This window comes from Phragmites australis, chromosome 19, assembly GCF_958298935.1.
Source record: "Phragmites australis chromosome 19, lpPhrAust1.1, whole genome shotgun sequence".
Classification (NCBI taxonomy): domain Eukaryota; kingdom Viridiplantae; phylum Streptophyta; class Magnoliopsida; order Poales; family Poaceae; genus Phragmites; species Phragmites australis.
The window spans coordinates 1,175,436-1,245,347 of record NC_084939.1 but is presented as its reverse complement, the minus strand read 5'-3'; the positions used below and the strand labels follow the sequence as shown (position 1 = coordinate 1,245,347).

The 69,912-nt window shown below is 44.9% G+C and overlaps 6 protein-coding genes across 9 annotated transcripts; 3 read left to right on the top strand and 3 right to left on the bottom strand.

The window, feature by feature from the left end:
• Window positions 1-8,067: 8,067 nt before the first annotated feature.
• LOC133900337 (acyl-CoA-binding domain-containing protein 5-like) lies at window positions 8,068-15,122 on the top strand. The gene is made up of 16 exons (XM_062341429.1): window positions 8,068-8,225; window positions 8,646-8,772; window positions 9,418-9,496; window positions 9,569-9,727; window positions 9,833-9,910; window positions 9,977-10,081; window positions 10,409-10,475; window positions 10,588-10,649; window positions 10,731-10,870; window positions 11,081-11,207; window positions 11,278-11,392; window positions 11,540-11,628; window positions 13,565-13,648; window positions 13,773-14,537; window positions 14,631-14,690; window positions 14,823-15,122. The coding sequence occupies exons 2-16, from the start codon at window positions 8,726-8,728 to the stop codon at window positions 14,901-14,903; spliced, it is 2,058 nt and encodes a 685-aa protein (XP_062197413.1). The 5' UTR covers window positions 8,068-8,225; window positions 8,646-8,725; the 3' UTR covers window positions 14,904-15,122.
• Window positions 15,123-15,390: 268 nt separating this feature from the next.
• LOC133900338 (peptide chain release factor APG3, chloroplastic-like) lies at window positions 15,391-19,492 on the top strand. Of its 4 annotated transcripts, none has more exons than XM_062341432.1 (15): window positions 15,391-15,586; window positions 15,966-16,022; window positions 16,257-16,337; window positions 16,459-16,516; window positions 16,597-16,700; window positions 16,858-16,909; window positions 17,045-17,094; window positions 17,391-17,456; window positions 17,531-17,695; window positions 17,781-17,853; window positions 17,954-18,086; window positions 18,403-18,460; window positions 18,789-18,836; window positions 18,951-19,034; window positions 19,144-19,492. In XM_062341432.1, exons 1-15 carry the CDS (start codon window positions 15,452-15,454, stop codon window positions 19,213-19,215), a joined length of 1,236 nt encoding a protein of 411 aa, XP_062197416.1. In that variant the 5' UTR covers window positions 15,391-15,451; the 3' UTR covers window positions 19,216-19,492. The 4 variants fall into 4 exon arrangements, 3 of the variants coding, with proteins under 3 accessions (XP_062197416.1, XP_062197415.1, XP_062197414.1); XM_062341431.1 differs by having other exon boundaries at window positions 15,445-15,737; window positions 15,813-16,022; XR_009906524.1 differs by having other exon boundaries at window positions 15,445-16,022; window positions 18,789-18,837; window positions 18,963-19,034; window positions 19,144-19,210.
• A 1,852-nt stretch (window positions 19,493-21,344) lies between these two features.
• LOC133901003 (leucine-rich repeat extensin-like protein 3) lies at window positions 21,345-24,462 on the bottom strand. Its single transcript, XM_062342296.1, has 2 exons — window positions 23,107-24,462; window positions 21,345-22,842 (listed from the first exon to the last, which is right to left on the bottom strand). The coding sequence occupies exons 1-2, from the start codon at window positions 24,460-24,462 to the stop codon at window positions 21,457-21,459; spliced, it is 2,742 nt and encodes a 913-aa protein (XP_062198280.1). The 3' UTR covers window positions 21,345-21,456.
• A 13,440-nt stretch (window positions 24,463-37,902) lies between these two features.
• On the bottom strand, window positions 37,903-41,901 carry LOC133900560 (uncharacterized). Its single transcript, XM_062341737.1, has 4 exons — window positions 41,784-41,901; window positions 38,893-39,150; window positions 38,387-38,812; window positions 37,903-38,257 (listed from the first exon to the last, which is right to left on the bottom strand). Exons 1-4 carry the CDS (start codon window positions 41,811-41,813, stop codon window positions 38,189-38,191), a joined length of 783 nt encoding a protein of 260 aa, XP_062197721.1. The 5' UTR covers window positions 41,814-41,901; the 3' UTR covers window positions 37,903-38,188.
• Window positions 41,902-49,041: 7,140 nt separating this feature from the next.
• LOC133900909 (agamous-like MADS-box protein AGL65) lies at window positions 49,042-51,833 on the top strand. Its single transcript, XM_062342190.1, has 11 exons — window positions 49,042-49,226; window positions 49,677-49,736; window positions 49,820-49,838; window positions 49,935-49,999; window positions 50,095-50,110; window positions 50,209-50,270; window positions 50,428-50,524; window positions 50,666-50,716; window positions 50,838-50,968; window positions 51,066-51,477; window positions 51,774-51,833. Exons 1-11 carry the CDS (start codon window positions 49,042-49,044, stop codon window positions 51,831-51,833), a joined length of 1,158 nt encoding a protein of 385 aa, XP_062198174.1.
• A 10,640-nt stretch (window positions 51,834-62,473) lies between these two features.
• On the bottom strand, window positions 62,474-66,488 carry LOC133900843 (probable polygalacturonase). Its single transcript, XM_062342098.1, has 6 exons — window positions 65,934-66,488; window positions 65,161-65,469; window positions 64,400-64,520; window positions 64,126-64,300; window positions 63,959-64,029; window positions 62,474-63,523 (listed from the first exon to the last, which is right to left on the bottom strand). The coding sequence occupies exons 1-6, from the start codon at window positions 66,408-66,410 to the stop codon at window positions 62,859-62,861; spliced, it is 1,818 nt and encodes a 605-aa protein (XP_062198082.1). The 5' UTR covers window positions 66,411-66,488; the 3' UTR covers window positions 62,474-62,858.
• Window positions 66,489-69,912: the final 3,424 nt, after the last annotated feature.

The window sequence follows — 69,912 nt, the reverse complement described above, 5'->3', positions numbered from 1 at the left end:
CTGGGAAATGGAGCTTCAGGTTCAAGTATCTCTTCATCATCATCTTTAGGTTTGAATAGATCTTTATCCATATCAAGAGATCGAACGATCATAGGTTTTTTTATGGATATGATTTATTCAGATTAAATTTCTACAATATTTTCTCGATGTATGTAGACTGGTGGATCAGTATTCTTGAGCGAAAATGCTCAAGTTGTAAATCTATTTAAAATTTAGTTTTACCTAAATTTTTGATCTCAAACTCTATCTTAAGATGATTGCACACCTCAAATTTATATCTTGTGTAGTTTTGATAATGTTGAGATCATCAACATATACTGAGATAGTTTATTTGTGAACACGCAGTCAGCTGACCCAAAGACATACAGTTCACTATGAGTATACATGTATATGCCATTGTCAGCAATTCCATGCAGTTAGCAGCCAGCGCTAGAGTGTGCAAATTAAATAATTCTGATCGACGAGTCCTAGTTTGGATCCCCATGGAAGATGGGTGGTGTCGAGACAAGTGAAGTGGTTGGTCGCTGTGCCTAGTGCACGAGACACATGCATTTTGGACTGGCAGGTGATCCAGACCATGGGGAGCCAAAAGCCAAAGCCGCCAAGTCTGGGGTCCTCGGCCGAAGGCCAGGGTGCCACCATTTTTTCCGTGAGAAATGGATGCTCCAGACCGACCAAACTTTGATGAGCATGTGAGATTTTAGTCTTGGTAGGATCACGTACATATTGGTTATACTCCCTAATTAATCTTATGTGCCTGCTTACTCAGCATGCTGTAAGCATCATGTGCTACGTACTCATAGTATCATACCTATGGTGAAAATAGATTCTTAGTGTATTAGGTAGCTAGTTAGGTTAACGTGGGTTACTTTTAATTCACGTTGGGACATGTGATGGCTATCATATGGTATTATAGGAGGAGACATATATAACGTCCCTATATATAATTTTGTTTTCAAATCACATTAGAGTATTTTAGCTACTGAAACTTTTTTTTAAGCGGTTCGGATTCATCGTCAGCAGCGGGCATGCATGCAAGTTGGAACTCCAGGTGCAGGCACCTCCGTACATGCATTTAGCTAGGTCCGACGTGTGGAATGATTTTGATTGATACCAGGAATTGAATGTGCCTCTGATTTTGCCCAAGGTTTCCAATGCGATATGATGGATTAACGAATCTGCCAGGCGGTGGTCATCAGTCGTGACGTCTTGATCGGCCCAACTAATCCAATGGCGCATGTTTAAGTAGTGGGGATCCCCAGAAATTCCTTCGTACGTACACATGCATGCATATAGCTTGCCTTGATAGCATACCATGCCTGACTCCATCGGGAGAGACAGGCAGGCGCTACAGCTTCTTTGATTACTTACCTAGCTTTTGCTAAATGCAGAATCAATATATAATGCGTCCTTTGATCCATAATGCATTCTTCTTGTTCCTTGCGTCTTTTGCGTACCTTTTCTCTGACGCTTTTGAATACGCGCCGCATGTTTCTAAGAAGATAAGGTGCATGCTAATTAGTAATGAAAGCCACCATTCGTTGGATTTCTCCGACTCTCGATCACTTCCGTTTGTCCAAGCTAAGCAAACGCGCCTGATCAAGCAAAACAGGAAAGCAAAATGCATTATTTTCCTGAGGCGATCAGGCGAGTGCTGAACTTAGGACCACGTACGGAATCATCAAGACACTATAAAAAACAATTTTTTATGACACTCACGGTACTTTTTATAAGCAGCTCATATGGCAAATCACATGAGCAGTTAGTGAACTCCTGCAGTTTTGAGCCAATGTGAAAACAAATTTTTATAGACGACTACTTACGATAGTCGCATGTGATAATGATACGAGACGACATAAAAAACCATCTATGTAAAAGGTCATTTTCAGAGACAGTTCTTTATATAAACCGTCTCTAGTAATATGATGATTACCATAGACAAGTCATATGTGATAATGGATGATATTTTATCTTTATTTTTTTTTTAACTTTTTCATATAAAATCAGATGAGGACAAATTTTATATAAAAATTGTAGCCCTCGACGAGATCTACAATTTTGTAGTTGAATATTTTTTCATTTAAATTCATTTAGATATACAAATAATCATTTGAAGTTTTAGACAGAAGAGATCAAAAGTGTTGCATATGCTATTAGTATCGCTAGTACTTCTATGGTAGGATATTTAGTACGTATCGCGCGACCTGAGAGGTCTCGGATTCTAGTGCCATGAATCGCACATGTAAAAAAATCGTGTAACTTGTGACTTGGGATGACGTACTAGCGGGGGGTGCCTGATCGGGCCAAAAAAGGTCGATTCGGAGACCACCTATCATATGTGGTTCCTTAAGTAAACCATTTCTAGTAATTAGTTTCCACATGTGATCTCTTTTGTATTTGTTAAAATCATCTATTTCCACAAACTTTCAACTAGAGGCGGGGTGGCTAAACGCCTTTATAAATGGGTTACCATCTGCCTCTAAAAACGGTTTTTGTAATAGTGAGACCTCAATCTGGTCCAACCCTGTGATACATGGGGAGCCAAGCTGTCAAGTCAAAGGCGTACCATACACTAGTTGAACGATTGCAAACTCCACATTAGTCGGCCCACCCACCCACCTATAGTGATCGGGCCACAACTTTCTTCAATGTCTAGCATAGTCTTCTTCGCTGCCCTAGCCCCACCCCACGCGTGCAGCCCATCCGCTATGCAGTCGCCTCCCCTTCCATCGCTCGTGGTCAATATCGCCCATCGTCCTCCCCCATTGTTGCTGCCACTGCCACCTCCTCCCCGCCCTTCACTAACCACTCCGATCGAGACTCCCCCGTTGTGACCCTTCCCACCGGCGGTCCTCTGTCACTCACAGCCGGCAACGTCTTGACACCCCACCTACTGTCCACCATCACTGATGGGTTGGCCGTCCTCCTCGGCTCTCCCTCTAAAGCCACATGAGCTGAGACCCTCGCAACCCCGAACCATAAGTCAGGAGGAGGAGCTAGGGCGAAGGCATCCATGACGCTAGGGTTCAAGCAAGCTATCTATGCCAAAGGACGGGTCGAGGAGGAAGAAAAAAATTGTGTTCGCCCGCTCCCTCCGTGCACAAATCTTAAAGGTGACCGAACAGAGTCAATAGCAAGGGTGTTTGTCAGTAGCAAGGGTGTAAGTCGTCCGTGCCCCGTAGGCCGCGGTGCGGTCGCCGGGCCACTCGACCGACCCCAAGTGCTGATCCCGCAGAGACGACAAGCGGACTTCCTTCCCGGCAGCCGCATGCATGCACGGCTCACGAACTTCTGCCCCCGATTTCCACGCATGCTCTCGTCGCCGTCGTCGTACAGATGCCTGGCCGGCGAGCCCCTTGGCTTGGCTTGGATCTGGTCAACAAAAATGACTCGTGGACCACGGACAACAAACTGGTCTGCGGCCGTACTTGTTTGGCCCAACAGGGACGTAATGTATCTACGCTAGTTAGGTGAGATGAAGACCTCAACCGGATCCAACTCCAGCTCGATACGCGAACAAGCCGTTGGCTCGGTGGTAACGCTGGGTGCCCAGCCTAACCGTATGCATATTTAGTGGTATTGCATGTTCTCGTTCGCTGGAGATCTCATGCTTTCTAATCCTCTTTTATAGCATGTGTATGAATGTGTATGGTATGAGTAAATTTTTAAAGCTACGAATACGTACCTTACTCAAAAAGAATTTAAGGCTGAGGTCTGACAAACGAGTAGTAGTATCGATCGCGCATTACGACTAGTATGTTCGTGCCTCCTCCGGCATCGGCAGCTAGTGCAGACCCGTGCTGCATGCTTGCGATTTTTCATGCATCTCTTCTCGTCGTCGTCGCACAAGCTCACGGCTGCCTTGGGTCTATTCAACATCAACATCAACGCCAGGAGTCCAGGACGTCTTCGCCTCTTGGGCAAGGGATCGGCCAAAAAATGGTGCTTGGAAGTTAAAAAAAAAGGAAAAAAACTATAGCCCAGATATGGTCGCGGTGCACCTGGCGATTCCTATATGTAAAGAGTTCTGGAAGGAAATTTTATAAGATTCTAATGTAAAAGATACTATAAACTTTGATCTGCGTCGTCTCTTCTCTGATTCAATGGCTAGCGCATGTGCCATAGGGAGCAGGGGACACGTGTCGTGTAAGGAGAGTGGGTCTTTAAAAAATCGGATCTTATAAAATTTACTTCTAAAAATTTCAGGTACCGCACCGTTTAAGATTTGCTTTTGAATTTGAAACTTCAAAGTCACTTTTCTCTTAAACCGTAACTCGATTTTTTATTCTGTTTTGTTTAGAATTAATGCAACAAAATGAGATCCAATATGATTTTTTTAATCCAACATTTTGAATATACTACTTTAACATTTTGATTGTACCAATACAACATTTTGGATGTACTAGTTCAACATTTTTGTGTGAAAATGTTGAACCTATTTTTCTAAAATGCTGTACTAAAGTTTTTTAAATGTTGAAAAATCACCGAATTGTAAACCTATTACATTGCGATAAACAGTGTTGAACCTGTTTTCCAAAATGTTGAACTAGGTCTAAAAATATATTGAACCAAAATTTTAAAAATGTTAAAAGATACCATATTGTAAACCTAATATATGGTGATAAATTGTATGGATTTGAAGAAAAAAGTAAGAAAAAAATAAACCTAGGCTACGAACTGGGCTGACCTCTGTTGCTTTTTGGACTTATTGGGCCTATTTTACGAAGCCTCATGCACCTTAGACATACAGCACAGCGGTGGTTGTACGTAGGTTTTTCAATAATAGAATAAAATCATCAGAGTCTTTGTATCCTAAGATGCATATAACCGTTAATTATTAAAACATTATGTCCATCGATCATCACGCAACGTTATGTTCATTATTACAAACGTTATGGTCCAAATTATTCGTGTGTTCAAAAGAAACTCATACGGGTAGCATGAATATAATGTTGCGTGCGGGCATCTTAGTCTCGGATTGGCATCCTCTGACGTCATGTGTCTTCGTTGACGTGTGAAGTCGGATTCACATTAATGATGATGTTACGATGACTCCGACGTCAAAGGATTTTAATCCCTCAGTCTCATCTTATCGACCAGTGGATCAATGATTGAACAGGTATTACATGGGGGCCATCCTCTTTGCGAAGCACACATGCTTGTTGATGATCAGCCGATATGTACACAGGGTGTGGGCACTACAAATACTAGCACCGACCTATGATAAGATTAAATCTAACCATATTCTCTTTATTATATTCTATTTATAATTCTCCTTCTTATTCTAATATTCTTTATTTTTTATTTTTAATAAATTTTTTTCAAAATAATTTATAAAAAAAATAAGAGAGGATGTTAGATGGAGTGAGCAACAGAGAGAATTATTTTATGAAAGAAATTGTAAAAAAAATTGATGAAACGCTGAAATGATCTAGAATCTTTTTTAAATAAACTCGTAAAAGATCCGTTGAAGAGGGTCTACCACCAATGACATACAGTAGTATGGGCAACCACGATGCCTCTGTTTGCTACGGGCGCAGAAGATCCTGCGTGCGAGTACGATTATGGTACAGCCCCCTGACACAGTGAACGGTCCGACGGGATTTAATGCGGCTGTCGGCTACTTGCTCGCCGCTGCCATCGCTCCGCTCCAAGATCTATCCTATGTGAACCAAGTGTAGCAACGTACTCTTTTACAGGTAGGGATGATAATGGCCATATTTTATCCATATACTTGCGTGTAAAAATCTTAAGGGACGCAGGTTTAAGATATAATTTTAATCTTTGGATACATGTGTGGGTTTAAAATTAAAATCAATGGATATAGAAAAATGGTATAAAATAGGCTTATTTGTATCCACTTCATCGTATACTGGCTCCACACATTTGACACGTAGACTTACTGTATTTTTAATAGGGAGACTAATATGAAGCAATATATTATATGTATAAACCATATGATAGTATACTAATATCCCTGTAAACTATGTGGATACGGGTTTGTGTGCTTGTATTATAAAAAATACAAAGGATTGGCAAAGAAAGTTCTTCATCATTTCAGAAAATGGAATCTGAAAAAAAGATACAGAAAAATAGTGGGCCCTTTGACTATACTGACAGTAGCAACAGCAATGATGCGATAGTCCAGTTCACATGTTTTTTCTTCAGTGATTTTTTGTGCAAATTGGGCCTGCAAGGTCAGAGTCAGAGCAAGGAGTGGTCAGTAGCTGTGTAAGCAACGACTGAGGTACTTACCAGTAGTAATGATGAAATGAGGCTCCACATGGGCGTGTCTCAAGGAAAACAGACCATAATGGCGCCTTGCAAGGCGGGTAGATACACTATTTGCTCTGCCTTTTTCTAATCTCTTTGAGGTACAAGATCAACTTCAATTATATTCTCTTTATTTCGTTTCTTTCTTAATTTCTTTCTCCATTTTTATTCTTTTTATTTTCTCTTATTTTCAACAAATTTTTTTCGAGAGAAATCGCGAAAGGAAAGAAGAGAGAATCCCGTCCTGAAGTTATCTTAGAATTCCTTTGTGATGGGAACTGTGAAAGAAAACCATTGGAGCGTTAAAGTGAACAAAACTTACTTCGCGACGAGATTTTCGTCCCCGAAGGGAAACCGTTAGCCGTAGTCTAATGTAAAGAAAACGTTAGACTATCTTTAATCATATTGCCTTCATTTCGTTCTCTTCCGATTCCATTCCTCATTCTCATTCTTTTTATTTTCTCTAATCTTCGACAGCTTCTCTTCGAAGAGAATCGTGAAGAGAAAGGAGATAGAATACCGTCCTGAAGAGAATGACTTTTGGAATCTCTTCGTGACGGAAACTATTAAAGAAAACCGTTGAAATGTTGAAAGGAACAAAAATTCCTTCACGACATAATTTTCGTCCAAAAAAAAACCGTCGGCTATAGTGTTACTGCTTTTCTCGCAAAAAGGTTACTACAAGTTTAGTTTAGCATAAGTACAGTTCGTGACGCACGGCCTTTCAAGAATTTCACAGGAACAGTTGAATTCGTATTAAACAGAGTTTTATACTTGCTCCTGTTAAAAATATAGTTTTAGATATTGATATAGTTAAAAAAATATAATTTTAACTATTATTTTTTAATATATTGATAAAATATAGCAATGATATATTATTATGAAAATAACTTTGAAGGCAAATCTACGGTATCATTTTAAATATCTAAATTTAATATATAAAAAATAATTTATAGTTAAAATTAGAAATAGTTAATTGTATGAAACTAAAATAATATTTATTTGTGACTGCAGAGAGTAATAATAGGGTTTAGTAAAACCGTTCGTGGCTAATCAAGCATCTGCATTGCTCCTCATGCTAACACGTCCCATCTGGATGTCAGTTTGACAGTTTCACCATCCGCGCCAGAAAAGAATGGCCTACTTGCTAAACTCAAGACGGACAATTTAGGCCCGTTTGGAAACGTAGAGAATTCGAAAAGCTAAAAAAATCGATACGAATCCAACATGAATCCTACAAAATTCACGCGCAAAGGCCTCAACTATCTTCGGTCATATAATTCTCCGCTTAGTTTTTCCCTCCATTGGCACACTTTTGTAAGTGGTAACCTACAACAGTGTAATAAATCCATATCCGATGCACTCATGATAACAGTAAAGTGAATCAGCTTTCCATGGCTGTTGCTGCTGTCTCACACAAAACACCCTGCAAAATCTTTTCACACAGCTGCAGGTTGCAGACCCAGCATCAGTTTCACACCAGAGGCTTCGAAACCGAAAGAAGTTTAAGATTTGTTTGGTAGAATTCTTTATAATTTAAATTTTTTTAAGTGATTGTTTGAAGAAAGTGATTCTGTGGTTGAAAACGATTTTTTGATGAATTTTTAAAATAAAATATACGGAAAAAATGATTTTTTTTAAATGAATTAAGAGAAGCTGTTTTTTTCAACTCCTAACTTTTAATTAATTTCAGAGAATTACTCTACAAATTCTACTCGAGAAATAAAAACTGAAAATTACTATTTAATAAAGTTCTCCTTATTCTAACAAAAAATTACTCTCAAAACTCTAACAAACAGACTTCGCTGCTGCCGCCTCCAGCTCCTGCGCCGCAGCTGCTACAGGGCCTCTACCATTCACACTCATCGAGCTTCCACACTTATTACTAGTGCGATTTACGCTGGGTTTGGGGACAGTGCTGCCGCTATCCTCATCTTGCTCCGATCCAAGGAGTAGGGCTCTGTGCTTAATCTTTTTTTTTCCCTTACTTTGATGTGTTTGTCTTCTTGGCAATGCCAATGGAACCTCTCGAGAAGCTAAAAAAGATGTTTGTTAAGAAAAAAGAAGCTAAAATAAATGTATTGGTGTTACTCTTGTTCTGGCTCCAAGCGAAGAGTTGGTGTATCTTGATTTCTTTTTTGGTGTTGCTTTGTCTATTGGTTTCCTGGATCCGAAATTTCTGTCCTTTTTCCCATCCGTATCTGCAACTGTTTGATGTCTTCCTGTTCTCGCTCAAGTTCCAAAGGCAGCACCTTTTTTGAAAGGAAATTTTTGTCCTTTCCCTTCTATTTTTGACATGGTTTCGTGCGCCCCGTCCCAACTGCTCCACTAACCTCATTTCCTTTTTTTTCTTCGCAACTCCCTGTTTGCAGGTGACAAGAGATTGCGGTGGTAGGGTTCAGTTTAATCTCTCCGTTTCCGGGAAGAATTTGGAGCTCGAGAAGAGGTCGCTATGCCGAAGATGTTTGGCTTCTCTCGTCGCCGGATGAAGCTGGGGAGGTGAGATTTTAGTCACTGCCCCATAAATTTAGCTCATCTTTTTTTTTGGTTCGTATCCATTTCTCCGTTTTTCTTTTTATCCTAAAACTTGGTAGATATTGGTTTCTTTAGGGTTTTTGTTGGTGGGTATTACCGTATTACAAAGATTTTATTTTATTTTTTATGGAAGGCAAAACATTTATTATAGGAGATGTTCAAGTTAGTGTTCCTGATTTGGTTGTGGTCACTTTCCCGTTCATATGATTTAGGGGTTCATATGCGAGAAAAATGTTGGTCCTTTTCATCTCATGAAAGAGAGAATTTTTCATTGCTGTTTTCTAGTTTACAGGAGGTTTTGGTTTCTGTGAGCCCCAACGTCTGGATTGAGGAAATAGGTGCTTTTAGAAATGGTGAACTTTCTGGGAGATTTTTATAAACATATGCTTGTTTTTCTTTTTCTGTAACCCTACAAATCCTATTCTTGTGTATAAGTGACTGTTTCTGTAGGTGTAGTGACAAGGCTGAAATTTTCTTACCGTGCTAACTTGAACCATTTACCGTAGATCCATTTCTTTCAAATTATAATCAGAAGCTGCCTAATTATGTTTCTCTTTGTACATTCATTATGTTTGCTCTCACCTTTTAATTGCCATGTGATTTCTGCAGGTTGAAGGGTCATATAAACGATCCTTTCCATGGCTCTCGAAGCCCTTCTCGGCCCACCAAGCGACTCAGTCACCCCAATGTGAGCTTTTCTGCTCTCCGATTCTGTTGTATCCATGACTTTAAAGTTTATTAGCTCATGGGGTTTGTCCAGGGAGAGGACCCAGTGACCACCTCAGTGAGTGGCCGCGCCGATGACCTTGCTTGGCGCTGCTCATCTGATACTTTCGATCTCAATGGACACACTTTTGAGAGCTCAGAGAATTGGGCGGTGCTGTCAACGGAGGGTGACAAACCAGTTCCTCGTTTTGATGTAATTAACCATATTAAAATTCTGATTTGTCCTCATCATTATTCGGTTAGGCTTCTATTGTTCTGAAGTCTTTGTATCACATTCTTCTGGTTTCCATTTTAACAGCACGCAGCAGCCATGGTAGGGAGCAAAATGGTAGTCTTCGGTGGTGATTCTGGTCATCATTTGCTAGATGATACAAAGGTAATGGATGAACACTATTCCAGTTATGACCTAACTTCATGATCTCATCTTCGATGTATCATTCAGATATTGAGCTTAGACAAGCTTATTTGGGATTCTGTGGCTCCTAAAGTTCGATCATCAACAAATGGACGTTCTCTGAAGTTGCAACCATGTAAAGGTCATTGTCTGGTATGGTTCTTGGAGCCGATCATTCTCTCACTACTCAGCTCTTTATGTCAGTTTCTCAGCATTAGTGTTCTAAATACATATTGAGAACTGCCAATTGAAGTCTCTTATCTTTAACCTTAAAAAAAAAGGTCCCTTGTATCAGATTTTACTGGAATTTGAATTCTGACAGGTAAAATTAATATTCTCTTTTGCACTCTGATAGCCTCCTTGCCAAGGCAATATCAGTCCAAAAACAAGGATCGCCTTTCTTCTCCTCTGGCTTTGCCTTTCATCACGCTACACAACGTTTACCTGGCATTGATCGAACCTGTTTTCTGTGATGTTTAGGTTCCATGGGGGAAGAATGTCATTCTTGTGGGAGGGAAAAGTGATCCACCTTCTGACAAGATATCAGGTTTGCCTGTGCTATTTATTTGTCCAAATCATATATATTTCTTTTATTTATCTGATTCTCTGCTAAAATTCGAACAGAGACAATTAGGAATTCATCATTTGTTTTACTGCAGTATGGACCTTCAATATGGAAACTGAGTTCTGGTCACATATGGAAGCCAAGGGTGATATCCCGGTAATATTTGAACATTCATTTGTACAGTGCTTCAAGTATTCTTGTAAAATGATGGGGATTACCCTGATTTTATAATTTCAGGTGTCTCGAAGCGGCCATACAGTGATTAGAGCAGGTCCTGTTTTAATTCTCTTCGGAGGTGAGGATGCCAAAGGGAAGAAACTACATGACCTTCATATGTTTGATCTGAAGTCATCAACTTGGCTTCCTTTGAACTACAAGTGAGTCATTCTTGTCTACAACTCAAAGGTGTCATGTAAAAAACTAAGAAAGGAAAATGAAATGTGCCTTGAAATGTCAAAATTTTATAGTCCTACATGGATCTAATTCATTTTAGCTTGTCCCTGCACTAACGCATCTCAATGTTAGAATTGTTATCTTGTACTCCAGTATGCAATTTTCTTTTATTGATTCTGAGTTCACTGTTTCAGAGGCGCTGGACCTTCTCCAAGATCAAATCATGTAGCTGCACTTTATGATGATAGAATTCTGTTGATTTTTGGAGGTCAGTCGAAGTCCAAGACCCTAAATGATATTCATGCTCTAGACTTCGAAACAGTAAGTTTTGTCAGGTTTCCTTGTAGGTTTTGCTTGTTAACAGCTTGCTGAAAATTGATCTCCTTGTTAGATGGTATGGTCAAGGGTCAAAACCCATGGTCATCATCCATCGCCTCGAGCAGGTTGCTGTGGAGCTCTTTGTGGCACTAAATGGTATATTACAGGCGGTGGAAGCAAGAAAAAACGTAAGTTCCATCCTTTCAACCATTGATATGCCATGGCAGATTAGTGGTTCAGTTTCATTTCTCAGTAGTATGTATGCTTCCTCAGAAGAGTTGGTAATTTTGCTACCTTGGCCCATGGGCAATCTCTAACAGAAAATCTTACCTCAGGGCATCCTGAAACAGTGGTCTTTGATGTTCTGGAATCCAAATGGTCTGTTTGTGTAGTGCCTCCTAGTTCCTCAATTACTACGAAGAAAGTAAGTGCAGTTCTTGCTTGGCTTACCTTTCATGTTTAGTGGCTAGCACTCGCAAGCAAGCCATCTTTCTAATATAAGGCCAATTTTTATTTGCCATTGCAATTTTCGTTGGTCCCAGATTTGCCATCGCAAAATGTCTTATCCCATATGTGCTATCGGGTTGCAATTTCTTACCCTTCTATGCTGTCACCGTTAACCCTGTCAGTTTTTGCCGTTAACATTTCTTCATATTGCCTAGAATACCCTTGTCATCAACCTCTGGCATTTCTTCCACGCTCTGGACGTTCGGAGATCCTGCGAGCGGCGTCCATATCGTCGAGGCGCGCGTACATTTCCATGAGCGCGTTCTGCACGAACCGGTTGTCTGCCATGCTGTGCTTCACGACATACCCGTGCACGACCTCCTTGCCGGTGAATGACTCGGGGCGCGTGCACGCGGGTAGAACGCCTGCCATGGTGGTCTCGCAGGGCATGATGCCGACCTCGGCCTCCATCCGGGCAAAGAGCTCCAACGCGTCCTCGTTCAGGCCGGCCTGAGTGTACCCATAGATCATGGCGTTCCACAACCCAAGCTACCGATCCTCAGAGCTGCTGGGAGCGCTCTCGCGAATGTGACGCTGTTTGGACCATGTCATAGAGCACTTGGACGGCTTCGTTGCAGCAGCCGCTCTGCACGAGCAAGCTGACCATGGTGTTCCATGTGACAACGTCACCGCCGACGGAGCCGAAGAGTCTTTGTGCGTTGTGGATGGAGCGGATGGCCATGAGAGAGTGGAGTGCCCTCGTCGGCGGCGACTCCGGCGACGAATCAACTGGAGAAGGGCAACACAAGCCTCAGCGTGCGAATGCGAACTCACTTGAGCGAAACTTGGCCGGTGGGCCCAACCAGAGCGTGGGCCATGGCCCAGTGGTGCTCAGCCCGCGCGAAGGGCCACGCCGGTGAATGTCCGAGGCTGAGGTAGCGTGCGCCAAAGCATGACAGACGCAAGGGGAAGCACACTGTGGCTTGAAATCGGAAGGAGAAGGATCACTGGTGGTGGTTCATTCGTGTGGTGGTGGAGAAGCTCACAGGCGCCGGGATAGAAGGCGCGTAGAGCTGAGCTCGGTTTGGCCGGGATTTGCACGGGAAACATAGGAAAACGCCTTGCACGAACTTCCTCTTCGAGATTTGAGGCTCGTCTTGGGCGGATCTGACCTTGGGCACATCGGGTTTGGTTGGCGGCACGCGACATAGTGGAGGGGAGCTCGGTGCGGCGTGGGGAGAAATGATGGAGAGGGAGTAGGGAGGCCAGGAGGGGAAGGAGATAAGGTTCTCTCCTCTCCCACTCAAGCATGACACCGAGCAGCGATGGGATGGTGAGCTCAAGCATCGGCGGTCGCGTGGCGGCACTTCTCTATGCAAGATAGAACGGTATGGAGGGAGAGAGAGAGAGAGAGAGAGAGAGAGAGAGAGGAGGGGGATGATAGTTGGGCCTGAGCCAAGGGCAAGAAGGTCTTTTTACAGCTCCGTTACAAGTTGAAAAGTCAATAATGGCATATAAGGTCAATAATTTGCAACCGGATGGCACATGGGGGATTTATGGTTCTGCGATGGCAAATTAGGGACTTGGACCATTTGCAATGGCATGAGAGGAATTATCCCTTCTAATATTTAAGGATGGCAACTTCCTAAACTGGAGAACGGCATACTAGGATGCCTCAAAATTTATGAAATCTATTGCATAGAATTGAAGCTTCAACTAACTGTTGAAATATATATCATTGGAATAGTTTTCCATGGAGATGGAATTATACTAAAGTAGTGAAAGTCAAATTTTAACATTATTTGATGCCCATGATAGCAGATATAGGGAAGAATCCCCATGAGATTTCTGTTTATTTATGTTTTGATAACTTTTTCTCTAGTTTCTGAACAATTGAAGACAAACTCTTGCAGGGATTCAGCATGGTTCCATTGTACTACAGGGACAGGATTGTTCTTGTTGCTTTTGGAGGAAACAAAAAGGAACCATCTGACACGGTGAAAGAACTGAACTTCTTAGAGAAATGAAGGCTTCTATTTTTTTTGTAACTGAAGTAAATTCAGAACATTTCTACGACCAATGTCAGTATCCCTAAATTGCCATTACTTTGTGTTTTTGAAGGTTGAAGTACTAGTGGTGCTGCAAAACGAGCACTGTTTAAGTTGGCGGTCTGCCCCTGGTGCGGAACCCTTACTGTATGACGACTCTCCTCCGAGCCCGAGGGAACTTGCTGATCACCTCAACAATTGTGCTCCTCTATACTCTACTAGCTCTGTAGCGAGGAGCAGCCTTGCAACCACAGCTGAAAACTCGTCTGTGAGGAAATCCCTCCCTGATTCGCTGCTACAGAACTCAAACCTTGGGAGCTCATCACTACGCAGGCAGTTCCGTCAGGAAGAGGAGTGCAGCCTGGCCCAAAAACTGCAGAAACCAATCGATGATGACAAATACAAGGACACAGACGATTGTTCTGAGCTACCCTCAATCACAAAGCAAAAACCACGGAACGACATGCATCACTGGCCAGATGCTGATGCTAAAGCGAGGAGGTTGGGCAGAAGTTCCTCAGACATCAACCATCATTACGATACCAAGATAGCCAACTTAGTCAGGAGAAACATGGCGTTGGAAGAGCAACTTTCAGCTGCGATGGCGAGCAAGGATGAAGCGGAGAAGAACCTATCTTTGGTCATTGACAGCAAGTGTGAGCTGGAGAAGAGGCTCGCTGAGAGGGACAGGGAGGTCGAGGCTCTGAAGGAGAAGGTGACCGGACTAGAACTGGCGCAGGAAGAGTCAAACAATCTCTCGAACACTGTCCACGCCGACAATGTGCGGCTCGAGCGCGAGGTGGCGTTCCTGAAGGCCGTCATGGATGAGACCCAGAAGGCAAGAGAATTAGCTTCTTATGCTCCATTTTTTACTGCTACTATCTATGCTGTTGTAATACAATACTGATTGCTTGGTTTCATCCATGCTCAGGAGCTGCACTCGACTCGCGGAATTCTAGCAGGAGAACGCCCAAGGGCGTTCCAGCTCCAGGTAAACGCGTATTAGTGCAAGAGTATCACTGTCTGTTTTTTCATGGTTTTGTCAAGTTTGTCCTGTTTCACAGTTGCATCCTAGTTCATGTAACACTGAAACCGACATGGCATGCTGACATTGCTTTGCCAGATTGAAGTGTTCCATCTGAAGCAACGGTTGCAAACGATGGAAGGAAGGTCACCTACACCAAGAAAGCCTCAGAATCTGTAGAGTGCAGAACTGTACAGTGTTCGAGCATTCCGTTGGAAATTAATGTTGTATTGTGATTGGGAATTAGAGCTATTTCGATTTCTACCATTCAACGCTAAACCTATTTCTCCCTAGACATAATTTTGTATCCGTAAGTTTTTGGTCCATGCAAGATGTTTATGCACAAATTCTGAGTTGTCACTGTTCAGAAGATTTTATTGAAGACCTGACGAATTTTTTGGTGCAGTTGTCTATAGTTAGTGACTCTTGTGTGCATATACATTGTATTTTTCAACAGCGATCGTCTTACGGCGTCTTCGGCTAATTTTCAAAAAGAAAAAAATAATAATTGGAGGAAGAGCACCTGGCCAATTTCCAAAAAGGAAAAGAAGAAGAAAAAAGAAATGGCTTACTGGCAGCCGGTCCGTCCGATGGACGACTCCACGCACGAATCTTGACGAGGCAGTCCTGTCGCGGAGCAACTGGAGAAGCCGCGCTCCAGTCTTCTTCTATCCTCAGCTGCTTCTCACCGCCACCTCTCGTGCCCCCTCCGCTTCATCAGTGGAAAGATGGAGGCTTTCGTGGCAGGCTTCTTCAGGGCGCCTCCCCGCGCCGTCCCCGCCGCTCGGGCTCCGCTCCCCAGCCTTCCCCTCTTCCGCGGCAGGCGGCGCAGGAGGCTCTCGTCCTCGGTGGTCTGCATGGCGGTAACTGGCCTTTTCTTGCCCTCTGTACGCGCTTTGGGCGGTCGTCTTGGCCCCATTCCTCGACCAGTTCGTGGAAATACTACAATGGGTTCCGAATCGTTTGGGGGTTCAATTGGCTTGTGAAGGCTGGTTCTTGGATCGAAACGGCATGGTGAAGCATGTGGTTATTGTAGTTGTCACTTATCCTGAATCAACTACTCTGCAATTGATGTCTCCTTTCCTTCAGTTTCAGAATTTTTGGATTGGGAAATTCTGCTGCTGCTTATTCATGCTGGACGCTGGGTGGTTAATTTGGGCACTAAGAATCCTACCTTTCGTACTTGAACTGAAGCCATTATATGATAGCCTTATGAGTATTTCTTTTATATGCTTCATGCAGGAGCCGTACCTCATAGCGAAGTTGGATTCTGCAGAAAAGGCTTGGAAAGAAATGTCGGTATGGTTCTCTGTTCAGTGTTCACTTTTCATTTCTTTTTGGCATTTTCAAATATGAACTTCAAAATTTGTAAAGAATTTCTGAACTTTTGACTTCGTTATTGGAGGCAAGCAAAACATATCTAGACAATGAAAATTTTAATGCTTTTACAATAATGTGGCAGATTTCAATTTGATCTCATTGTGGATCGATTTACCAATCACTGAAAATATGATGAGTGAGTATCTACTCCAGGTTAGGTTAGCAGATCCTGACATTGTTTCCGATCCTAGTGAATACCAAAAACTTGCGCAGTCTGTTGCTGAACTGGATCAGGTATTTGGCTTACTCACAATGGCATTTGCTTTTGGTGTCTACCCAATTATAGCGGAATTTGAGCAGCTCATTTCCATCAATTTTTACATCACACTTTTCATTTTTTGCCGAAAGCATTTAGGTTGTGACTGTATACAGGCAGTTTAAGGATTGTGAGAGGCAACTTGAACAGACAAAAGGTTAGTATGCTGCAGTATTTCTGGTGCCTGGGATGAAGTACTAGACTCTCACAAAGCTCTTTTTACTGCCAAAATGATAGCTTTGGAGAAAGAGAATGGAGATGACCCTGATATGGCAGAGATGATAGCTTCAGAGCTGGAGTCCTTATCTAACCAGCTTGCAGAGCTTGAGGAAAAATTGAAGGTGAATATGATGTGACACTCTGCATGATAGTTACATAAATTCTAGACAATATGTTTAACTGCATGCATTCTAGGGTGTAAATTTCTATTTTTCGTTGGAGAAAGTATACATTAGACATGTTGAAGTGGCTCTCATTGTTCTTATATCTTCATATTAGTTACTACTGCTTCCCAGCGATCCTCTAGATTCACGCAACATCTTACTTGAAGGTACATCTCCAGTGCTCAGTTGTATGTTTGAACTCAATCAGCTATCCAGTCATGCCATGAGAGTGTTCGTTGTGTTGTCACTTTCTTTTTGTTCATGTTTCGGAATTGAGAAGTGTCTTTTCTTCATTTCTGCAGTAAGAGCAGGTGCTGGCGGTGATGAAGCTGGAATTTGGGCTGGTGACCTTGTAGGTAGATGATAATTTATGCAAATTGAGTACAATTTAGCAACTGAGACAGACCTGTCTTTCATTCTGTTCAAATAATAGTATACTAAAGCTTGTTGAACAGAAGTTGATATTTATGTGGAGAGAAATCTAACAAATAATGAATGTGCAAGAAGGATTCCGAATTGTAGGAATATAAGCTCATCTTAGTTCAATTACTATTGTTATAGCAGTTATACTTCCAATATACTAGTGCATTGTATTTACAATTTTACTCACATAATCCATAACTAAATATGTCAATGGCTTTTTTGTAGGTACGCATGTATCAAAAATATTGTGAGCGCAACTCTTGGAAGTTTAAGCCGGTTTCTTGCTCAGAAGTATGTACTTGCAACCTTAACCTGACTACTGAATAATGATTAACGACGTGCTGCTCACAAATTGAACCTTTCAGGCAGAAATGGGTGGATACAAGACATATGTGATGGAGGTCAAGGGAAAACAAGTCTATAGTAAATTGAAGTTTGAGTCAGGCGTACACCGTGTTCAGCGTGTTCCCCAGACAGAGACTATGGACCGTGTTCACACGTCAACAGCAACTGTAGCAATTATGCCGGAGGTGAACTATTGGATATTTGCATGCAATTTTATGGCATGAATCCCTTTTCTTTCAGAAGCCTAATGTTGTTTCAATGGCTTAGTAGGCTGATGAAGTTGATGTGGTTATTGATCCAAAAGACATTGAACTTAAAACGGCAAGATCTGGTGGAGCTGGAGGTAATATCACTTTTAGACTGTGTCATGTCCTAGTAGAGTACTGGGATTTTTGTAGTATGTCGCTTCAACTGAGCATCGTCAAATATCTCGATTAATGCAGGGCAAAATGTTAACAAGGTGGAAACAGCTGTTGATCTTGTTCACAAACCTACGGGAATTAGGATATTCTGTACAGAAGAGCGGTCACAGCTTCAAAACAGAGAACGTGCATTTCAATTATTGAGAGCGAAACTGTAAGATTCTCTCATTACTATATAGCCTTCAAAACTATAGGTTACTCTTGTCCATATTCTCCCTATGACCACAGTTATTTTGTTATTCTTCAACTTTTGTTTCTAAAATTATTCTTTGACCTTAGGACTATAATTGCATTGTTGGTTCTAGACTTTGGAAATAAAATGCTCTGAATCCGTACATTCAAAATAGAGTGAACTTGAATGCCGGCTGGTTCATTATTGTTGCCAAATCATATGTTGTAGTTTAATACATGCACTTATTCTTGTGTAGTCTTATTTCATCTCTCATATATCTCTGCCATAATCATTGCAGTTACGAGATAAAATTAAGGGAGCAACAAGAGTCCATAAGAAACCAGAGGAAATTGCAGGTACGTTGACAATTCTTCTTAGGAGCTATCTTCAGAGGTCATAACTTGTAACTGTTATATCCAATTGAAAGCAACAAAAACTGTCTTATAGATAATTGATGATGTTCAAACTTCAAATTCAATGCAAAGTAATTTACATGCTAATGAACAATTTACATGATACAGTCGAAACTCACAAAAATTAAGTTTTTGGTTATGACTAATTTTAACTATGATAAGACTAGAAAAGAAAGTACCTTTCTTTGATTTGTATAGGAAATAGGGTTAGCCCTTATGAAAATTTTCTTATACCCTCCACTGGATGCTACTAACACCAGTGCAATTGAAGGTTGGTACTGGTGCTCGATCTGAGAAGATAAGGACATATAATTACAAGGTAACACGACATATTATCACATAGATTCCTATCATCTCATGATGTAATACCAGTTACACATGTTATGTTGTGAACATTCGGAATTTTTCAGTAAATTTGGAGTGTTGCTTACAGGACAACAGAGTGACTGATCATCGGTTGAAGATGAATTTTGAACTGACTAGCTTCCTTTTAGGAGATATTGAGTCTGCTGTCCAGGTACACTACATATGATGTGTAAATTTGGCGGCATTCAATTACTATATTAAAACTGATGTAACATGGATTAATCTATTATTGATTTCGTTTGTTGCCAAAACATCTACAGTCTTGTGCTGGAATGGAGCAGCAGGAACTCTTGGAGGAAATGGCTACTTCAGTGGGTGCAGTGAAGGTATGATCCGCACAATTGGTCCTTTGGCAGCAGATAATCTAACTGACGATGTATTCAAATGGATGGATAAGTTGTACATGATGAAGCCGAACAATACAAATTCCGCATACGCGCACATGTTTCTGTATTTTATGGTCATAAAATAGTGTCATAGAACATACTGATGCATCTCTGTTTTCCTGAGGACAGCAGATTTTGAGTAGTAAAAAATAGACACGTGATGCACAATTTAACTACTCCAGTATCACAATTCAATGTGATTTAATGCATTGTTTCTTGTGAACTTTTTGTATTCCATGTAAGGTGAAGTTTCTTTTAGATCACTTACATATTTTCAGTCGATATGATCCCCCCCCCCCCCCTCTCGCTCTATCTATGAAGGCAGGAGCAAAGAATAACAATCTGCAAGGATAGCGAGGTGGCATACAAGTCAGGTTAATGCTTTCTCCATTTCACAATATTTGTTCAAACTCGCTATGCATGTAGACAAAAAGGCGAACCTAACCAATGAAATAGTTTTCTAATATATCCATAATTTCACGATGAAGGAGTGGGCACAGACAATTGGCCTTGAAAAAAAATGTGAACATTTATTGGAGAAGACTACTATACCCATGTTCCAACATTAGTACACAACCAGCTCTATGTTCCTTAAGCTAAGCTCTGAACACTAGCCTGCCTTGTCCACCCCGCCTTCACGCTCCTCCCCGCCAAAACTTGTACTAGTGATTCTTCTATTCAAGTCCTACTGTACAAGTACATTAGGCAGAACATGAAAAATAAAAGAGAAAAGAAACTTACTTGGTTGTGTGCATCAATGAACCATCCTTCTGCAAAAAAACAAACGGGAACAGTCACACTTAGACTCGGCAATGAGCAACAGTTACTCTGTTGAACAATGAGAAACTAGAGCTGAGTTTCTTCTGCATCTGCAGTTTGCTACTTTTTAATTGGGAGACGTAAGAAATTCTTAAGCAATTCAGAGCTAAATACAGGATTACAGGATACGGCTCATTACAATGCAACATAGTTACATAACTAGATAACTTTATGAACTAAGATATGGTGACAAAGGAAGAGGATTAACCTACAGATTGCTCACATTACTAGGTGCTAAACAGTTGCCCACAGCTGCCTTATCTCCAATCATCAGAAAAAAAGACAGATCAAGCATTAACAGGTAATCTCCTTCTAAAATTTGATGACTGAAACCAAACTAAACCCAAATACGAAGCTAAAGAATCGCCCCTTTTTTTGCCAAAAAAGAAAAAGGCTGCAGGAGGTCGCGGGGACCAAGGACTCACCTTGCTGGATCATTACCTGAGAAATTACATTAGTGATAGGTATTTACCAGTCATAGTTAACACGTCACTAATGCAGTCTTATCAGTGACGGATCTGGAACCGATCCGTTACTAATGACTACACGTTAGTGACGGATTTGGACTCAACCCGTTACTAATGGCAAATATTAGTGACAGGTCTAGATCTGATCTGTCAACTGATGACTCTGTTTTCTTGCATATAAAAATGACATTGCAACTTTCAGCAGATTATACGAAGAAATAAAATTCGAATAGACCATATAGTCATTTCCATACAAAGTTCGAGTTGATGATCAAAGCACCTGCATGCTCTAAAATTCAATTCACAAAGAATCACAAATTAAAATTGGGTATGATAGTCATCATACATTGATCATATACATCCATATTACCGAGATTTCAAATCACACAAACTAAAGCAAATCAAAATAATTCCTTCCTTTCATCTAGTACGTATACTCCTTTTTTTTAAGAAAAAACTTTCTTTTTTCAGAAAAAAATAAAGCTATAGCGTAAGACATCAAGAATCACACGCCCCATGTCTCTTACACCCCTTGTCGCATCAGGGGAAATTGCTTATATAGTACTAATTTAGCTACATTTTGAAAATTTGTCATCATAACTCACATATTATTAATGTAGATGTTCCCGTATGTAATAAGAGAGGGGTAATTTTTAGATCAAAACACAACTAAATTAGTGATAACTGGGCAAATTCGCCCGTCGCCTCAAGTAGTTAGTTCTACACACATGCACACAAAAATATGCACGAAGAAGCATGTACAAAATTGAACGGATTTACTCACACACGCTTGCACGTTGGCGCCAAAAGCAGAGCTACATATAGCTGTGTGTATGCGCGCGCCATCTTATGTACTGTTTCGATCACTCCTCCTGGTCATCGATCTCTCCATGGCACGCGCTTAATACCCTTCGAATTGAGGGGGCGGCGGCGACGCGTACTTGTTGGCCATGATGGGCGGAAGGATGACGTCGTTGAACGATGGCGGAGGTTGGGATTCCGTCGGCGGTGATGGCGACTCCTCTTGCTTCGGCGGGGGAGAGAAGACTACCGGAGGAGGTGAGCTCACTGGAGCTGGTGGCGGCGGTGATTTAACTGGTGGTGGAGGGGAGCCAACTGGTGCTGGTGGAGGAGGAGATTTCACTGGAGGTGGTGGGGAGCTCACTGGAGCTGGAGGTGGTGGTGAGCTCACTGGTGGCGGCGGCGAGCTCACTGGTGCGGGTGGTGGTGGTGATTTTACTGGAGGCGGTGGTGAGCTGACTGGTGGTGGTGGCGGCAGAGATTTAACTGGGGGAGGTAGTGAGCTCACAGGGGCAGGTGGAGGTGGCGACTTAGCCGGAGGTGGTGAGCTCACAGGAGCAGGTGGAGGTGGTGACTTGGGCGTAGGTGGTGGTGAGCTGACTGGTGCAGGTGAAGGCGGAGACTTCATCGGAGGAGGTGGCGGCGAGCTCACAGGAGCCGGTGGAGGTGGAGACTTTGCCGGCGGTGGTGATGAGCTAACTGGTGCCGGTGGAGGTGAAGACTTCACTGGAGGAGGAGATGAGATCACTGGGACAGTTGGTGGAGAAGACTTCGGCGGCTGCGGTGGTGAGCTGACTGGTATTTGTGGTGGAGAAGATTTCACCGGAGGAGGTAGTGTCTCAACGGGAGATTCTGGTGGTTGCGATTTCTCTGGAGCTGGAGGTGATTTCACCGGAGTTGATGGAGGAGTAGGCTTCTCTTGAGGTGGTGGAGAGATCTTGGGAGTGGGTGGTGGTGGAGATTTCTCTGGAAGTGGGGGCGATTTCACCGGAGCGGGTGGTGGAAGAGATTTCTCTGGAGGTGGGGGCGATTTTACTGGAGTGGGTGGTGGTGGAGACTTCGTCGGAGGTGGTGGAGAGCTCACTGGAGCTGGTGGTGAGGGCGGCTTCACAGGCGCTGGTGGTGAGATCACTGGCACCGGCGGAGGAAGTGATTGCACCGGAGGTGGTGGAGAGCTCACTGGAGCAGGCGATGGAGGAGACTTCACCGGAGGAGGTGGAGAGCTCACCGGAGCTGGTGGTGGGGGAGACTTTACTGGAGGTGGTGGTGAGGCGACTGGCGCTGGTGGAGGAGGTGACTTCACAGGAGGTGGTGGTGAGGCCACTGGCGCCGGTGGAGGAGGAGACTGCACAGGCGGTGGTGGTGAGGCCACCGGCGCCGGTGGAGGAGGAGACTTCACAGGCGTTGGTGGTGACGCCACTGGCGCCGGTGGAGGAGGAGACTTCACAGGCGGTGGTGGCGATGCCACAGGCGCGGGTGGGGGAGACTTCACAGGTGGCGGTGGTGACGCCACTGGAGCCGGAGGCGGAGAGGAGACAACCGGAGGCTGCACCTGTGGTGGTGGGGCTTTCGGGCGCTCAGGTGTCACCGGGAGCCAGCCTGAATTTGGAGGCGGCGGAGCAGCATACCCTGCTGGTGGCGAGACCGTCGGCGGTGACTTAATGGGTACAGGTGCCGGCGCCGGCGCTGGTGTTGGCACCTTTGGTTCTTGTGGAAGATTGCCATCTGGCACCGGTGGCGTAGAAGGCACCGGCGGCGGCTGTGGAGACGGTGATTTCACAGGTTGTGGCGATATCCCCGGACCCTCTGCAGGCGTGGGCGTAGGAGGCACCTTGATCATCGGTGGCTTCCCTGGCAACGATGGCTTCCCCGGCGTCGGGTACCCAGCGCACACGTGCTTGCTGCAGTCGACGGGGCGCGCGAGCACGGGCGCGCACTGCAGCGTCGTCTTCTGCGCCGGGCGCAGGGCGCCGAAGCAGTTGCCCTTGTCGTCGAGATTCACCTCCGCCTTCTCCGACGGCATGCACACGGCGGCCTCCGAGTTAAAGTAGTTGAAGGCGAAGCTGAAGTTGACGAGCATCGGGAGCTCGCAGATGGACTCGTGCACGATGCCGGTGAAGACATTCCTGGACACGTCCAGCTGCTCCAGCTTGGTGATGTTGGAGAGCTGCTCGGGCAGCGTGCCAACGAGCGCGTTGCCGCTGACGTCAACGACGCTGGTGTTCTGGAGCAGGCCGATCTCTAGCGGCAGGCAGCCGTCGAGCTTGTTGTTGAGGAAGATGATCTCGTCGAGCGTCCTGACCATGCGCCCGATGCTCTTGGGGATGCACCCGACGAACTCGTTGTTGGCGAAGACGACGACGGAGGCGGTGGAGTTGCCGAGGTTCTCCGGGATGGGGCCGACGAAGCGGTTGGTGTTGACGAAGATGGCGTCGAGGTCCTTGTCGAAGAGCGCCGGCGGCAGCTCGCCCTCGAAGTTGTTGAAGCGGATGTCGAGGTACTTGAGCGACACCATCTCGAGCACGACGAACGGGAACAGCCCCACGAAGCGGTTGTTGCTGACGTCGAACTCGTGCAGCAGCGAGAGGCGCGACATGCTCTTGGGGATGATGCCGCAGAAGCGGTTGGTGTTGATGTGGAAGAATGCGAGGTCAGTGAGCAGGCCGAGCTCTGGCGGCAGGTACCCGGCGATGTCGGCGCCGTTGAGGTCGATGCCCGCCACGACGGTCACGTTGGGGTCGTCGAGCGCCTCGACGCAGATGACGCCGTTGTATTTGCACACGTCGTTGCCGACCCAGTTGGAGGTGTACCCCTTGGGGTCGGAGTAGAAGGCGCGGCGCCAGGCCTGGAGCGCGATGTACGCGCGGCGGAGGCGCGGGTTGGGGAAGTTGGCGCCGGTGCGGTCGTCGAACTCGAAGTCCGGCGTGAGGTCCCCGGCCTCGCCGCCGCCGGCCTCCTTCATGGCGAGGAGCTGGCGGTGCGCGATGTAGGAGGCCTCGGCGCTGGTGACGGCTTGGACGTTGCAGGCGGAGAGGCAGGCGGCGAGGAGGAGCAGCGCGGTGGCGAGGCGGCGGCCATCGGGGAGCCGGAGAGGAGGGACGTCCATGAGGGGTGGAGCGAGCGGGCAATGCGGTCACCCCCCCGCCCCCCTTTGCATTGGTGCTATATGGAGGGGAGGCAGTGTGGCCGGGTGTTATAGGGTGTTTCCCAGCGTGCGGTGGCGCGCGCTCCCGCGGCCTGCCCAGGGCCGGTGGACGGTGGCGGGCGTTGGCTGGTTGTGCGGGCGCCGCGGGGGAGGAGACGAGACGAGACGCGACGAGCAGGGGCGCGCGCGCGTGTTCGGACCGCTCTGGGTTGCATGCATGCCCGCTTGGTCCTCGCGCCACGTGGCGCGTGACTTTCGAGACATGGAGCACCATGCATGCCCGCTTGCTTGCTTGGGTGTAATTTGATTATCGTGCGTTCTTGCTTACATCTTAATGAAAGTATGTAAGCACGTTGTTAGTAGCTAGCTACTGATGGAACTGAATGAGAGCAAGATCATTCTATAAGATGTCATTCTCGCATCCTGTGTAAATCTCAACTTCAATTCATTTCTGGCCTAACTAGCAAGTTGAAATCGGCATGTCCTCAGACATTGCACCTTATTAGAGCAGTGTTTTCAGATATCACAAAACAAAGAACCAGAGATTGAAAGCTTGTTCTTCATTGTGCAACTGGAGACCATGTGAGGACTCAACAGGACAACAAGCGCTATGGCTGGATTCATGAGCAGTTGGGCCTGAGATTCGTCAGGAACAAGCTTTTCTCGACTCCTTCTGTTCTGACTCCGTAAGTAACTTTTCTCTGCGCTACTGTCAAGACACACTCGCGTCTTCCCCGAGGAGGACAGCGCTCGCCGGCCTCCTCCGCTCCTCCTCCCTCTACAAGGTCCTCATCGCCGACGGCGATCCATGATACTTCTACAACTTCATCCCGCGTGCGAAGCTCCATCGCGACTCAAGTTTTTCGGCCTTGCTGCTTCAAGACAGGATCGAGACGAAGGCCAATCTCCTCAAGCAACACCGAGTGAATCACCGCCATGCATGTCTGCTGGCTTGCTTGGGAGTTAACTTCGCTTCAGTTTTAGTTGTCAGTTAGCGTGTGTGATTGTTGGATCTTAATGAATGTGTTGATATCATCGGTTCGATCTGTACTCCAGTGAGACTATGACAACATTGGTCAATCTGCATATATAATTGATCCAAAGCATGCACAGTAGCTGTTGAGATTTCTTGCACTCTCTTTTACATAAACTAGCCTAATTTCCCGAGCAGTTGCGCCGGCTAGTATCGATTATGGTGACAGTGCAACTATCATTAGTATACGATACGATTGTATTTAACTAATGATAGGGTTATACGGAATGCAACAATATCAGCTATTGTAATTACATTGCACTGCCAAATAAGTATAAGTCATCCCATTTTTTAAATTGATTTTCTAATAATTTAAGCATCACAATATGCCTTCTTTACTTGACGATTTTTTATGTGCTCTATAGCCCATGCAATTTCACGTCTAAGCTTTTACACAATTTCTATATTATCAAGGATCTCAAGATTTTTTTCGTCTCCTAATTTTCTTTATCTTTGAGGACGCTTGAGGTGTTTTGAATTTTGGTTTTAAGGATTTATCTAGTTGAAGTTCCAGCTCAATTGCACAGTCAACCTTTCATACGATTTTCAACATTATCTAACATTTTATATGTTTTTCTCTCATTTTTCAATCCTTGAATTTTAATGTCTCATTAAATGTTCTTTATTTTCGTTAATCGGGCTTCAAACTCTCTATGGCATACTCATTATTATTTTTCTTACATTTTTGTAACTCTCAAAAGTGCCCTCTGTGACAGTGGATGGCTCTTGCATAAGGTGTGAATGTTGGGCCCTGGTCTGTTGTCTGCATTTTTAGGCCTCTGGTTAAGCAGATTCTTGGTTCATGAGCCCAATTATCTCTATTCGGCCTTTGGTTCTTGATAAATTAGTGAGGTGAACCACGCTATTGGTTAGTCTGGCTGCCCTATTTTGTTACTATAACTTTTAATTAAAAATTAGTCTCTTATTATTATTTATTTTATTTTATTTGTACTCTTTATTTAGATATTTTGCTTTTTAAACCGTATGAAAATCAAACTGCTAATTTTCTATATTTTTTAATTATGAATTTAGCTATTTATTAATTGTATTTGATATGAATTCTTTGATTAAATATAGACCATTAGATGTTCATAACTATGAGTAATTTAGATTTTTTTTTCTGATTAATATGATAAATTTATGAGTTTGAGAACGAACCGATGGCTCTTTCCCTCCACAAATATTTAAATGATAGATATACCTTAGTTTGGTATGTATATCATATATTAATCAAATAGGTTCAAGTTATTCGAATCCTTCTATTTTCTCTTAGTTGTGGCCGAATCTTAATCGGGGTAAACCAAGTAAAAGGCTAGAGTTTTTTTCCCCCTCCTTGTTGAGATTTTCTAGGCCACCTCTATTTATTTATTTTTTGCTTAGCTACTATAGGGGTCAATCATCATCTATTACATATAATAGTTTGGTAGTGATTAGAGTAGAATACTTTTGATGATTAATATAAACATATCGTTTTTAACGAAGCTGAATACTACACATTGTTTTTAATTCCTTGAATTTGAATTTTGATGTCGCTCTAAATATTCATCATTTTCAAAAGAAACAATCGTTCTCTAAATGTTCTTTAATTCCATGAATTTTGATTTCTCTCTAAATAGATTAATTCCGTAAATCTATTTCGGACCCGAAATAGCAAGAAGTGTATATCGGGAAAACAGCCTTTTCAATGTCAAAATGTTTCAAAAGAAGCCATTGTATCCTTGCTGGGAAACGCAGACTCCGTATGCATTAGTTTGATTCACCACACAATCTCCTCTGCGAGGGGATGTTTTAGGCGCATGCTGCAGCACTCCAGCACAAACTGCATCGGTGGTCGATCTTGGCATAAACGCTGTTTGTTTTAGTTTTTAGCTGGCTTCTATTTCTTAAAGCTAAAAGTTAAAATAAATAGAATTTTGAAAAGCTGGTTTTTAAAAAAACTGGTTTATGATGTAATGAATTAAAAAGGAGAAGCTTGTTGAGAGTGACTTTTTTGATTTTTGATGTATTGAAAATTTAAAATTTCTCGTAAAAATCAATAACCAAAAGCGAGAAGTCAGCTTTTAGCAAAAACCCAAAAACCACGACCCAAACAAACATGTCCTAATATTGAAGCTAGGATATTTACAACCGATCGAAGTACGCCAGCGCAAGATGCAAATAAACGGCAATCCAATAGATACAAGTTCATCTCCGTCAGATGCGTTGCAAATAGAATCAGGGCTAACGATTTCTTTTTTAGAAGAATCAGGGCTACTGATGAGATGAGACACTTGTACATGCCAACTTTGTCTCTAGCCCCCCAAAAAAGCTTAATCGGGCCTGGTCCATCTGCGCAAGTGGAAGTTTTAACTACAATACTGTACTAGAAATAAGACAAAATGAAGTAAAGAAAGCAAAATGAGGAAAAGATAGCCCTATTCTATCATAAAAATCCAAAGAAATGAAGTGACTTGAATGAATACATAATTTTTTGCTTAGTTCAGTTCGATACTTTGATCATGTTATGCCTGATACATGAAAGGCCTGATATAAGATGCGAATTCTTGCATCCATGTGTAGGTGTCAATTTTTTGGCATAAACTGAAACTGGTCCTGTATTTTTTTTCCAGCTGATAAGCGCCATTAAAGACTAGAACTACCACCCTGTACTACTGACAATATGGCTTGAACTTGAACAGTAATATGCCAATCCGCGTGATTAACGGCATGCAGTGGGATACATGTATAGCTGCCACCCAACATATAAATTTAGGCTTTATGCCTGGAGCAGTGCATTCGGAGATTCCGAATCAAAGATCCAGAGACAGAGAAATGACATATAACTTTCTTATGAATGGATATTTTCATTGCTAACTTGCTTAGATTTGGAGATACTAGGGATCCGATTGATTGTTCGCATGAGAGTAATTGGGTTTGACGGATACGTATAATCTTAAGGAGAAGCGTGTTTGATTGTCCACATGTACTATTTCAGCCTCTCATGATGGATGTAAATATACGTCCGCAGTCTGGCTCGACAGATGCAGGGTCCTGCATTCGCTTATGCAGGCGAGCTCACGTGTTAATATCACAAAATCATCTTCATACAAGCAAACAAGTAAAATATCAACTCTTGCATCCGTTCATACAGTCTCAGATTCGATCAACCAAACAGAAATTCAGCTCAGTCTGTTCAGACAGATACAACCAACTAAATACTCTTCTTTCCAACAAATATGACTTCACTCAGCCTACTTCCCCTCAGCTTACATATGCAATCCATACGTGTAAAATCCATACAAGCAATCAATCACACCCTAGATGAGGCTCTCATGACAAAGCTTTAATCCATATTGAATCAATGAGGGTTATAGTGATAGAGTGACTAGGCCTTGCGCAAGAAGATGCCCACAATCCAACATTAGCGTATGGTTTGATGAGAATAATGAAGAGCTTTAGCTTTGTATTTATTATGAAGATGATGTTGACATTTTTTCATATTATAAATAAGTTATCTCCCGTCCTTACAAAGAAAGTACTAAAATATTATGTAGGTCATATCATTGCTTGTTGATGTGAAAATACGTTATGCAATTGGATACCATAGGAGCACTCAACATGCACTGTGGATTTATAGACAAGTGGACATGAGAGTCATTTGGAATCCATCCCTTTCAGTTCGTGATTCTTGTTCTCCCTAAGCAATTTGAAACATTGCTGATGCGATGTTATTCGCAATTTTTTCCATCAAGTTGTTTTTACAATAGTTGTCCCCTTAGAAATAGAAATGACAGAGTTTGAAAGGAAAAGTTTCTTGAGATAATTCCCCATGTGTCACTAAATATTCACGAAATTCTAGATTTTTCATTAAAAAAATTATAGTCCCTTTCATATCATCATTAATTAATTTTTTATATTCCACTGCAGGCCGGTTTGGAAAGGTGGTTTTGGGATCCAAATCCCTAGGATTTAGCACAAATTTGAACTAAATCCTAAACATTTCTAGACCAATCGTTCTCTTCCAAGGAGGCATTTAATAAATTTTAACTTCGTTTCCGACCAAAGATACGAACTAGCATGATGGTACTAATGATAAAACTAATGAAGGGGAAACAAGAGGACAACAAAACGGTATTGCACGTGCCCATACTAAAAAAGAATCTGAACATCTGTAGTTTCTTAAGCGAAAGCCAATGTCAGTTTCGATTCATTTTTGGTCTAAATTGGAATCAGGCATGCCCTTTTTCGTCTCATCAACGCCATTGAAAAATAGATCAACCACCACCCTGCCCTGTACCAGCGACAGTATGGCTCTTGAAGAGCAATAATATGTCGATCCACGCACCTACCATACAACATACATATATACTCGGACAATGCACCTTAGAGCCGTGTTTTTGGATATCACAAAACAAAGAGCCAGAGAGAGAGAGAGAGAGATGACATATAACAGAGGCACGTATGGATGGACATATGGTGCTTTCTCGCGAACACTCTTGTTCACTGTTATGCAATCGGAGATCATGCGAGGAATCGACATGCACTATGATTCATGAGCAATTGGGCATGAGAATCGTCAGGAATGAACTTTTCTCGACGTGTTGGATGTTGACTCCATAAGCAACTTTTTTCTGCGGGACTGCCCTGACACCCGCGTCTTCCCATAAGAGACAACGCTCATTTCCTCCGGTCCTCCACTCTCTAACTCAGAAAAATGAGCACTTTCTGATTTATATAGTTTCCAAATATAACATAAATATGAATAGATTAACTAGTATTATCATATAGCAAGAGTCTATCCTAAATATATATTTTTTGATATATTTCAGTATGAAAGCAGCAAGAAAATATGTATGACGGATATGATAGATCACAATGAACGTATCCATCAGTAACGTGAGATACAAAGATCCCTATGATGATGATGTAGTAGACGATGACGAAGATGATATAGAGAAAATATACCGCGATGATGTAGATGAAGCATATCGTAAGCAGTCACGCCGAACACTTCTTAAAAACCTTATTCGCCCTCTCCCGTTGCAAGATCTCAAGAGCGATCGGTTCCGAAGACCTGCTCTCTCATTCGTCGGCGTACGCCGACATAGTGGGATGGAGACCCTAATTACGTATGTCTTTTGTGATGACAGCTAGTAGGTATATATAGAGAAAACTATATAGTTGAGATGTGTCATGATCAGATTTTTAACCAACATGATTTCCATATGTATCTATTTGCACATGTAGCAAAAGAATACAACCATTAAAGGATGCTGCACCTATGTGAGCTACTAACACGATTTTAACGGACCATTCACGCAAGTGTCATAAACGGCCATGGCTCAGCCCGGCGAGACGAGGGAATGTGTGTTCTACTTGTTCTCTCATCCAAAACATACTAAGTGGGAACATATAACTCTAAGTTGGTCTTTCTCCACCTTCACTGATACACCCTACCTCCATTTAGTTGAGGCTTTAAAATTTATTTAAAATTCTTCTTAAATATAATTAGTTATGCCCATATATCTAACATCTACAAGGCTCTAATCACCGACACCGTGCCTTTCGACTGGCTGCATCAGAAACACTGACTGGATCCATAAATTAGACGAAGGTCTACTTGCTTGCTGGGGATTTAATTTCGCTTCAATGTTAGTAGTTAATTAGCATGTGTGATTACTTGATCTTAATGAAATATGTTGATGTCGTCGGTTTTGTACTTGTGTGAGCCTTTTGACAACATTGGTCAATCTGCATAGCTATTGAGGCTATTGCTGCGGCAACTGTGAACGAAAAGATCAGTCTGCAGTTGCTTCATTTGAGAAGGACAGAGAGATGACATATAACAGAGGCACATATGGTGCTTTCTTGCAAATGCATTGTTAGCAAGCGAGTCTATGGGTTTATGAATTATGAGCAATAGGGTATGAGAGTCATCAGGAATAAACTTTCCTCACCGCATCACAGTGGAGCTCTGTAAGTAACTTTTCTCTGCGCGACTGGCAAGGCACCTTCGTCTGCTTCTTGGAGGACAGCGCTAGTCTCCTCATGGTTCTCGTCGCTGACGGTGCGTACTGCGACTTCTAGGACTTTGATTTAGAGAGCAGAGCCCCAACAAGAGTTTTTTGGATCTCTGCTGCTTCAAGGCAGGACCTAGACGAAGGCCAATCTCATCAAGAAACGCCGTGTGGACGATGATGACATCTGTGAGCTCTATCTGCAACTGCATTGGCACCGCCGCACCAAGATCTCTGCCCACCTGATTTTTTTTTTCCGAAAGGATGGTAAGAGTATTACCAAACTTTTAATAGAAGGAGAGAATTAACCTAGTTAATAAGAAAAATCAGACTAGAAAACCTTACAAACTGTACGGCTTAAAAGAATTGGCAAACAACCCAAAGACGACAATACGATCTCGAAACAAAACGACACACATACCAAAGGCATAACCAGACAATAGCTAAGTCCAACTCAACTCAAGTCGCACGCTAACCAACCCAACCACAACCTCTCTCACAAACTCAGCTGGCGGAGCCCTGCTCCCACGCCGCCACAACTCGGCTGGTAGAGCATCGCTCCCACACCACCTCTCTGTCACACGAGCCGGCAGCGTGTTGCTTCAGAGGAGCGTGCATTGGAACAAATTGCTGTTGAGAAGTGCCAAACCAGAATGAAAAGCCACCGTGAATCGAGGGCGTAGGGGCAAACCTACAGAAGAAGCCGACGGTTCAAACCGAAATTGACCAAGCCGCCACCAAGCCGTCGACTACCGTAATGTGAGAAAAGGATCTCCAGAGCGACACCTCCAAGGAGGACGCGACGTCAAGACGCCGTTGTCGCTCGCTCGGAAACCCGAACCAGGTTTTCACCCAGAGACTCCAAGAGAGGGGAGTGGGGAGACACCGCCTCCAAGGAGGAGAACGGCACCCGAGGGCGTCGCCGTCATTGATGCCGGCCAAAACCAGGAAAAGCTTTCGCTAGCGACTCCCAGAACCCGCCCCTCGCACACGGCAACCCGCACAAGGCCAAGACCAAAGCATCAGGATCGCCATCTCCTCATGACCGCGTCTTCCCACGGACAGCCCGGTGCCATGAAGCTCCCCACGGGCCCAACCTGCAGAAGAGGAGGAGGCCGGGCAAGGGGAGGAGCAACACCCACGTCAGGAGCTGGGAACAGCATGGTGCTGCCGCCGCCGGACGCCGCCTCCTTGCAACCGCGCCATCCCACGACCATCTTAGCGCCACGAAGCTCCCCACGGGCCCAACCTGCAGAAGAGGAGGAGGTTGCGCAAGGGGATGAGCAGCGTAAATGTCAGGAGCCAGACACACGAGCGAGCAGCACCACGGTGGCCCCCACGATGGACACATATAGTACCATGGCAACACCACCACAGTTGGCAGCAGCACCTCGGCGATTGCATCACGACAGACAATAGCACCACGGCGGCGGCCCCCACAGTGGACACACGCAGGACCATGACAGCAGCACTAGGGTTGCGGTGGACACACTAATAGCACAGTCGAGCTGCATCACTGGCAGAAAAGTAGGAGACCGACAGGCAGGAGCGCACCCGCGAGGCGGAGACTAACGAGCAGGACGCCATGTGTCACAGATGCCACCGCCAAGGAGGCCTCACCACTGCGGAGAAACCTCCTGACACCAACGGCACCGCATCTGGCCGGAGCCGTCACCCAAGACCGAACTCCGCCGACGATGGGCGGCCACGATGACGACGGAGCAGCAGCCATCTCCATGGAGACTGGCACAGGGAGGCTGGACGCCGTCTCACGGTGGCGGCCCCCACGCCGACACCCAGGATCACAAACCGTCGGTGAGCCCTCAGAGGGAGCATAGAAGGGCCCAGGAGGCGCGGATCCGCGGCGAGCAGGCCACTAGACGCAGATCCGGTCGGCGGGAGACCCGATCCGGCCAGGCTGAGGTGGAACCGGCGAGGGCATCGGGCCCGGCCAGCACCGCCCGATGGGAAGAACCAACCAGCAAAAGAGGAGAAAGGAGGAGAGGAGAGGAGAAAGAAGGGAAAGGAAGAGGGGGAGAGGGGGGGGGGCTTGACCTGTGAGCCACCTCCCTGAGGTCCTAATCAATATTAATTGGTGCATTGTGAAGCATCTCACAAAGTTGCTATGAAATATAAGGCTAAAAATAATTTTAGAAATTAGTCCATGCCATCTAATGAATATTAGTGATTTTTTCCAAATTTTTGGAAATTATTTTGGAGACATAAAAATTACATCAAGTTAGAAAAGGTTACATGTTTGAAGAATTTTAGTTCAAATTTGTCTCAAGCTTTTTGGGTAAAACAGGTTAAATTGGTTAGCACATGAATTATAGAATCCTACAAATTTTATCCCACAAAATTTGGAGGTTGGGAAGACCTTCATTTGGATCAGAACAGAGGGAAAGACCTTTTTGCTTCTGCTGGTTACTGTTCATCACGGGCCACAGTCATCCTCTCCCTCTCACAGCTCACGTCGGCCGCTGCTTTTGTTGACTCCCGCGGCCAGCCACTGCACCATGGCACAGGCACCTTCCAGAGAGAGAGTGTCGGCCGTCTAAATCCCTCCCCCTACCCACTCTCTGCTCCATCTCTCACACAACTCACACGCAGAGCGCCACAGCACAGCAAGCGTGCCGTCGGCCATTTTCATTGTGCCACTGACTAGTTCTGCTGAGCTCGAGCCATGGGGAGCACGAAGGAAGGTCGTGGAGCCTCCCCTGAGTCTTCCCTGCGTGATCCCCATCCTTTCCCCGGCCGAAATCGATGTCGCATCGCCGTCTTATCCAAGTCTGGCGCCTCCGTCCACCCCTCACCAACGACCCACCGAGTTGAGGCTTCTCCAGCTCGACCAAACTTGTAGTGAGCTTCCTTGCTCTTCGCTCTCTCGTGTGTGCATGTGTTTTGGCCCTCGGCCCGTCACCGATGCGGCTTTCCTCGGTGACCAAGCGCCGCCGCCTATAGCCGCCCCCCACCGACCCAGCTCTAGTCGGGCTCACCGGCCGTGAGTGCCTTGAACGGACTCCCCGCGTCGCAATGAAGCCGTTGCTGCCACGCTGTGAGGAACCATCTAGATAATATTCTAACTAATCACTAGGAGGATCATTATTTATAATCACAACCTTGATGATTAACCAGAATATCATCCCGGTAGTCCCGGTATTTTTTTTTTGCCCAAAATCAGAACACATGCATTTCCAACATATACATCACAAAAAAGTTTAAGAAAGAGCGAATAATTAACATTATATTACAGTTCTTAAGCATGCAATAAGTTATTACAATTTATAGCAAAAGAGAGCTAGGAGGAGACTAAAACATGCTCAACTCCTAACCAGAAAAAGAAACTAAGCAACGGAAGACTAAAAGCTATACAACAAAAGAAGGATGGAGCCATGTGCCCTTAGACTCCATCACAAAAGCACGCCAACTGAGTAAGATGTACTACTCAAGCCCACCACCATCCTCGATAGGCGTGAAGTAGCCAAACATCACCTCTTCCTCACTGGCAGCACCTGAAAACGCGGGCATGAGTACGAAGGTACTCGCAAGACTTAAACCATATAGAGCACATATACATAGCTCGACTCCAAGGATTTTGCATTGAACTATTATTAAGAAAAAGCCACATGGTTAAGTTAAACATAAGCGGTAAGCAACCTAGACACATACATGTGAGCAACTAACTTAACCAATAACAACATAATTCTACCCGATCATAACCAACTGAACATAGATAACTGGAACCATTGAACATATATGTAACAAAGACCAACTCAACCTTCTCCGACATATCCAACCATCAACCACAAGTGAAAACTCTACAACCGATGCAGATGGATAGAAGTATGCTCATGACCGAGAGCGTAACATTTCGAAATGTTTTTTACACCTTGCAGGGGATACTCCTGGACCCACACGACTTGAGGATCTTACGGCTTGCATGACCACACAGGTCCATATAAGGAGATACTCATGTCAACCTTTCCCAATAAACTCCAATCATTTGGATCATGTATCGCTCGATGTGAAGGTATTAGAACTACTCCCGAAGCAAACTAGCACCTCTTGTAAGCCCGCTCGCTCACACCGTTAATGCTCACTCCCAAATGATCACAGCTACAGAGGTATTTAGCTCGTCTTACCATTAGATCGGCATGTGATGAGTAAGGTAGGTGCTAAAGTCGACTACACCAACGATTGGTGCTTAAATGACGCAAGCAGTCTACGGTATCCGGGTTCCTCTCCTGGTCTGCCCCCAGGACTTTCCTCTAGAGCAGATAACACCCCTAGCATCGCCCACATCTCGCCTCATACTCACCACTCATCCAACCATCATCAACCCATATCCAACTTCTCACCAAGCTGCATCACCCTCTCCATTGTGCCGCAATCGTTCTACGACAACAACAGTATGGTCTACCTCTTGACTAATCCTATCCAGCATCAACGGACAAATCATGTCAATATTGACCTTCACTTTGTTTGGGAATGTGCCACCCTCGTTGAAGTCCATGTTCTTCATGTACGGATGAGCTCACAGTATGCCGACGCCTTCACCAAAGGTCTTCCAATAGCTATCTCCAAGGAGTTATGTGCCAATTTGAATGTCCACTAGCTCCCGCTGCAATTGCCGGGGGGAGGGGTAGCAAACAGGACCATGCACACTATGTTCATGTGTCCGTGACGTGCACGCAAGACCCTTGCAGAGATTACGAGGGCACATGAGATTGGCTTCCATGTTTAGGAGATCAATTTTTGATCTGTTAGACTTATCTATGGATTGTACCAAACTCGAGTTCCAACCGAGACTAGCTAAGTTCCAGCGTGTTGTAAGAAAACTCAAACATTGAACGCAATAACATCAAACACAAACCCAAGTTATGGAGATTTGGATACGTCATGAGAGCTCTACCGAACGAATACATTAGGACCAACGTTGTCATTTGATTTTAGATAGGATCCAAAAAGGGAGAAAATTATCTACTGATTTCCCTCCTAATTTATTTAATTATTTTCATTAGTAAAATAGGTCACATATCCGTAGCCGGTAAAGAGACGGAGAGACTGGAGGATGAGGGTAGATGGTAAAAGTGGGTAAATTATTTAAATTTATGGGTTTTTATTAGATGAGGGGGGAGTATGGGGGAAGAGGTGACGTGGGAACCAACTTACATTTTATATAGTAGAGATATCATGTACTCTATATATGTTGAAGGTCTCTAATGATGCATTCGTGCATGGAGAGAGGAGCCATGTGGAGGAGGTGAAGCAGGTGGCAGCGGAGGCGGAGGGGAGGTAGAGCGAGGCACGTGCGGATACGCGTGGCGACGCGGTGTGAATCAGCTGGTGGAGGGGATCCCATGTTAACATCAGGGGGCGACGACGGCTGGGAGGGTGGCTCGAGGCCCTCAGGACACCCCGACGACGTGGGGAGGAGGTATTGCGGTGTGGGAGAGAGATTGGAAAGTACATGAGGGCGAGCAAAAGGGAAGCTAGGTCATGGTGGCATTGACACGGGATTGATGATCCCGTGATTTACATCAATCTACAGCATACCATGCCTAATTTGGGAGGAAGGAATTACAGATCCGCGCTAGCTCAGCCGTTGCATGAGGAATCAGATCATGAAATCGACATGATTGGTAAATTGAGTAGGAGATTTCCAAATTAATTGTTAACTTAATGAAATCTTTCCAAATTAATCATTAATTGATTAGGGGTTTCTAAATTAGTCGTGATGCGGTGTGCAATGTCATTGGAGCAATGTGTACCATTTAATAGAGGCGGATGGATGGACAAGATTGTTTGGATCCGCTGAACTCGTGCCTTCTATATTATTATCGATTAAAGGCAAACATCATTATTGACTATGTAAATAACTAAAAAGACTAACAAAAGATGAGAAGGAAAATAAGTGACAATGTTAGATCACATTATCTCATACCGCACCCCTTCACATGGATAATAAAACGGAATGTTCTTCAATCACCTGAAAAATTAATCTCTGTGTCACCTGAAATAACATGTTCTTTGGTCTGAAATTACTCTGCAACAAATTTGTAGTTTTGAGTTGCCTATTGAAACTGTGCATGTGAGATGTTTGATATTGACCTAAAGGTTGAGAATGAGTGACTGAGAATACTTTTTTTCAGTCGTTCGAGGAAGTCACTAGCTCCCCAAAAAAAAACAGTTACGGCTTCATGTGTGCAACGCTTCATTGGTACGCTTGCCTTCATTGGTATGCTTGCCTTGTGTAGTGTGCACACATTACCTTGATCACAAGATAACCCTTCATTATATTCTTATAATCTGGTTGTCGTTCCAAAATAAAATAGAATAAAGCTTTGATGGAAATAAAAACACTTCCAAAAGAGCATCTGATAACACAAATTCAAATACTTGGCTAGAAAATGTGCTACTAGTCAAGATGGTTGCAATGACAATCTGAAAAATTCACCGGTATGCAACCTATCCTTTGTCATCTTCTGACAAGACGTTTTCCTACATCATGACTTGCAATCCAACAGACAAGTTTAGATTCAATTATTTAAGAATGTTAAGACCAGAGAAAATTCTGAACCTAGATTAGCGCAATCTGATTATCCAACTTCCTCATCCTCCTTCTGACCAGCACCCCTTAAGCAACTTTCAAATCCTCCTACTGACCAGCAGCCTCCACATCTATGTCATGACAGCAACAACTTGGAACCGCTACATACCTTAGACACTGTCAGCCGAAACAAGAACTGTTAAGCAAATACCACAAATATCTAGAGGCCGAAACAAGAATTTAAGAAAATACCACAAATATCTAGAGGAAACAAAAATAAAAATGAACAGAGATATGTTCCTTTACCTTTGGGTGATAGCAACAACACCCCCAGGTCACAACAAGAAGGACGACTAGAACGGCAGTTACAGCACCCACAGCTTTATAAGATCTTTCTGACATGCACACCGTCATCAGTGCCCCAAGGAAGAGGATGTAAATGCACTCAATGATAACCAGCCCAGCTACACAGCCCATGCCACGTTGATCATGTTGCAACGCCTTGGCTTGACCAGCAATGTAAAGCGTCAAGGGGCATACGGAAAACGGAAGACAAACTGTGATAATCTTCACAGTCTTCTTCAAGTTATCAGAAAATGTGTGATCTTTCCCCACAAGGCAGATATTGTCAGGAGTCGCCCAAACCAGGAAAAACGTTGCACTGTATATGTTCAGAGTAAGAATAGCCATGACAGTTACATTTGCTGCGCTCTCCAGAAGACCAACAAATGCCTACATGTAGAAAATGCAAATATGATTCCTAATCAAATAAACCTAGTCACTGTGAGCAATATAGCGAGGAATACACATACCGGCCTTTGCAGAGAATACCGCCTGCTCAATGGGCACACGCTCCTCCACCACCCGCGTGCTGCTACAAACCGCTCCTCCCACTGCAGGCGTTTGGCCTCCCACCACTCACGTACTTCAGCAGACCACCCCTCCCACCACAGACACACCCGCCCCCACAATCCGCGTGCTGCAGCAAACAACCTCGTCCAACATTGTTCTGGTACTTGATCCTCTGGCAATATTATATCATCCTCCTTTGCTTTCAACAATCTTTCGGCCTGCATGAAAAAGACAACAGTGACTAAGTGCTACTACAGCCTTTTTGTGTATGTGATCAAAGGACTGCACAGTATGAGCAAGCATCTCAAGCAGACAAAACTGGGAAGTTCAGTGTGCATTGATATTATTGCCTAAGAGATCAAAACACTGATAATAGCATGGAACTATAGGATGTTACACAAACATTCTACAACATTCGTACCATGGTTGAAGAGGCTTGCTTAAAAAAACTCAGTTTGTAACCAAACACAACAGGGAAAAGAAATGGGTTCCGTCTATAGCTCAGTTGTTGAAACAATAGCAAACTAAGATGTTAGTTCTGGTATGTAGAGTAGCAGCTTCTAATGCTCATTTGCACTTCAGATGCTCACAAATAATTCGTAAAATGAGAGGTAATCCTTGCTCCAACATGCATCAAAACCACAAGAAAAAAGTCCACGTCCCTAACAATCTTTTCCTCACTGATATGCTTAATTGTTATCAATATAGTAAATGCATTCATCTTCATTTTTCTTTATAAATGAACCTATAGACGATAATAAAATGACATTTCTGCACTTACTATTATCAGAATCAACTGATTTCGGATCTACAACAAAGAAAAGAAATGCGTGCAGAACAAATGTATGATTTTTTCGTAGTTCGTATGATGCACACCATGAATGTTCGCACGGACCATGGATATGACAATTTGTTCATGAACTTAAGCTTAGGTGCGCATAAGATTCTGCAGCCGTGCACATAAGATTATGCACTTATAATTATCAGAATCAACTGATTCAGATCTACAACAAAGAAAATAAATGTGTGCAGATAAAATGTATGATTTTTTGTAATTTGTACGATGCACACCATGAATGTTGGCATGGACCATGGATTTGAAAATTTGGTCATGCACGAAAAGTCAGGTCCACATAAGATTCTGCAGTCATGTACTAGTAAACTTGACAAATTCCATCATGATTCATCCATACAGGTTAATTCATACAGTGATGCACCATGCTAAGCTGGAAGGGGGGATGGTTTATCAAGAAACTCTAAATGCAAAACAGACTATGTTAACCGTTGCAGCCTTGCAAGCTTGGGCAGTTCAGTGTGCACTGATATTATTGCCTGATGGATCAAAACGCCGATATTAGCATGGAACTATGGGATGTACACAAACATTCTACAACACTCGTACCATGATTGAAGTGGATTACTTAAAAAAAACTCAGTGTGTAACAAAACACAACCGGGAAAAGAAAAAAAGGTTCCGTCTATAGCTCAGTTGCAGAAACAATACCAAAGTAAGATGATAGTTCTGGTATGTAGATTGGCAGCTTCTAATGTCCATTCGTAAGTCAGATACTCACAAATAATTCATAAAATGGCAGTTTTTCTTTACAAAAGAACCTCTAAACGACAATAAAATGGCATTTCTGCTCTAATAATTATCAGAAACAACTGATTTCAGATCTACAACAAAGAAAAGAAATGTGTGCAGAACAAATGCATGATTTTTCGGTAGCGTATAATGTATGATGTACACCATTAATGTTGGTATGGGCCATGAATTTGACGACTTGGTCATGAACTTAAACTTAGGCGCACATGAGATTCTGCAGCCGTGTACATAAGACTATGCACTTATAAGTATCAGAATCAACTGATTTCGGATCCACAACAAAGAAAGAAATGTGTGCAGAACAAATGTATGATTTTTTGTAATTTGTATGATGCACACCATGAACGTTGGCATGGACCATGGATTTGAAAAATTGGTCATGCACATAGACTCAGGTGCACATAAGACTCTGCAGCCATGTACTAAATAAACTTTACAAATTCCATCACGAGTCATTCATATAGGTTAATTCATACAGAGATGTGTCATGCTAAGCTGGAGGGGGGGGGGGGGATTGGTTCATCAAAAAAGTCCAAGTGCAAAAACAGTTCCTAGTATCCATTGCAGCCTTGCAAGCATGGTACTGAATCAGCAAGCCAATGCCTTTTGTCGCTGAAAAGCTAAGATAACATTGCAAATTAATACTGATGTCATCTATCCAACATTGGGAAAATAGATACATGCGTTCCCTACACATGACCACCAAGAAACAATCGCGCCTCATCTTCATCAATTAGGATATGTGATAGTAACAAAACTAGGATACAAAAAATGCAATCAGCAGCAGAGCAGCGCACTGAAACAACTCTCGGTTATAACGATTCATGAAACACAGAAATAGATATCCTATAACCTCTAATGCCTCCGCCGCCACCCTCCTCCACCTCACCGGAGAAACAGAAGAAAGATCAAAACGAAAAGGAGGTACAGAAAGTTAATACGATGACATTCATGCAAAATTGGCAAAATTGTTATATATATCTTTCTACACATGATCGCAAAGAAGCAATAGGACCATGCCTCCATTAATTAGTTGATAGTAACAAATTTAGGATACAATCAAACGCGATCAGCAGCCGAGCATCATAGTATCCGGTCGCAACTCTCCGTTGGCTCCAACGATTCAAGAAACACAACATAGATATGCAGAAAATCACCTAACGGCTTCACCTTTTCGCCAAATGCAAAACCCTATTCCATTTTATTACGAGGCAGGGAGAGAAAAGACGATGAGGAAAGGTTCACCACTTCCGCCGCAGCCGCTTCTCCTTCCATCGCGCCGATCAGGGAGGCTGCGGAGGCGCGCCCTCGCCCCCTTCTCGCCTCCTCGTCTCCGGCGACGGCGGAAACCGGAAGGAGACGAGGAGTCCAAAGATTTTGGAGAGGGTTTAGGCGAGTGTAGGCAGCATATGGGCTGGATCGTTCGTGTTGGGCTTTGGGCCTTGGCCTGTGTGCGAGTTGAGTGATTGTAGTGAGCCCATTGGTCCGGCCCGTTGAGTGGCCCAACTCAGATCCGGTTTTCCTATAGCGCGGCCGAAAAGAGTGCCTACCGTAGCGTGCGTTGAGATTCGGACGTGCTGCTCCTCTTCTCCTCATGACGATGCCAAGATCGTCTTCCTACCGATTATTCTCCTTGATGCCAAGCTCATCTTCCTCCTGACAATTCTCCAACGACGCCTCTTTGAAGAGATCCTGAGAATCGGCGTGGCAGCAATTCTCCAGTGACGCCTCTCCGACCATAGGTTAAGGTTCAGGTTGGGATAGGGTTTAGGGTTGGGCTAGGGCTCAAGGTCAGGTGTTGGGATTTAGAGGAACGCCCCGAGAGGTCGGTAGGCTTGGCAGTGGTGATGAGATGTCGGTAAGGCGGTGGGGGGCATCGCCTGCCGCGGTGGAGGAGGACAACCGGGTGGGTGAGGTTGGTGGTGGGGGTGACTACGTGAGAAAGATTAGTGAAGTGGAGAGCAACAGGAGCCGATTTAGCGAAAGGGAGCCGCTGGAGACAGAACAGAAGGGTGGGGCGAGGGCGTTTCACCGGAGATGAAGAAGAAGGAGAGGAGGAGGCCAGGGCAAGGAAAGAAGAGAGCTGCATTAGCAGCCAAAGGAGAGAGGAGGACCGGTGGTGGAGGTGAAAGCATGTGGGTCATGCCTTCACAAGCGAGGAGGCGGAGGGTATGGTGGTGCAGAGCTTTCAAGCAGCCATTGCGGCGGGGTGGTGGGTTGTGGGTCACGCTACTCGTAAACAAGTTTCGGTCGATCTATGGAGGTCCCACTCAGATCGGCCTTCAAATTCACGTGCGTTGCATGCATTCTACCAGGCTCGGCTTCCTCTAGAAAAAAGGGCTCAGCTCAGCTCGATGTTTGATGTTTCCTTCTAGCTTACTAGCTGGCTTTGACTCACTCAATTGTTTCCAGCTCAATTACTTTAGGCTCATCAAATCTCGTCTACGTTTTTCTACCAGCTCTGATTGTTCACCGAACAAAGAGTAACATGTCTGTGGCAACCCTTACATTTCCACTACCGAGGTGGAATTAATGTCATGTCTACTGTCATTATTTTAGTAAGTGTAAATTATTGAAGCGTTGATGCATCAGATTAACATATAAAAAACAATGTATAGGGGATTGTAGACAAAAAGTCACAAACATTTAAAATAACTTCATAGATGAAATAGCGTTAAGTTTATTTAACATGGTTCTAAAAGACATAAGTTACACGAATTGAGGACAGGTCAAAGTTCCCATCCCGACTAAGCTACGCCCTAATCACCAACTCACCAGTCTAGGCTTCATAGTACTCCTTGATGACTTGAGTCATGTACTGGAACTATCCTCCTTGATCTCCGGCATCCGCCTCGACGTAAGTTTCATTCATGGTGGAGCGGCATTGAGGTCTAAGTCTTGTCCCTCTTGGAAAAAAATTGTCTAGGCAAAAAGGAGTAGTCCATGGGACATTTTGGTTGTTGAGTTTGTAAATAGTAAAGAGTTGCATGTAATTATTTATTAATGACATGGATGCTAAGAAGGTCGCCTCATACACGCTGTTTTTGCCCATCCGGTACACACGAAATTACAGGTGAATGAGCACACAATGATTCATGTAGTGTGTTATGCATCCAAAATACACATCATATTTACTTGTATTTTTATAAATGTCTTGATTAATTATTACTCAGCTAACCTCCTCATTAAGTGCCAAGTGTGTAATATTTATGTTTAAATGTTAAAACCACAAGAAAAAGGATAATTGCACAAATGCAGGGAGATAGCTAAAAAGATCTCGCGAAATGAAATACAACCATACTGGATCTGGATCCTCTACAGTAGAGGAGGCAATGCAGATCACCAGATAATGTAGCATATGATCTGATCCGTTGGATTTTGATCAGACGGTTGAGGAGACCTCCTAATACACTTTAATGTAGATCCTCTGCAGTTACCACTTGTGCGCATGATACATATCATATTTTGTCGTGCTTTGATGAATACCTTGGTTAATTATTTCTTGGCTAACCCTTGATTAGCCTAGTGCGTAAGGTTTCTTTTTATTTTGTTGGTAAAAAGGGATAATTGTGTGAATCCGAGACTATAGCTATAAATCCCACGCAAAATGAAAAACAACACACAAGATCCGTACAAGTTGGAGTATTCAGATGGAAATACGGGGTGCGGTACCATGGTCAGCTGACCATACCACCCTCCAACGGGATTCGACTGTCAAATGGAACAACTTTCATGAAGGGCTAGGTGTTAAATAACTTCCAGAGGCAACACAAAGTTCTAATCTGATAGGGTTTATAAGAAGAGGCATCGACCTACATCCGGGAATGACTACGAGAAGACAGAGAGAAGGCCTCCTCCATTTACACACACAATTCCTAGGGCTCTTCACCAATTTTCGTGCACTGATTTGAAAATTTTATATTGTCGCTCAACAATGAAGATGAACAAAGGGCACAACACCTACTACTGGCCTGCTACTAATTACCCTGACTAGCCCCAAACTGTGCTAGCAAACACTACACGGCGGTCCTCGTTGACGACACAGTATTATTATTGTCTTACACAATTTCAGGTGCTAGTAGTCTTGTGCCAAGATCACTGTCACTGTCCGGAGGCTTCACGGAGTTGCCTTCTTCCGGTGGTGTAACATTCTGCCTGGGTGCCATGCTGCAAAAGGAAGGCCGACGCCACCGCAATACCCAGCACCGCATGCCACCATTTCTCAGAGAAGCCGACCATATAAAACACGAAGAAATAGTAGTAAAACACAAGCATCACCAAGGCTCCCCGCCTGCACAACACAAACAAGCAAGTAAGCGCAGTGATTATATTAGATTAAGTTATTAGACCACGAAGGAATCTGCCTTCAGATCTATATCTTGCCTTCAATCTGATCTTCTTCTCTATTATTTTTTGTAATTTGCACCCGGTTCAGAGCCAACAACGGATCGGTATCATACAGATCGGATTAATTTGCCATCATGCATGCACCAAAGATTAACGATGTACAATAAAGCATGCGGTAATGTTGGAGCAGGCAATTAACATTCAGGAAAAACAGCTAGCAATACATAGGGATAGGGATACTAGAACAAAGAAGCAATATCAGGAGAAGAACAAGAGCGAGGGAGGCGCTCACGGTGTGCGAGTCCGGAGAAGCCCCCTCCTCCTTGTCTGCGGTCCGGCCGCCAGGGACTGCGCTGCTGAAGCCTCCACCGTTCTCGAGATCAACCGGGACGCCGTCGTCGGAGTTGGGAGCCGCCATCTCTCTGATCGATCGATGACGTACATCTCAACTCGAAATCGGGACATGACAGTGCAAGCAGTGACTCGCACCAACAGCCAAGTAAAGAAGGTTGTAGATCCAAGATCGAAGGTGTGCTAGGCGGGCTAAAGGACGGTGAGTTCGTGGATGAATTCTCTCTCCACATCACCGGTCTCGCAAACAGCATCCGCATCCTCGGTGATGAGATCACCGACGCTGAGGTAGTGAAAAAGTTCTTGCAGGTCGTTCCTAAGAGGCTATCGCAAGTAGTGATCTCAATTGAAACTCTCCTCGACGTGAATGAACTGTTGATCGAGGAGGTTACATGACACCTCTGTGTCGTCGAGCAGCGTCACGCCAAGCCTACCCCAATTGTCGACAAGGCGGGGCGACTTCTCCTCACAGATATAGCAGCAGCAAGAAGCGTGTGATGCCACATGGTCTTGGGTGCAATGGTGGCTCCCACGATGGAAAGGCTGGATAGTCCTGAGGAGCGGGCCAGGAGCGTGCGGCGAACAAGTGCCACAATTGTGGCAAAGCCGGTCACTGGGCCAAGGACTGCCGCAACAAGTCCAAGAGGACCGAGGCCCACCTTGCGCAAGGAGAAGAAGACGATGAGCCCACCTTGCTGATAGTTAGGGTTGTCTCAATCTCCAATTCCCCACAACCGCACGCCGTCATCGTCAAGTAGCCTACGCTTGAGACTCACCCCCTACGCCATGTCGAGGCTAAGGTCCTCGCTCAGCTTAACTGGGAAGAGGAGCGCGACGAGACCCTATAATACCTTGACAGCGGAGCCACCAACCACATGTCCGGGCCTCGCGCCATGTTCTTCGACCTCGACACCCAGATCTGTGACACTGTCAAGGTTGATGACAGCTCCGTGGTTGATGTCAAGGGCCACAGGATGATCTAGTTCGAAGCAAAGACTGGCGAGCATCTCCCCCACACGGGGGTGTACTTCATCCCAAAGCTCACCACCAACATCATGAGCCTTGAGCAGCTCGATGAAGGAGGCTGCAAGATCCTGATCGACGACGGGGTGCTCACGATCCGAGACCACAATCGGCGTCTCCTCGCGAGGGTAAGGCGCTCGACGAATCTCTAGTACACCCTATGGCTCACCGTCGCACACCCCGTATGTCTGGCGTCCCGCCGTGAGGACAGTGCGTGGCTGTGGCACGAGCGCTACGGGTACCTTCACTTTGACGCCCTCTACAAGCTAGCGCGACAAGGCATTATGCGCAGTCTGCCCCAAGTAAAGCACGTGCACCAGCTCTGCAACAACTGCATCACCATCAAGCAGTGGCGGAGCCCATTCCTAGCGCAAGACAAGTACCGCGCCAAGGGACTGTTAGACCAGGTACATGGTGATCTATGCGGGCCAATCTCGCCCACAACCTCCGGTGGTAAGCACTATTTCTTGTTGTTGGTTGACGACCAGAGCAGGTATACGGATCAATGACGTCCTAAGGAGGGGGTGAATTAGGACACTTAAAAAACTAACCTAAACTAAATGGCTCAAAAAAAAAGATAAACATATATCAAATTCTATCTAAATGTACTCTAGATTTATCTAGTGTGTTTACTCTACTGAACAAAGAGATTTGCAACATATAGCTAATCCTAGCAAACTACTCTATGAAGGTAAATGCGCAAAGGTAAATTGCAAGTATGTAAATGCGGAAGCGTAAAGACGGTAGAAAGAGCAAACTTGACACAAAGGATTTTTATCCTATGGCATCGATGGCATGAATACCACCTCTAGTCTATGTTGGAGGTCCACTAAGGATATGATCTTGGTCGGCACCCGATCACGGCTCTTAAGCCACTAAGCCACCAAGGTAAGGTTTTACCTCTAGCCTCTCTTCTGGTCTCTCGTCGTCGTGATCACTTCAGAGTTTGAGCCACCAAGGCAAGGGTCTCTGTATCCCCGTACACGTACCTTGCCACCATTGCACACCAAGTCGGAGGGTCAACAAGCTTGAACAACTCCAGCTCAAGTTGCTGACGAGTCACCAAGACTCCAAGGCGCTGGCGTACCTCTTGGTACAAGTTAGGATCACTCATTGATCCCCTCCTAAAGCCGCAGCACCTAGCTACAACTCTCTCTAGGCCTATAAGTACTTATCACTCTCTAATCTTGTGCTTAATTATCTTAGATGATTATTTTAAGTACTTTTGTGACTTGGATGTCTTCTCAAGTGTCCAAGGGCTCTCCTGGACTCTAACACACTCAGACTTTATCGAATGATTGAGTGGAGGGGTATTTATAGCCTCAACATTATAGAAATGGATAAAAGGTAGTTCTTTTGCTTCTATACTGCTATATATTCATCAGTTGTGATAGATTTAGACAATCTTCACTATTCACTCAAACTGATCACATGATCACTGTACAAAGTTAGACTCTATTTCTCCCTCCAAAAATATATTTAATCTTCTATTTTTTTATCTTCCATACCTAGATATCCAATATTTATCTTCATATATTTTAAAAATATATTTAATCTTTATTATTTATCTTCTATATTTTTTAAAATTATTATATACTAGATTGATTTTACATATGCAGTTAGTGGTTATAAAAAGCAGGACCATGCCTTTGGTCTAAACTGCAGCGTATGGGCTGGATAGCTTTGGGCTTTGGCATAGAATCGTGCGAGTGAGGGTTGAGGGGCCCAAGTCAGCTCAACCTCGAATTCACGACGTTAACGGGTTCCCTTAACTGACTCGTTGAGCCCAAAAAAAAGACTCGAACTTCGACATCTACATCCACCACCAACTGAGCTAATCTTAATTCCTTAAGGGCCCACACTTGCTAGATCAACCAAGCGTAGTTCTGGTTCTTGTGCCCAGCCTAAAAGTAGGCCGGGTCCCTGTTCGATGCATTGATCCAGAGCTTGTCATCAACTACAGCCGTGGTTTCTTGAAAATTATGCTGAACTTTTTTTTGTGGGCTGTGATTGACAAGAGACTTAGGACACTAGAGCTTGGATGCGCATCAGATGACGGTTGCGAGCAAGGCCACAGTTGAAATGCAACATGGTTTTAATCCAAGGTCTCGGTGATACATGGACAAGCACAGCATGAAGATCTTCGCAAGAAAGAGCACGAGAGGGAAAAAGAATAAAGAGCACGTAAACAGCATGCTGGAAAACAAAAGGATCAGCAAGCGTCTGAACCCTTCTCGTTGGTTTGGTTAGTTACCGGCGGTTCGGACCCTGAACCTTCCCTCCCGCGCGTTTCTCTCTCTTCCCTCCTCTCCCTCCACGCACAGCCACTCTCTCTGCCTCCGCGTCCCCCTCCCTCCCTCTCTCTCTCTCTCTCTCGCTCTTCTTGACCCCTCTCTTTCTCTCTCCTCATCCCCTTCTCTCCCGCCCCGACCCGATCGACCCAAGAACTGCCGATTTCGCCGGTTCTTGGCTCGATCTCTCTCTGTCTCTGTCTCTGTCTCTGTCTCTGTCTCCATTGCCCCGTGGCGTCGATAAGCTCCTCCTCTTCGCCATTGAACATCCCCGATCCCCTCTCGGCTCGATTTCACCTCGCAAAAGAAAAGAAAGAACATATTAGGCTTATCAGTTCCTCGGATCATTCGGTGAGCTCGTGCGGTTCAATAGCTTCGTGCTGGATTTATTCAGAAATTGGATTGTTATGGGAGGACAGACTGCATCATAATTGGCAAAAGTTGTGATCTTTGAGAGGGGTATTGTGATATTTGAGCTGTGATCTTCCACAATGGGGAGGGTCAAGCTGAAGATCAAGAAATTGGAGAACATCAGTGGGCGGCAGGTCACGTATTCGAAGCGGCGGTCGGGGATCCTGAAAAAGGCCAAGGAGTTGTCAATACTCTGCGACATTGATCTCATCCTTGTCATGTTCTCTCCCACAGGGAAGCCCACCATATGCATCGGCGAAAGAAGGTACCTGTTTTCTTTATTTGGTTTGTGCTAATTTCATTCTATGTTTCAGACCAACAAATTGATTAATTGTTCTGAAACCACTTGCACATTCGATTTTCCTGCAAAAAATGTGCATACAAGTCTTATGAACATCCCTCACTTTTGTACTGAATTTTCTATTTGAATTGGATAATTTAGCAATCAAACAGACGACTATAATGAGACAAGTTATTTCTAAATGTATTTTTCCTGTTCTCAATTCTATGCATTCTAGTACTGAGTTTCTTATGGGAGCAACATTCGGTTTTACGGAATTTTTTGTCGTTCTTTTTAGATCATCCTTGGAAAAGTAGTTCGATGTTTTTCCCAAATATGATGTTTTCGGATACCAGCTAGAACTAGTAAGGATATTTAGGATGCCAGAGGTTAATCAGGATTGCATGTTTACTTGGTACATTGTTCTGACTGCAGCAACATTGAGGAGGTCATAGCAAAATATGCTCAACAAACCCCTCAAGAAAGGGCTAAAAGGTAGTTCTTGTTCTATTAATCTTCTATGCGCACGTGGTTTCATAAAAATATACTAATTGGCAATCGTTCCTTCCTCTGAACAGGAAACTGGAGAGCTTAGAAGTAAGTTGTCTCAACTAATAGATTTGTCGACACAATTATCCTTACCATAACACGTTTCAGAATGACCTGAATGGTCTGCTTTTCTGTTCTCAAAAGGCCCTAAAGAAGACTTTCAAGAAGCTAGACCATGATGTAAATATTCAGGACTTCTTAGGCTCTGGGTAATTCTTCCATTGTAAATATAGAAACCTCATGGTGTCAGAGATGCCTAATTGTAAAGACTGTCACTCACACACTGTTTCTGAATCTATTGCAGGGGTCAGACAGTCGAGGTAGAGTTTAACGAATCCACAACTAGGGTGAACAACTTCTGCAATTTCTTGCTTCTTTTTTCCCGTCTCTAATGCTGCTGGATTCAATAAATTTACAGGAGTTATCAAGCCATCTCGGATCGTTGCAATGCCAAATGGCAGACGTTCAAAAGCGTCTCAGGTGAATAGTTTTAACTCATTGAAGCAGCGTCACAAATTCTGTTCACTATTCGATATATTCTATAAGAATGCATATCTGCTGAAATCTTTCCATTTACTGCATTGATGATAAATTCATTGTAGCTTATCACAAATAAATTGGGCACCTTGTTCTTCAGTTATTGGAGCGATCCCGACAAGGTTGAGAATATCGACCATATAAGAGCGATGGAGCAATCTCTGAGGGAATCTCTTGATCGCGTCCGAATCCATAAAGTAAATATCTCTAACCATATAATTAACTTCAGCTGTTCTTAATGCCTGATACGTGCAATGTCTAGCCTCAATGCATGATATCTGAAGTACAAATGTCAAATCAAAAAAATTCTGACTTTGCAATTATTTGAGTCTGTCTAGGATAACGTTTCAAAGCAGCACCTGATCGGCCTGCAGTGTGCTGCTGCTCAGGTAACAAGATCCAGCTTAGGATCTGCGGTGCCGGCGCGAACTTGACAGGTTTTTCAGGCGCATATGAGACATTTTCTGGTGGAGATATCTGATCAAGATGTTGCTTCTTGCCATTTTTCAGTTCCAGCACGACATGCAGTTGCCTCTAGGACTGACCGGTGACCCGAGCCCTTCGTCATGGTTCCACAACGGCGGCGCCGACGGCCATCAACCGATGATGCTACACGATGACCCCTGCTTGATCCATCAGAGGTGAGCTCAAGCTCAAGCTGAAAAATGGCCATTACTCTAATTCTGAAAATTCGACATACTCTCATGAACTGAACTGAACAAACCGATGGTGACACAGCGACATCGGGTGCTCAACGAGCACATCGCTGCAGAGCTACCCGGGCTACTTCAGCATGAGGAAGCAATCGACGGACACCAGCGGCGGCAGCGAGCACGGGCAGCCAACGGTGCAGCAGCAGCCGCCGGAGTTCGGCCAGGCCGAGTGCCTGACGTCACTGAACTTGGGCGCGCAGTTCCCGTACACACCCTTCGATCACACCAGCCTGCTTAACGAGAGGATGTTCAGGCCGGACATGGAGCTACAAGACGGCGGAGCGGGCATCGACTTCGGTGGTGGCCACTTCGACCTGCCCAGACCTGGCGACGAGGCCAGCTTCCAAAACTGGGCGTCGGCGGCCTACGGCGCGGCCATGATCGACCACCACCAGCAGCAGCAGCAGCATCACCAGCAGCAGCCATCGTCCGCACAAGTGAGTTCCATGTCCGAGTTCACAAGTTTTGACATATCATCACAACTCTTTTAAATTGATTCTTACATTCCTTTATAACTTAAGTAAAATTAATTGATTTTATGGGCATTTTTTAATGTATGTATTTGTCTATCTGTTTACCATGACAACTCTGACAAACTCTGAAGTAAATGTTTTTTAAATTCTTTGTGAGAAATAACATCGATGTGATGCTCCTTGTCAAGCATAATGTAGTGCAATTATATAACTGCAGAAAATCCTTTTCCTTATGCATTTTGATCTCCTATTGATTTCAGTCTCTTGTTCAAACCATGACTAAATCTCTGACCATCAGCTTCATGCAGCAACAAATCTAGCAGCTGCCCCATTCGATCCCGCTGCTGTTTATCACGGTCCCTCTCAGCACCAGCAAGTCATGACCTGATGATTCTATGGCGAAATCGGAGGCAATTTTGCTCCCCCTAAAGGTGCTACCGTATTGGTATCACTGAACTTATCGATAGTGTGAATTGTGCAGGAAATATTGATGTATAGAGAAAACTATCAATGTAGAGTATATGTTGACTGTAGCCAATTCCAACTTTGTAAGTATGAATTCATCCCTCCTGTAAACTATGATATAGATTGCCATAAAAGAATTGGGCACTTAACTAGCTTCCAGCTATATGCATCTTTGTGTAATAACAGGCTCAAAATAATAAAGAAAAATGTTATGGGGTCATCCTAAGGTTACAGTTCTTTACAGGAAAAATAGCAAAACCGATTCTGCAACATATCTTAGAATTGATGACATGTTGCTGGACATTATATATTCAGGTTCATTTGCCAGAACTCACCGCACCCGTAAATGTTCTGGCTTTTCCCATGATTTTCATTTCATCTGCTCCAAACAAGCCCTAAACATATTTGCTCGTTGGCTTACCACAATAGGCAATAGAAACCAAATAAAGCTTTATTCAAGGACAAGTGTCTATAGCATAGACCAACTGGAATCTAATGCTACATTTGTAGAATATTTGTTGGTGGCTTTTCGTGCGGATGATGTGATGGGCACTAATTCATCAGAGGGATTTGGGGGAGAATTTGGGCATGACAGAGAGGAGATGCTGCTACTAGGTCCGGTGAACGGCGGGTGGAGACTAAAGGGCAAGAGAGTTTTAGGATTTACTCATCAATTTCGTGCTTGCGCTTTATTTATAGACAGTGTCGGAGGATTAACTCCTGTCATAGAGATCCTGAGGGACCCCTTTTTAAAGATTCGGTCGGGGATGATCCTGAATATATTCGCCGGAGAAATAAATAGGTATAAATGCGATGGCCGGCGGGGTGAAATGATCTAGTGCGGAACGAAATAAATGCACTGGGATTTAGACAGGTTCGGGCCGTACGGAGGCGTAACACCCTACTACTGTATGGATACTATAAATGCCCTGAGAATATCCCTCAAAGATGTTGCTGGTTACAAGAATGTTTGTCTATCTTAGAGCCTGGGGCTCCTTGTTCTTCGGTCTGCGTGTATCTGTTGGCTTTTGGGTGCTCTTAGGCTTCTCTTCCCTTCTCTTCTCTACTTACTACCTCTGGGATTTTCCTACTTCCGAGGGATTATCTACCTTGTCGAGCTTGTTCAGAGATTGAGCCGAGATTCACCCTGTTCTGATATTCTTAGCCTGTCTTTGTCCGCTGCTGCCGGCTGCTTTAAATACCCGCCGGCAGTAGCGTGCCCCGAAGGGGAGGGCACGAGCTCCAAGGCACCATAAATGGAAAGGGCGTCATCACAGCCTCTGTGCGAAGTGACCGGAAGTGAAAAATGCGCCCCGCGCCCGGTCATCCGTCACCATAAATGCACTGGCAACGGGCGCCGTGGAGAGGGCCCACCGGGCAGCAGCAGAGTGGCCTGGCATGCCCACCCTGTCTTGTTCTTCTGCCACAACAGCGCGGCAGACGGAACGTCTCGGCCCTCACGACGTTATCCCGAGGCATGCCGAATGGCACGGGATGGGACCCGTGCATTTAATGACCCCACGCCCTTCTGTCAGAATGTGGCAGGAACTGACACCGAGCGTGGCGGTAGCAGTTGGAGGTGACAGGCCACACGCGCTCTTAAATGCGGCTCCGGGCCTTTGACTGGCTGACACCTCATCAGTGGGCCCCTGTGGGGGCCACTGTCAGGGGGCTTCCTGGATCGTCGGGGAACCGAGTGCTCGGGGGTCACTGTTCACCTCCCCGAGCACTCTCTCCCGAGAATGCCCTTCCTTGGTCCTCGGAGAACTGAGTGCTCGGGGGCTACTGTTCACCTCCCCGAGTGCTCTCTCCCGGGCACGCTTGTACAGATCCTCGGGGGACCGAGTGCTCGGGGCCGCTGCACGCAGCCCCGAGCACTCTCTCCCGGAACTTCCTTCAGTTGGTCCTCAGGATACTTGGGTGCCCAAGGGGCCACCGCTCGTTGCCCCGGGCACACTTCTCCCGGTACTTGGTTTTCCTGATCGTCGGGGGACTCGGGTGCTCGGGGGTCACCGTATACCTCCCCGAGCACTTTCTTCCCGGCACTTAGACTTCGCAGATCATCAGGGAACCTGGGTACTCGAGGACCACTGACTGTGGCCCCGAACGCCCTCTCCTGGGACTTAATCTTTTTTACCTCGCGGAGGAAACCCCGCGGAATGGCGCCACGTGGCGGATTGCTGGCCTGACCTCGGGATTCGGGGACCCCCGGTTCCTGATTCACCGACAGACAACCTCTTTTTTAATAGACAAGATAACTTTACCTCTAAGTAAGCTACTATAATATGGTAACTCTCTAATCTACTTAACATAAATAACCTTATGAGTTGTCGTTGTCTCTCTTTATAGAGAGAGGGTAACTTAGATCTCTAAGCTACAATCTAAAATGATCTGAAAACTCCCTAATCTACTTAACAGGCAAGTAACACCTTGTGAAACAAACACGGATCCTCTGTGTACTGCACGCTCACTGACGTTTAGGGCTTGGATCCGTATGTCAACAGACGTACAGTATATCGGAGGATCCGTCCTCGCGGAACTGGCCGGTGCTATAGCATGTGGCACTGTTCACATAGGGTGAACAGTGCCATGTGTTAGCTGGTCCTGTTGGACCGTTGGACGGATTCTAATCCATGACAATAATATATATGTTCAGCTAATAAAACATTTCCAGCAGCCCTACAGAAACATAACGAAGCCTCAACAACCTTAAAGACGTCAAGAGAATCCTCCAAAGTGTACAAGAAATAAGGACATAGTGACCAGCTCAAACATCATCGCCAGCACTCCTTTACTCCGTCCAGTCAAAAATGCATATCAGTTTTTGATTTTGTATGGTCTTCAACGTGCAACTTTGACCACTATTTTATATTAAAATATAGCTATAATATCTCATAAAATATAATACTAAGAAAGTATTTTCAAAATAAATCTACACATATAATTTTTATGTTGTTGGATTGGATCCTGTGAGAGGTGGGTGGAAGAGTGAACACTAGACATAGGAGTTTTCTAGCTGCTAATAGCTTATGATGGTATTAGAACATCTAATATATGCATACAACCAGGGGTTCAGCCCATTATATAGACATAAAACTGACTTATTATTGCTATAGTAACCGATAACCCGTTGCTACAATAACCGACCTACTGTTTCTTAGCAAAAAGGTTAAACTAACTGACACACAATGATTACACTAACATTACCCCCCTAAGCCTTATGTATTTGCTTAAGTTTAATTTGGACTATTTCAGTCCTAGCTCTAAGCTCTTGGAATCGAACTCGCACTAATGCTTTTGTTAAGATGTTCGCGAGCTAGTCCTTGGTGCTAATGAAGTCTGCACTAACACTCTCGTTGTCCAAGCATTCCCTGATGAAGTGGTAGCGCACATCGATGTGCTAGAGCTGATTTGTTCTCAACCTTGAGCTCGACAGTATTGGCAGGCTTCCCCTTGAAGTTGCCAAGCAATCAAGCCAACCACACACATTGCATAGCTACAGTAATGGCGGCGACATACTCTGGTTCATAGGACGACAGGGCCACCATCCTCTGTTTGAGAGAATGCCAACTCACCAAGCTATCGTCGTAGAAGAATAGAGCGTCAAAAGTGCACTTTCGCGTATCAATGTCGCCGGCGAGGTCACTATCGCTATAGGCAACCAACCGTCCCTCCTCTGCTTTCCTATACTGGCAGCCGTAGTTGATCGTCCTGGCAATATACCGCAAGATCCTTTTCACAGCTGTCATATGCTCCCGAGTTGCCTGCTCCATGAAGCAGCTCATGAACCCGACGCTGAAGGCGAAATCTGGCCACTTATGGATGAGGTAGTGGAGGCTTCCGACAAGCCTCCTGTACTATATTGCATCCACTTTTTCACCATGCTCTCATGGCTGAGCTTGAGTCGTTCCTCCATCGGGGTGTGAGCGGGATTATAGTATGTCATCCCTGCCATCTCTAGGATTCGAGTGGCGTAGTGTGCTTGACAGAGCGTGATGCTGCTATCGCCGCTGCTCTATTGAACTTCGATCCCAAGGTAGGAGAGCAAATTGAGGTCGCTCATCCTGAATTGAGTCTTCATCTCTGCCTTGAATCGATTGATCTCCCCCCCTTTGCCAATCCCGTGATGATCACATCATCCACATAGACCCTAAGGAGCAGCAGCGTGTTTCCATGGCCACGCCAGTACATCACATGTTCGTGCGCGCTCTGCTCAAACCCGAGAGCCCTCGATGTGCCGTTGAGCTTCACATTTCATGCACACGATGCTTGTCATAGGCCGTAGAGCACCTTCCGCAATCGTAGGACCGTGTGCTCTTCTCCAGCAACGATGAACTTCGGTGACTGTGCAACATATACTTCCTCCTCTAATTCACCGTTGAGAAAGGTTGATTTCACAACCATGTGGTGGACTGGCCATTCCTCTTGGGCATCTAGCGCTAGCAGCAGGTGTATGGATTCCATATGGACAACATGTGCGAATACCTCATCGAAGTCCATGTCCGGCTGTTGCACATAGCCCTTGATGATGAGGTGGGATTTGTGCTTGATCATAGCCCTAGCTTCATCTTTCTTGAGCTTGAACACCCATTTGAGCCTGATTGGGCGGTGCCCATGTGGCAACTCCACCAACGTTTATGTCACGCTCTCCTCGATGGACTCCATCTCTTCCAGCATTGCTACTTGCCACGCCACATCATGTTTGTCGGAGGGTGAACTCCTGTCGCAGGGATCCCGAGAGACCCCCTTTTAGAGATTCGGCCGGGGGGATGATCCTGAACGAGCTTGTTTTGGGAAATAGGCGGGAAACGGAAATAAATGCAGTGGCTGGTGGGAGATGATCATCCTAGTGCGAGAAAGATGGGTGCACCGGGGTTTAGACAGGTTCGGGCCGCACGGGGGCGTAACACCCTACTCCTGTGTGAGTGTTATATCTGCCCTTGAAGGGAATTCTTCAAGGATGTATCTGGTTACAAGAGAGAGCCACTTACTGAGAGCTTGAGGCTCTCGTGTTCTAGCTTGGCTTGAGCTGGTTTGAGCGTCTGCGTCCTCTTCTTCACACACCTTTTACGTGTTCTCCATCCTTTCCTTTTATAGGCGCGCCGACCTCAACATATCCTGAATGGGAAAGAGGGGATGCGAATGCCAAGGTGCCACGGAGAAAGACGTAATCATTTCGTCTTGGCGAAGTGACAGGGGCGGTGGAGAAATGCGGCGCGCATCCGACCACCCGCCACTGTGGAAGCCCTCGGGCGCCATAAAGGGGGCCCACCGGGCAGCCTCAGAGATGCCCGGTGCGCCCACCGTGTCTTGTCTTTCTGCCAGGGCAGGGTGGCGGGCGGAGCGCTTCGATTCTGGCAACGTTATCCCGAGGCACTCGGATGAAACGGGACGGGACCCGTGCATTTAATGGACCCACGCCCCCCTGCCAGGGCATGGCAGGGTCTGACACTGGGGCGTGGGCAGCTGAGAATGTCAGGATGTCAGGATGTCAGGCCGCGCGTGCCTATTAAATGTGGCATTGGGCCTTTGACTGGCTGACACCCCGACGATGGGACCCTTCGGGTCGTCGGACGATCTTGCGTGAACCTTCGGGGAACCGAGTCCTCGGGGGCTGCCACGTGCAGCCCCGAGCACTCTCTCCCGAGCACTTGGGTGAGACCTTCGGGGAACCGAGTCCTCGGGGGCTGCCACGTGCAGCCCCGAGCACTCTCTCCCGAGCACTTGGGTGAGACATTCGGGGAATCGAGTCCTCGGGGGCTGCCACGTGCAGCCTCGAGCACTCTCTCCTGAGCACTTCTTTCCCGATATTTGGGCTCTACGGATCATCGGGGAACTGGGGTGCTCGGGGACCAGAGGCGGCGGCCCCGAGCACCTTCTCCCGGGACTTAGCTTCTTCTTACCTTGCAGGGTGGTGACATGTGGCGGATGGCCGGCCTGGTCTCGGGACTTAGGGACCCCTGGTTCCGAATACACCGACAATGTTCCACCTCAATGAAGGAGCTCGGCTCTCCTACGCTCGCCAGGTGCAGCTCGGCGTCATCAAGGACGCGGGTAGCGTATCTCACCGGACCTCCCCCATCACCGAGAAGCTTGTCGATGATGCAGTAGCGTACTAGGCTATCATCGTGGTGTGAGTCGAGCCTGATAGTGTCATTCGACGGTGGCATGATGAAGTCTGCCTCCCCTGTAGATTCGTCGCTCGGTATTCTGGGCGACGCAACGGCCACCGCTGGACTTGGTGCAGGTGGTTTCGTCGCTGGTGTTCCTCCTCTAGCTGAGGTGGGCCCGTCAGCCACTGGGAGATGGACTTGACTTACAATGAACTCCACGGTGAAGTCGCTCGACAGAGCCACGCTCCCAGCTGCATCCGCCTCCCATCTCCATCCAACGTCCTCGTCGAAGATCACATCTTGCGACATGCGGACGTGCTTGGTGCTCAGTCATAAAGGCCATACACCTTCGCTCCATGTTCGTAGCTGATGAAGACACAGGGCGTGCTCCTGTCATCAAGCTTCTGTAGATGCGATCATGCCTCCTTGATGTACGCCAGACAGTCGAAGGTGCGCAAGAAGTTCACCGTTGGCTTCCAGTTGTGCCATGCCTCAAATGGTGTCATGCCATCTAGGCTCTTTGTCAGTGTGCGATTGAACAGGAAGATGGCGGTGCTCATCGTCTGCCGAGGGTTAATCCCTGGCAATAACTCCAGGGTATACCCATCGATGGGCGCATGAACGACACTTGCGATGTGCGTGTGTTTGTGATGAACTCAAGAACATATGGATTATCCAGGTTTAGACCTCCCTAAGGATAACAGTCCAACGTCCTATATATTTTGTTATCAGTATTTGGGAACTGGTTATAGATGAGTTTTCTTGACTCCTGCCTCCTTCTACAAACCAGATCCCCCTCTCTTTATATACTAGAAAGAAGGAGAACTTACAAGTAGATCCTATTTAATAGACCCATGCCTAGCTAGATATTCTACTCTTATATCATTATCATGGAGAACTGAGTGAACCCAACATACCTTCGGAGCTCTACATGTCCGTCCCATCCGTGGAATGCCGCCGCACCTGCCTCCCCCAGTCACCCGGCCTGTCCCATCATCGTGCGCCGTAAGTTTGTTTGCTAAGTGTCCTGTCCCTACGCTTCGTGAGTCTACCTGAAAAATCATACACTTGCCCGGTCGTTCTGCAGATCAAGTCACATACGTCGTGTGGCGCAAGATGATCCGTAACACCCCACTTCGTAGCAATTAATGCTACGGGACAGGGTATTGCCCATCTATACCGGTCACGACTTTGTTCGCTGGAGGATGTGTTTTGGGTCGGAAAATACTTGAGTAGACACCAATAAATACAATTAGACAAGTTAGGTATAGGCGTCCCACGACCAGTAAGGGTTGGTCGTGAGACCATATTATATCGCAAGGAGGTTGCCAGCGCAAGCCTTGAACTGGTCGTGTGAGCCAAGGGCTGGTCGCCGATGGGCCAAGGTTCAAAAAAAATCCTTCGCCGATCGTCACATCCCTCATAGGGCCTGTTAGCCACAATGCCCCCTTACTCAATACTCCGACACCGTCTCTCTGTAAAACTCTGTCAGTGTGCCCCTCTGTTTCAGGAGCACACGCGACGTCACGACGGTTGACTGATTGCGCCTCTCCACCACGACATTCTGTCGTGGGCTGTACGACGTGGAGAAGTGTCGTTGGATGCCAAGATCCGCACAGTGGTGCATAAATTCAATGGAAATGAATTTGCCGCCATTGTTGGTGATGAGGACACGAAGCTTCCGACCACTCGCCACCTCCGCCTTCGCCTGGATCTTCTTGATCGCCACCGCCACGTCGCTCTTTGTAGCTAGGAGCGTCAGCCACATATAGCGGCTGGCGTCATCCACCACCAGTAGGAAGAAATGATGTCCAGCTGGTGTTGCCAGCATGATGGGACTGCAAAGATCTCAATAGATGAGGTTGAGGTGCTCTTTCGCCTAATACTTGTCCTGTGACAGGAACGAAGCTCGACGATGCTTGGTGGTGACACACGTGTCGCACAGTTGCTCAACGTGTTCCAGCTATGACATGCCTCACACCATCTCATGGCACTCTAGCCGCCGGAGTGCGTTGAAGCTTATGTGGCCGTAGCGCGAGTGGCAGGCATTGTCATCATGGCACGCCGTGAGACAGATGGGACAAGCAACGTCGAGCCGTAGAATGTACAGCCAGTTGTGCCTGCAATGAACTTTGGTGAGGAGGCTTCGCTGGCGATCCAAGATCCGCAAGATGCCATCCTCGATCAACACCTTGGAACCACCCTCGTCCAGCTGGCCCATGCTGTGATGCTATTCTTCAGCCGTGAGATGAAGTAGACATTAAAAAGCGCCTTGTGCTCTCTGTTCTTCCCAGCAAACAGGATGGTGCCACAGTCGTGGATGTCGATCACCGAGCCATCGTTGAAACAGACGGAGCCCATCACACCTCGATCGAGTTTCGCGAAGACATCATGGTGACTCGTCATGTGGTTGGTGGTGCCAGTGTCGACGTACCAGCGCTCCAGGTGGTCGCCATCATCGCTGGCACCAAGGTGGACTTGCACGCAGCTCGAGGTGGACATGGCTTGGCGGTGGCTCCTGCGCATCACTGAGAGCGCGCACATACGCCATCAGGAGAGCATGCTCATCTTCTTCCTCCTCGCCTGGGCCAAATAAGCCTGCTCCTTCTTGAGCGATCGATAGTCCTTGGCACAGTGGCCATAGTGGCCGCAATTGCGGCACTTGTCATGGGAGAGATCGCGCGCAGCCTCCTTGCCATCGGAGCCGACACCTCCCTCGTTCTTTCGTGGTGCGCGCACACGTCGACGGGCATTGCTGCCCTACTTTTGCTCCTTCATGCACGCGAGCCATTGACCCTTGGTGAGGAGGAGCTTTCTGTCGACGGCAGGGGATTATTCCGGACAGAGATGATTTTCCACCGCCTTTAGCCTCCCAGTCACTTCCCCCAGTGTGAGTGTCGAGAGATTGAGAAGAATCTCAATGGACAGAAAATTTTGTGAAAAATTCTTGGGGATTACACATAGATATTTTTCTACCACCTTATGTTCTTCCATCGTTTCTCTAAGTGTGGCGAGGTTAGTGACGAGGTCAGAGAGACATCACAAAATCGTCGATTGTCTCCCCATCACGGAACAACATTGCCTCGAATTCCTTCCGCAGTTGTTGCGTCGAGGCCTTACAGACACGATTGTCACCGACGCGCATCGATTTGATGGCGTCCCAAGCTTGCTTAGCGCTCGTTTTGGCAGCTAGTGGGCCAATCATCTCCTAGGGCACGGCGAGGAGGATGGCCTCCAACGCCATGCGGTCTTCCTAGAAATCCGCATCGCCAAACTCCACTGCATCCTAGAGGTTGCGAGCTTGTAGCATGACCTTCATGAGCAGGCTCCAGCCGGCATAGTTGCTTCGTGTGAAGATAGGGTACGACACGCCACCAACCTCATTGACCACACGTTGGACGACCACATCGTGTTCAACGACGTCTCGATGTCGCAATCGTCGTGGCGGTGGTGATGGGGAGCGGTGGCGATTGAAGCACCGAGGGGGACTCAAGGTAGCACCACTTGTAGGAGCCGACATCCCCGGGATTGATTAACTTTGGCTCTGGTACCAATTATTGGATTGGATCCTGCGAGAGGTGGGTTGGAAAAGCACACACTGGGCACATGATTTTTCTAGCTGCTAACAACTTTTGATGGTATTAGAACATCTAATACATGCATACAACCAGAGGGGTCAGCCCATTATATAAACACAAAACCGACTTACTGTTGCTACAGTAACTAATATACTGTTGTTATAGTGACCGACATAGAAAAAGATTAAACTAACTAACACATAAGGATTACACTAACATATATTTTCAAACTCAATATTTTAGAAGGTACTGGCAGTCAAAGTTTTGAAAGTTTGACCAAATCTTGATAAAGAGTCAAGTTTTATGACCGGAAGAAGATTAATCAGTTGTTCAGCAGCAGGTGGCAGTTGGAGCTTACACTATTCACACGGCCGGCTGGTCCAGTTAGACCATGGACCGGATTCTGACCCATGACAATAATATATAAGTTCAGCTGATAAAACATTTCCAGCAGCCCTACAGAAACATAACGATGCCTCAACAACCTTAAAGACGTCAAGAGTTTCCTCCAAAGTGTACAAGAAATAAGGCCATGGCGACCAGCTCAAACATCATCGCCAGCTCTCCTTAATAACTTACTAATCAGTTGTTCAGCAGCAGGTGTCAGTTGAAGCTTGCACAGTTGGCAAACCTAGCATGCCCTCATGGAGCAAAACATGACGACAAGGCCAAGCAAATAATGCACCCAGAGAGGACAAAGGGAGCAATCAACAACAGTCTAACAACCCAATTGGCACCAACTTGTTTATTTCATAGCCAGCCTGTCGAGTTCCAAGATAACATGTGATGCCTTTTCAATCAGACTGACGTTCAAAGGGGAGATGGAATATACACAGATAAATTTAATCATGATGTGATAATTTATAACCAAATGACATAGTATGAAGCAACTGTTCTGCACTCAACACCTACCAAAAAAATTTCTTCTTACAGATTGAATAAAGAAATGTAGCTGTACAAGCAAGCACCTAGCTGTCCACAAGCCCACTTGATTCTTCATCCTCGAGATCATCATTCAGCTTATAATCTGAGCCTCACGGCGCCATAAGAGGGGAGTGATATGGTTCTGTTTTGATGCATTTATTGGGAAAGAATTGCGAAAGGATGGTGATGGAGGTTCGATGTCACTGGATTGTACAAGGTCTGGAACAAGAAATGGGAAAGGATGAACAGGGTACTCTATATGTGATTATGCTACTGCAAGGGCACTGTAAGTAGAAAGGGAGAAGCAAGAACTCGAGGATGTATTACGGAGTTCTGAGCAAGGTTCAGGAAAGACTGTTTCAGAGTATCCAGAAATGTTGGAACAAGACCAGGAACCTGAAGGAGCCGAATCAGCCATTGAGAAATTGAGATTGGAAAGGCAGATAGCAGTAAACGGGTCGCTATCAATTCCTGACAAAACTCCAGCAACAGAGATATTTGTGCCGACAATGTTCTTAAGGGTGATTTGGTTGATCACCGGGAGCTCAGATGGATCAAACTGGTCATCTGGGTGGCTTGAACAGTTACCAGTGACCTCAATGCCGACATGGACATCATCCATTTGTACATCGGAGATGACCACTTCCTCTATGTAACCTCCACGGCCCAGCGAGGTCTTAAAGGAGATGCCCTTATAGGAATCATGGATGCGTAGATGGTTAGCATGAATATCTGATATCCCACCAGACATTTCGCTGCCAAATGCAAGAGCAGCTCCAGAAGATGATTGCAGATCCACTCTGCTGATATGAATGTCCGACGTTGGCCTTCCGAAGGAAATGCCATACTTGTCCCACCCGCTTTTCAGTGAGATGGCTTCATGACTGACACTAATTGCGCTGTCTTCAATGCACACATTTGAACATGAATCTGGGACAAGAATGACCAATTAGTCAAATAAGTAAAATTTGTTTGTCATTGCTATCAACTGGATAGAGAATGATGCAGTCAGATAAATTAGTTAAGATTATTTGTCATGGCTACGGAGGGATCTGTTCAGACAAAAATGAGTAGAACAACAATACCACTTAATTCAACATCCAAAGTCGTAATATGGCATGTATGAGTGGTTTAAGACTAATGTTTCTTGATAGGTTGGCTACTTTTAAGCATATACTTATCCAAGCTTGCATGCAAGCAACTGCCACTAGAACAGAAAGGGGGGGAAAAGCAAGTCAGTTTTCTTCAGAATCTTCTACATAATCTCAGCATTAGGGCATTAATACTACCAATGAGAATGAATTAAGATATCTATGCTGTCTGAAAACCATGACAACAATGCATCAAGACTAGAAACAATCATACCTGGAACTATGCCATCAGTGAGTGGAGCATCCAGTGAGGTCTCAATCGTCACATTGTGGACCTTTACGTTGCTAGATAGAACAAAAACAGTACACATCAGTCCAAATGCAACTGGTATTCCCCACAAGCCACATCTCACCCACAAAGCTAAGTTAATGACATTGCACCTGCAGTACACTGGATGTATGCTCCAGGCTGGCGAATTCAAGAATGTCAAGTTTGATATCACGATTTCTTCAGAATACAGAAACTCTACAAGATGAGGGCGACTATGGTTCAACTCATGGGAGCGAAGCCACTCCCACCACATAGAGCCCTGGCCATCAATAACTCCATTGTTCCCTGAAATAAGTGAATGGGACACGCAAGGCTCATTAAACTATTACTGAACGCATGAATAAAATAGTGTAATCCGTGTATGTGACAGAAGAAAGCAGTTACCGGTTATAACAACATCAGTTAAATTGTATCCATTTATTAAGCTGCAATGTCTAGGACCGGGAAGGTCTAGTCCTTGGCCATAAGATGGCAAAGGTTCCACAATCGGCCATTGTGATGAATCCTACAGTGAGGAATAAAACAAAAGGAAGATACTTATATCGGTAACTTCAAAAAATTACAAAACAGAAATCATATGTGAATAACATGGCATTATTTTCCACAACTCAAAAATGTCAGACCTCTTTTCTATAGAATCATGCACAAAAAAAGGCACGGCATGCATGAAATTTATGAATAATGACAGAGAAGCAATCCCAATCCGCGTGGCAGCACTTCAGCGACACACCTAACCTTTTTTTGCACATGGTATAAGAGCTAAGCTTAACTTCAAAACTATGCACAACGAAATTGTCTCTTCTGAGCTACCTCCCTCACAGCAACAGCTATGTTTCACCTTCCACACCCCCTTTCTACAGGAAAAGCAAACAGAAACAACTACAGGCCTTAGAATCACTACTTCATCCAGCGTATCCACCAATCATATCTGATGGGCGATACCTATCCTACGTCCTAACCACTAACAATTCAGCAAATGCAGCTGAAAAGGATAGGTATCCTCACATACATGCAACGAGAACCCATATCAATCGCGTGCACATCAACACTCCTAATGCCAATGCAAGCAGAATATCTGTAACTACTACCTTAACAACCTGTGACAGGAAACGAAACTGCAACCAAACTAAAGCCATTGCCGTTACCTTTGCGCCTATGATGACAGCGCCTTTCTCCAGGTAGAGGGTGAGGTGGCTGGTGAGGTTGAAGCTGCCGGTGAGCCACCGGCCCTTGGGCACGTACAGCTGCGCGCCGCCCTTGTCGGCGAAGGAGCGGGCATAGAAGACGGCGTTCTGAAAGGGCACCGTGTTCAGGGTCTTGCCGTCGCCGACGGCACCGAACTCGGTGATGGTGACGCTGTGCGGCCGCGACCCCGGCGGCGCCTGGTCCCGCAGCCGCCGCGGATCGCCGCGGACCAAGCCGAGAGCGGCGGCCAGCACCAATGCCAGGACAACCTGCAGGACGCCATTGCCACGGCCGCAGCAAGAATTAGCAATCAACACTCACCACACAAACACACAAAGCTGAAATTTTTCGAATCAAAGCTCCAAAACTTTGCTCAAACAAAACACAGCGCAAGCACACACTCGCGGCGCACACATCAAGAACCGCGAGAAATCGCATCTTCATTCACAACATCTCCGCGGGAGCGATCAGGAAGCAAGAATAGGGCGCGCCATTTCCTGACCAAGATCCCGAACTGGGCACGGATCACACGGGAGGCCACTCGACAGCCACGGCAAAATCACGAACTCATGCGCCCCACGCGCATAAAGCAGCAAACGAGAATCCAAGAGCGCCCCATTAAGGAGCAAACCACGGAGAGCAAGAAAAGCGCCTCCTTTAATGGCAAAAAATAGAGCGAGAGGAAATCATCACGCAAGCGATTCAATCTAATCACGGGAGAAAACGTACTTACTAGCCTCTTCATGAGTCCCCCTCCCCTCTTCGCCGCGGTAGAGGGAGAGGGAGACGAAGCAGCAGCGATCCCAGGCGCCGCCGGAGAAGAACACCACCAGTCGCAGACGAACAGACGACAGAAAAAATGGTTTTTTTCCGCTAAATTTGTTGGGATTTTGGGAGAAACGGAGGGAGGAGAGGAGGAGCCGGCTCCTGGCTGCTGCTGCTGCAGCGAGGGGGAGAAGCAGCAGCGCCTGCAGCGGCAGGGGAGGGATGTGTTTACAAAGAGCTGTACTGCTATTGCTACTACTGGTACCAGTAGTAATGACACTCTGGTTTTGGTCCAACTCATTGTGCCTTCTCCTCTTATTCTCCTCGTGGTGTAATTACAAAAGGAGCAAATTAAAAGGGAAATTAAAAATGGAAGGAGATGAAGGGAAAGATTGGGGTATTTGGTGTAGTACAGCCTCCTCTCTGTATTGGAATGAGTTGGCATTTTCAAGGATGGCTTCAAAAGGATAGGGATTGAAAGGAAAGAGAAATTCAAATTGGATATGGAGATGGAGATGGAAATGAAGAAATGAGGGGATTTTTTTCCTTTTTTTGTGTAGTAGGCACCTGGCAGGGATATAAGAGCTGTTGGTCATTAGGCATGAGAGGGAGGCAAAAATAAAAGAAATGGAAAGGAAATGGAAGCATGTGGCTTTCTATTATTGCGGTGTCGAAATTGCGAAGTTTTTGCACCTTGAGCAGATCGGGTTAACGAGCTATTGCCATTCCTGATGTTGTTTGTGTTTTAGACAAAATGAAATGGAAATTTAAATTTTTGCCTCTTTTGAATGAGTTATCAGATTCAAAATGACCACAATTGGATATAGAGAAAGAGAGAGAAATCCAAACATTATTCTTATTTTTGTTAACGATTGTTCATAGTTTGTCCCTGGTACAAGCCAGGGCGGGTAAATTCAAGTTTCAATTTACAAACATGCATGATTTGGCTCAGATTACTTTGATGGTAGCTCGCACTTTTCATCGTAGTGTTTAAAAACATGCTGGCAAATGGGTTGTAAGAAAATGGTTGTGCTTGAATTATTTAGCTAAATGATGTTACATCTATCTGCAACGAACGAGTTTTATAGGATTCTTGTGGTTATTTATGTTGTTCCTTATGACATTTCTGTGGAAATTTTATGTGTCAAAATATGGTTGTAATATCCTGGTATATTAGTGTTTCTGATTTCGACTTATGTGGTCCAAATATTCTGGCACGTTGGGTTTAGTATCATATTAGTAGTTTAGATAGATCGTAGTTAATTTATAAGTTTTTGTGCTCCAAATATAGCATCTTATAATTAATACTTTTATATGAAATAAGAACAAAAGTGTAAGCAAGATACTACACGTATACAGTCTCGGTTCACATGTGAGCTAGCCTGTAAATGAATTTTAGAGATGATATGTTACAATAGCCGGGTCATGGCAAGACCTTTCAGGTCTGCTTTGGTCCTAACCGTAGCATTTGTGCAACACAAACTTTGTTATACCTCTGCTCAGGTCATAATTTCACCAGCACTCATAGTGTAGGGAGAAATATGTAGATTTTTAACTAACTATAACAGACCCGGGGTAGAAACCTAATGTCGGGCCCACAAGGCAGCTGGACCAATCATGGTGACAGGTGGGGCTAGGGCCTTTATGTGGGTCCATGTGCTGCATCTGAGAATAGGACTCCTCCAATACCTTCCTTGGATGCTTTGGAGTTTGGAATTTCATCAGGTTAGTTTATTTCAACCAACATCCTTCTTCATTTCCCATCATGCTGAGAATGATGTCTTGAGTTTCTACTTGTTAGAAGGAAAAAAGCCAGGTCAGCATATATATATATATAGGAAAACCAAAGGGAAACTTGAATTTGTGATGCTCCAAAAAAATTAATTTGTGGTTAAGAACATAAATTAGGGTAAGAATGTGAGGTGTTAAATTTACTGTAGCCCCTTCATTATGATTAATGTCATGTTGGCAAGCACCAATGGACGCTATTAGTCCACGCGTGCGAGCCAGAGGCAAAGTAGCAACTTTTCAAATAACCCCTCCAACTTTTTGTTTTTGAAAAAATTCCACCCGCATCTTTTCATTTTTTAAAAAGTTATTCGAAAAAGTTAACGAGAAAATTTTTAAGAACAAGTTCGGAGAAAAAATTAACGAGAAAGTTTGCTCAGATAAGTTTGAAGGAAAAGTTTTTTAATCTTATTTTCAAAAATAGAAATTTTAGGCCTATCGGAGGGGGCGCCAGCAACGCAGCGCACGCGTGTGCGAATGAGGATTCACGAGCACCAATGGGCATCAATTTGTGCTGAATTTTGGTAAGGTGAAAAAAATCCTGCATTTATTTTATTGGTTTGGAGGGGGCAGGAAAGGCTAGGGGTTGATCTATATGCACATCCAGCTATGTATGCATGCACCACAAGTGCAGCACTGATCATGCGGTGGGAGATGAGCATAGTCGGTGAGCCATATATAATTGTTGCAAAGAATGTTCATGATTAGGGCAGGACATGTTGTGGGTACAAGAGAACAACAGCCTTGCAAGCCATTTTGATTTCATTTTGTAGATGTTGGAAGAACAATGGCAATGCTATACATACACAGAAGCTACTTTCATAATTTTTAATGAACTTTTTATTTCATTTTGATTTCATAATGTTGGTACCTTGCATTGTTCGACTACAAATGAAAGTGCTCGATCAGCTTTGAGTTGTAGCGTGTAAAGCTCTACTTTGTTCTTTATCTATTTTACGGAAATCCAATTCCTTTTTGTTTTAACATTCGGCTGCGAGAACTTTAATTACACGATGCATAGTTTTGTGTATGCATGTTTTTTAGGGGCAATTCTTTGTGTAATTTTGGGTAAAATAATTGGTGCATTTTTCTCGTTATCAATATTTTGAGTTAATAGATACTGTAACTAAGTAATGAAAGAATTTGATGAGCAATTGGCGGCCATGATTGAGCGAGGCCAGGCGAGCAATCTCTGGCATCCCACATGCACGTCGCTACTGACGCCGCTGGCCCACCAGGGAGCTCGTGGATCCGGGCCCACGTGTCGGCTTGCGGAGGACAGCTATGTGCTGCAGGCACGTGCTGACACGTGGCACGCCCGGTGGTGGGGGGGGGGGGCTCGTAGGTGGGCCCGGTTCCTCCCTCGGACGCGCTGAAGTTCGCCTGGGCCAAAGCACGTTTTGAATAACGCTGCTGAGGTGATGTTAGGGCATCAACAAAGCTAGTGTTTATGATTAAGTACGTAGAGAATGAACAATAATACATGCTTATACTTAGGTATTTAAGAAAAGAAATTGTTTAGTATCTATATCAAAATTATAATTTTTAATACAAACAATGATTACAAGTGTTTAAAATTGTAATTTTTAATACAAACAAAGACTATATGTGCTTAAATATGATTAACTATCTTGTTATAATAATATAAGTAACAGTGCTTAAGTAAGCACATTGCTCTCCACCTAAGCATATGTGCTACTGTAGTTAAGAAAAAAAAATCAGATTTTTTTCTAAACACCTCCTCTAAGCATCCTATTTTACATGCTCTTAACACTCTATTTCTTAAGCACATATATAAGAAATTATAATTTTAAATACAAACAAGGCTACAGTTGTTTAAATATAGCTAACTACCTTATTAACACTAACATAAACAACGGTGCTTAATAGGGGTGTAATCGGATCGGATACAGATGGATATAGCTCATCATGTATCCTATCGTATATTTTTTCTCGGAGTCAGAATCAGAACAGATTGTGACGCAAGCTTTTGGTTAGTTCGATAGATGGAAATTTTCCATTTCATTTGTGTCCCCACACAACACATTAAATAATATAGAGTGCAACCAAAATGAGCACACAGAGAGTGATCGCTAAAATATGAAAATAAAAATATTTAATATTATCTGTCTATGTATGTGTGACAATTTATATATACA

Bases quoted from the DNA above. Each gene is read 5' to 3' on its own strand.
- LOC133900909 (XM_062342190.1), top strand. From the start codon at position 49,042: ATGGGGAGGGTCAAGCTGAAGATCAAGAAATTGGAGAACATCAGTGGG. The intron at 49,227-49,676 runs GTACCTGTTTTC...TTCTGACTGCAG, and splicing joins ATATGCATCGGCGAAAGAAG to CAACATTGAGGAGGTCATAG. The intron at 50,969-51,065 runs GTGAGCTCAAGC...ATGGTGACACAG, and splicing joins CCCTGCTTGATCCATCAGAG to CGACATCGGGTGCTCAACGA.
- LOC133900337 (XM_062341429.1), top strand. From the start codon at position 8,726: ATGCCGAAGATGTTTGGCTTCTCTCGTCGCCGGATGAAGCTGGGGAG. The intron at 11,208-11,277 runs GTAAGTTTTGTC...TCTCCTTGTTAG, and splicing joins ATGCTCTAGACTTCGAAACA to ATGGTATGGTCAAGGGTCAA. The intron at 13,649-13,772 runs GTGAAAGAACTG...GTGTTTTTGAAG, and splicing joins AAAAGGAACCATCTGACACG to GTTGAAGTACTAGTGGTGCT.
- LOC133901003 (XM_062342296.1), bottom strand. From the start codon at position 24,462: ATGGACGTCCCTCCTCTCCGGCTCCCCGATGGCCGCCGCCTCGCCACC. The intron at 22,843-23,106 runs GTGCCTTCTACG...CCACCTGTGAAG, and splicing joins CGTCTCCACAGCCGCCGCCG to TCTCCCCCACCCGCGCCTGT.
- LOC133900338 (XM_062341430.1), top strand. From the start codon at position 15,735: ATGGTGAAGCATGTGGTTATTGTAGTTGTCACTTATCCTGAATCAACT. The intron at 16,023-16,256 runs GTATGGTTCTCT...TATCTACTCCAG, and splicing joins AGGCTTGGAAAGAAATGTCG to GTTAGGTTAGCAGATCCTGA. The intron at 18,837-18,950 runs GTAACACGACAT...TGTTGCTTACAG, and splicing joins TAAGGACATATAATTACAAG to GACAACAGAGTGACTGATCA.
- LOC133900843 (XM_062342098.1), bottom strand. From the start codon at position 66,410: ATGCCAACTCATTCCAATACAGAGAGGAGGCTGTACTACACCAAATAC. The intron at 65,470-65,933 runs GTAAGTACGTTT...GGCGTCCTGCAG, and splicing joins GGGGACTCATGAAGAGGCTA to GTTGTCCTGGCATTGGTGCT. The intron at 63,524-63,958 runs GTATGATTGTTT...TTCTTGTCCCAG, and splicing joins CACTGATGGCATAGTTCCAG to ATTCATGTTCAAATGTGTGC.
- LOC133900560 (XM_062341737.1), bottom strand. From the start codon at position 41,813: ATGGAAGGAGAAGCGGCTGCGGCGGAAGTG. The intron at 38,813-38,892 runs GTATGTGTATTC...TTCTACATGTAG, and splicing joins GGTATTCTCTGCAAAGGCCG to GCATTTGTTGGTCTTCTGGA. The intron at 38,258-38,386 runs GTAAAGGAACAT...TTCGGCTGACAG, and splicing joins GTTGTTGCTATCACCCAAAG to TGTCTAAGGTATGTAGCGGT.